The sequence below is a fragment of the Primulina eburnea genome, chromosome 17 (assembly GCF_022965805.1).
Source record: "Primulina eburnea isolate SZY01 chromosome 17, ASM2296580v1, whole genome shotgun sequence".
NCBI lineage: Eukaryota > Viridiplantae > Streptophyta > Magnoliopsida > Lamiales > Gesneriaceae > Primulina > Primulina eburnea.
Window position 1 is genome coordinate 5,152,096 of NC_133117.1, and position 72,089 is coordinate 5,224,184.

Below are 72,089 nucleotides of genomic sequence, written 5' to 3' on the forward strand. Positions count from 1 at the left end.
CCTTTGGCTAGAATAACTGAGAATCACGTCCTGAAACTCTTGTGGAAGAATATAGTGTCCAGATACAAGGTGCCTAGGAGACCGATATCCGATAATGGAAGACAGTTCCAAGGAGCTAAGATCAAAGCCTGATGTAAAGAGATGAAAATCCAACAAGTCTTTACCTCTGTAGCTTACCCACAGAGTAATGAGCAGGTGGAGGTGACTAATCGGATGCTGGTGTAGGGTCTAAAGGTTCGAATTGGCAATGCTAAGGGCAATTGGGTGGATGAACTACCAAGTGTCTTATGGGCTTACCGAACCACTCCGAGGGAAGGAACCAAAGAAACTCTTTTCAGTTTAGTCTATGGTAATGAGGTGGTGCTCCCGACTGAGATTGGATTGGAACCGGTGAGGACGATGTGTTATGATGAAGATAATGATATGAGACGGGCCACTGACCTTGAATTATTGGAAGATAAGAGAGAGAGGCTGCAAGCATTCGCATAGAAGCTTATAAGAATCGCATTGCGCAATATTATAATCGGAGGGTCATTCAGAGAAACTTCCAGGTAGGCAACTTGGTCCTGAGGAAGGTGCAGGAAGAGCAGAGAGGAAAGTTAGACCCAAAGTTGGAGGGTCCCTTCAAAGTGATCGAAAAGCTTAATTCTGGAGCCTAATAATTGGAGAATGCGCAAGGAAAGGTTTTGAAGAGGTCCTGGAATGTTTACCACCTTAAAAAATATCATTCTTGATTTTATCGTGGATGTATTTCATCTTTGAATTTTTCCATTTAATCAGTTGGAATTCAATAAAATCAAGTTTTTCTTTTCAATTCATGAATGTTGTTGTATTATGAAAGTGAGAAAACATTATTTTTAGAGTTGGAGAGAAGAAAAATTAAATTTTCCTACTAAGGCATCGCTTAGAAGAGGAGGAGAGTTTGGGAGGAGAAAAATAAAATTTTCCTGCTGCTAAGGCATCGCCTAGCAGAGGTCCAGAGTTGGTAAGGAGAATAAATAAATTTTCCTGCTAAGGCATCGACTAACCGAGGAGTAGAGTGAAGTAGAGAAATTTTTATTTTCCTGTTAAGACATCGCCTAGCATAGGAGTTAGAAGTGAAGGGGTTGAGTTCTTATAGCCTTCTTGCTAAGAGTCATGGGGTGAAGAGGAGTAGTTTTTATTATCTGGACTGCAGCTATAATGGAGAAGTGTTGAAGAGATCAAAAATCGTGTATTATCTACTTAAGATGTGCCTAGTAGAAGAGAAGGAGAGTGAGAGCAAAAGTTATATCTTATTTACTAAGTTAAGTGTTGCAGAAGAAAGGATGTGACCGGAAGAAAAGAGCTTCGGTAAGCTCGCACTCTTATTTACCCTAGTGTTTAAAAACATCAGAGACAAACTCGGAAGAAGAAGTAAATTTAAACGCAAAATACTAAATATGGCATAACGCGAGTTTCATACATGCCAAAAGTGCGCAAAAGGAGATAATCAAATATAAGCGTCATAAAATCCATAGTCGCATAATAGTATGGAAAGTAAAGCAATGCAGTGCGTAACAAATATGGCCCGAAGGCATACATCGTCTACGTAAATGAGAAAATAGCATAAGTAAAGGAGTACAGTCTAAGGATCAGGAGGGAGACTCGCTATGAAATCATCGAAGTCGATGAAAGCAGTGGGAGCGCCTGGTGGAGGGTAGCCGTGAGCCTTGAAGAGATCGACTGCACCCTCGAAACCCACCTCCAAATAATGATAAGCTGTAGAAGCACAAATCTCGTTGAATTCTTCAGACTTGAGGAATTTTTCCTTGAATGAGGAGGCTTCTGTAGCATGTTGCGCTTTGGCGTCTTTAAGGTCCTTGCGGACTTGTGCCGCTTCAGCTCGGGAATTCTTCAACTCTTCTTTCAACTTTTGGATCTCTTTCGCTTGGTATTCTATCAGTTGGTGAAGCTCTTGTTTCTCTTTCACAAGCTCGTCACATCGAGCTTGGGACTCCGAAAGCTCCTTAGCATGTGTTTCTTTCATCTCATCTATGGTCGCCTGGAGTTGGTCGCGAAGAGCCTTACCTTCGCGTAAATCGTGGCAGGCGTTGGACCTGATATCTTCGGCGCGCTCAACCAACTCCCGAAGATACATGTTGCCCTGAATAAAGAAGACAAAAGTGAGAGAACGAGAAAAATATCAATCGTATATTGAATATCAAGTTAAAGTTTGAAAGGAGAAATATACCTCGGTAAGACTGCTGCATGTACGATGGACTAAATCAGACCATCCCAGTGAACTCAAAAAAGATGCGTCTGCGTGGGAGGGGAGCTGAAATAATAGCTTCTGAGCTATGTGAGTAGGGCCTCGGCCCACGATAACTGACTCCGAAGTATACAAAGAATGTATCATCGGCCTAGAAGCATGCTCATCATTTGATCCAGACACCTCTGGGGAAGAGGCTGATGGGACTGAGGTCTCAGAGATTTTGCGCTTCCCTTTCTGTTGGGTTGATGGGCTGGGATCAGTAGACGTCTTCTCTTTGCCTAGCTGTGGAGGGGACTCGGCCTGGGGAGGTGGGCAAGAGGCTCGCTTCGGGGTGGAGGAGGATGAGCCTACCTTCTTTTTCGCAGTGGTGGGTGAGCCAGCAGGCTTCCTCGCAGCAGTAGAGCAATTTCCCTTTGTGCCTGTCGGGACTACTAGGATAACCGGCTTCTGGGGTGCTGATGATAAACCCCCAGCCTTCTTCTTCTTCGCAGCCTCACGGAGTAATACGGCGTTCATGACTCTAATACCTGCGAAGAAAAGCGATAAAACAGATGAGAATGCTATCAATGAGCATAATAAATAAAAACGAAACAGAAAAATGTGAAAAGATGATAATATCTACCGACATTCTCCTTCAGCTTAATTTTTTCTGGACTTAACCCGACATGACACAAGAGATCTTCAGATAAGAGTCGGGGAATACTAAAGCATCTATATCCTAGTACGCTCATTATGTGCAGATATGTCTTATCTTTTTTGTAACCCTTGGAAAGTTTAGGCTTCATGAAAGTAGGGTACCAATCTGTGGAACAAGTCAACTCTTTGGGAGGCTGAATAAAGAAGAAGTATTTTTTCCAGTCCTTCACATGACTAGGGGCCCCGTCAAAAAGCTTATGGCTATATTGAGAGGTCACGTAGAAAGGTCCTTCTTTCGACTTGGCTAAGACCAGGAAGTAGGAAAAAGTAGTGCAATTTAACACAATAAACAGCATATCGAGCGGAAAGCATTGTGAGTGAAGAGACCTAGATGCGCCTGATAACAACTGCTCAACTCCTGGAGGAAGTCACATTGGGGAAAGCGAAGACCAGTATCGAAATGGTGCTAAAAGAAAGTATAGCAACCTTTGGGAGCTAGATAGGGTCGATCCTCGAGGGTAGAAATGATTATTTTGTGGGAGGCGGGGATGTGCCACGAAGCCCTAAGTTTTGACTCGCTAGTGGGAGGGATGTGAGACAATAGGTGACCATACCACATGTTATCGACATTGGATATATTCATCTGTTGGTTCACATGGCGAATTTCCTTACCAGGACGACTATGGGTGACGACCTCCTCCTCAAGGGAATCAAGGGTAAATTCAGGATCTTCTAAGGAAGTTCTACTCTCGTCAGACTCGCTAGATCTTTCGGAATCACTCGAGGAATTAAACTTAGAATCAAACGAAGACATGAGTGCTAAAGATAGCTAAACAAACAGACAAGAAAACTAACCCGGATGAGGCGTGAAAAAAACACTCAAGGAATAAGACCAAGGGAGCGAGAAAGTAGTGGGCCGAATGATCGAGAGCTCGAGGTTGTAATAGCAAGCGTGGTCGTGCGGTCGGACACTGGGGCGAGCGCACTAGGCATGCGCAAGATGTACTAGGCGGGGCGAGTGCGAATACACGAACGCACGAGGCAAGCGCGAGGCGTGTTGGGCGATTGGGGATGTTGGGCGAGAGTGTGAGGCATGATGGGCGAAGGCGAGGTGGCGAGGGCTTACGGCGAGGAGGGGTTGAGGGTTGTGGGCGAAGGAAGGTAGCGAAGGCTGCGGGCGAGGCGGCTAAGGCTAGGGCTAGGGCGAGGCGGTTGGGTATAGGCGAGAGTCGAGGGGCAAGGGCGAGGCCCGCGAGGGCTTGCAGGTGAAAGGGAGGCGAGGGGTTGCGCGTGCGAGGTGAGAAGGGTATAGGCGAGGCGAGGGCGTTCGGGCACGTAACGAAAAACTAGGTTGCTCGATTGAGTGTGCCGTGAAGCGAGACGCTGATGGGCGAGGCGCTGGGCGAGCGGCGAGGCGATGGGTAGGCGAGGCTGGGCGAGAGGTGAGCGGGCGATGTAGGCGAGATTGGGCGAGGCGTTGGGCGAGGGTGTTGGAATCTGGGCGAGGGGCTGTGTAGGCGAAATGGGGCGAGGTGCTGGCACAGGCGATGGTGAAGTGGTGGTGAAGCGGCGCTAGGGTTAACGCGCAGGTGAGGCGTAAGCGGGGGAGAGCTGGTGAATGAAGTGCTTAGGAAATTCTGTGTGTGAGAAATGAGAATGAAGTGAGGAAAGGACCTCTATTTATAGGATAGGCCTAGGTCATATCTGGTCCATCAGAAGGGAAATGTGATTTAATTTGTTTTCAAAATTTTGAAGACTGACGAACAACAGGAAAAAAATGCCTAACTCACATTATGTAAACCGAGAACAACACAATTAATCGAACTTCGAACCTACGATTCAATTCGACTCAGGATGGGGAGACTAGTGATACCCCATGAATGAGCCTACTATGGTTAGGCCCAAACCATATTGGGGACCCCTGGCCATCCTCAACCAAGGTGGAAAGCTCATCACATGCCCAAATATTCTCATATAAATATCAGATTTGGGCGTCTAATTTATTCATTCACTATATTGTTTTTTAGCAGCATCATTAGCTGCTCTCCCCTCATATCCTCAGTCTCTTACTTGAGCATCGGAAGAACGGTCTTCTTCGTGATTTCAGGCTTAGAACTAATTCGAAGCCTGTGTTGGGACTAACATCACCTGCTGGAATCGAACCCTAAATTTTCAGTGAGTATCAGAGGGATTGATCACACCAACACAGTTGACGTGCGTCTCAAAGTCTCGTCTCACTCGTTATTTCAGCGTCAGAGCTGTTGATCATGTGAGTCAAGTCTGATGACATTCACACATGGACAAATAACTTTAATAATACTCTAAATTTATAAAATAATAAATTTTTCAATAAAACATTCATTCAGTCCAACAAATTCTACGAAGTCCCGTACTACTAACATGCTTAAGAAATATATGTCTCAACAAAAAACTTAGTAAAAATGATCAGCAACTATGTTGACATTAGAAATATGTTTTAGACTCTGGTGTGGTACCACCCAAGAATGCTTTTATTCTGTGGTTGTGTGCTCAGTAGGATGACCATTCAAAATGCTTAATTTTATCTACTTTCCCTCGGTTTATTTAATCAAATGTGAAACCAATATACAGATATGACATGTACATATGACACCATAGAAAATATAAGCATTCATCTGGAAATAGGTGTATTTCTACGATAATGTTTCATTTGAGTTGCGGTTGAATCCAGCCTCGATTCATTGAACCAAAAATTGGAATCATAACTCAGATATATCTTCGTCATGACTTATTTCATCCTACTCAAGTGGGCATTGCCCTATGATAGGATGGATGACCAAGATTTGTCCATACACATATAAGACACATTTTTTTTTTAAATTCTATCTTAGACAAAATCTTATCCATAGGAATGAGGTGAGAACAGTACCCAGATCTGATCTAACCTTCATGATATCATAAATCATAAATGAAAGAAATATTGAGTCCAGAAGCCTTTACTAAGAATTGGAACAGACGAATACGTTAAAACTTTATAACAACAAATCATTATATAACCCTCCCTTTCAAAGTACGAGGGAAGTTCGTTTATTGAAAAGTATATTAATTATTCAATGGAGTCTTGAAATCATACTGTTTAACATCAAAATTTTCTCGCCTAACCTGAAGAAGACAAAATTTTCTCTCCCGGCTCTGCCTCTTCTGATTAACAGCAACACTCTCAAAAACTTCACCTGAAGCCAATTCCTGATAGAAAAAATGGATATGGAAATATTGATGATGGCGATGATTTGGGGATTCTATGAGGAGGAAAAATATCAATGATTTGGGGAATCTATGATAAGGAGAAAAAATAACGTGATTTGGGAATTGGGAATTCTTTGAGGCGAGAGATCTCACATTGGGGGAGAGTGTTTTGGTGTGAGAAGGAATAATAAATATTTAGATATATAATAAATAATAAAATCATAAATTTTACCTAACAAAAACAAAATTTATGTCAAAGAAAAAATGAAATAAATTTTTTTGAATACTAAATGTTTCAAAAAATACGTGGAAATTTTTTTAATTATAATTTAAATAAATTTAAATGTTTAAAAGCAATTGACACAAAAAGATTAATACAAAAACTAACGAAGTAATTTAATATATCAATTTTGCGGGACATATCTTTTCTTCGATTTGATACATGAAAAAATATTATTTTTTATTTCAAAAATATTATTTTATTGTAGATATGATTCATGTTAACTCGTCTCACGGATATAGATCCGTGAGATAGTCTTACAAGAAATAAGTGTGTATACATGTTGGTTCGGTTCGGTTCGGTTCGTTTTGACAATATTTAATTTCAGTTTTCGAAACCGAAAACTTCGGTTTGATTAGGTTTATACTAAAATATTTATGTATCGATTTATTCACCTTCGACAATTATTTAAATTAGTAATTAAAACATAATTTAAAATTTTAAATATTATTTTTAATTTTTTTTAATAAAACCTTTAAATATAAGATCAAAATGAATTAAATAAATATTAATAAACTAAAAATTAACAAAACTTATGCTTAATTCTCTAAATATTATTTTATAAAATATATATTATCTACATAAAAAATTTAAAAAACTATTAATTTAATTAAATTTCATTTTTTCGGTTAATCCAATTTTGACATACATAATTCGAAGCCTAACCATATAAGTTCAGTTTTAACATTTGTATCCAAAATAAAAAAAATTCGGTTTTCGATTCAGTTCAGTTACCTATTTTTTCGGCTTCGATTTCTGGTTTTTCTGTTTTAACCAAAGTTTGAACACCTGTAACATGATACCTATAATCGTGCTCTAGCTCGATTCAAAGTTCGAAATTTTTAAAATGTTTTGCTCGATTTCGGTTCAAATAAGGGCTTGGGTTTGAACTTCGAATTGAAAAATTCGAATATGTTCGCAATCATTAAATGCTTGAAATCTATGTATTTAATATATATTTATATTATATTAATAAAATAAAAATCTCGCGAATTATATATGGACAAAAATAATTTGGGCTTCGATTTCAGCTTGTATTCGAATTAAGTATTTTTCGAGCCAATTCAAAGATGAATAGGCTCAGTGTGTGTATATATATATATATATATATATATATATATATATATATATATATATATATATATACACACACACATATGAGTCTTGTTGTTAAAGCACACTCCATGTGTTTAGCGACATAGAGTGTGTCTGCGTCGCGAAATTGGCCAATGAAATAACTTTTTACATAAAAAAAATTTCGGCGCGCTCGCAACGTGTTGTGGAATGATATACAAGTTTTGTGACGCTCTGAGGTTATCTTTATCCGACACGTAATGAATTGCGTTGCCAAAGGACCCAGAACATTGGAGGAAAAACTTTCCACTATGTTTCAACGACATTGAGTGTGCTCTATATCGCCACATGCTTATATTTTATGACGCATTAACTTTGTCCAGTTGCCAAATAATACAAAACAAAATTGAAAAAATGAGCGAACACAATTTGTAATCTTAGCGACGCTGAGCACATTATGTGTCGCCAAATGTTACATTTCAGCGACGTCGATCTCACGGTGCATCGCGAAAGATCAGATTTCTTGTAATCGCGATGAAATGGTTTCATAAATATTTCAGGAGGCGTAATGTTGTTAAACATACTAGGATCTTTGCATTGGCTTCTCCTGATATTGAGATATGGACTACTCGAAATAAGAAGATTTTTTAAGGCTAGGATACCTCCTTGGATGATATCTTTCACAAGTTCAAGTTTTCTGTGATTCGATGTCTCTATTTACACTTTCCGACGGTGCCCACTAGTTTTCTTTATTAGTTGGAGTTGCTTGAAGGTGAGTATCCCTCTTAGAGCACATCTGTATCAACACTAATGATGTGATACTTACCTATTGGATGTGATGAAATATAAACTAATTGTACATTCAATAAGTGAGTGTCACCTAATCGGTCGGGTTGGTGTGAAGCATATCAAAACTATATGAGTAGTTCTCATGTGAGACCGTCTCACGGATCACAATCTGTGAGACCGGTCAACCCTACCCATATTCACAATAAAAAGTAATACTATTAGCATAAAAAGTAATACTTTTTCATGGATTATCCAAATAAAGATCCGTCTCACAAAATACGACCCGTGAGACCGTCTCACACAAGTTTTTGCCAAACTATATATAACAAACCCAACTAATCTTTTACTTGATAAATAATACTTTCCAATCTAAACCACAAAGCTCTCTTTCGATTCTATTAAATCTGTAAACCATCAGTTATATTAATATCAAACAATAAATTTGAAGTGCTTTTAATTTTTTTTATGCCAAAAAAAAATAAATAATGAAGAAAAATCCATCTTAAACTACTTTATCAAGTATCGAATACCATTTCTGGCAGTATATAAATCAGTACCAGCACATGAGATTTATTTTACCGGCTAAGTTTTACTTCTTCCGGCTGCGATTTACTTTCCCGGCCAAATCGTATTCTAGCGACGGGTCCGATTGCTACAGTAGATCTTGAAATTATTTTTCTTTTGAGAATGCGTTTGTTTATTCTTTGTTAACCTTGGGGACCTATTTCATATCATACAATGACAAAACTTGTGTGAGACGGTCTCACGGGTCGTATTTTGTGAGACGGATCTCTTATTTGGGTCATCCATGAAAAAATATTACATTTTATGCTAAGAGTATTACTTTTTATTGTGAATATCGGTAGAGTTGACCCGTCTCACAGATAAAGATTCGTGAGACTGTCTCACAAGAGAGATACTCCAATTATTACCATTCAATGTCTTATTTTATATTAAAGCATATTTTAATCAAAGTTACCACTTCAATTATGAGTGCTAACCTTTTCTTTTGTTTAAATTCAATATCTTAACATAGAAAAGTATATAATATAACAACTTTAATTTTTTAATTTATTGGTTGGCGGATGGCTCTATCGACTGTTGAAGGATCCAATGTAAAAAAACTGAAAACTTTTCATTGATGTCAAATTTTATATTCGAAATCATGCAGTATGGGATCCTTTACACGCGAATTTTGGATCCAACTATGTATCAGCAGCCATGAATTGACTCAATTATTCGGATTAGATGATTAATTTGTTGGAATATTTGTTTTTCGAATTCAAGACACAACAGAAGTTTAAATTTTTTTATTTTGACGTTCAAAACGTTCTTGGGTGTCGTATGATTTAAATAAACATTCATAAGATTTTTAATTTAACTTACCTTTGTGTATATAATACCGGCTCCAACTATTCCGGTTTTAAGTGAATATAGCCATTTTTGTAAATCTCTACAAACGATTCACCTCTTTTCTTTGATCGTCTAATCAAGTTCATGACCACAGATTGAATTCTTCGTATAGATCGTACTAGAGATCTAATTGAAATTTACGTCGAGATTGGATCATCAAAATTTCAGAAATCCAGAGGTTCTGCGGTGGCTTCCAGGCTGCGGCGTGGTGAAAGGGAGGCCGAAATATATTCCCTCTTAAATAAGGTTGGGCAAGGGGAGATATTTCAGCATAATTGTTAAGTTTTTGTTCCTTTTGTCATCAATCTTTGATAAAATATTTATAAAAATACAATATCACAATCTTCCTAGGATTATAATCATATCATGATTCTTTATTTTCATTATTTAAAATTTTCATGTTGTATTTTTTTGAAAATATCATGCAAAATTAACCCTTGATAATATGTATGTGTGTATATATATTATATAAACATATATAAAATTTAAAAACTGTTATTAAATTTCTTATTTAATTATTAATTAATCAATCAATTCTAGACTTTTATAGAATATTTCATGAGAATCTTGTACATAGTAATCACAACTACTAATATTATTATTTAATTAGTAGATTTTAAAACTATTAATCGAATATTTGTGTACTCGATATAACCTCGATCGACGATCAGATAACGCCGATGTACCGATGGTGCAAATCTTTTTAAAAATTAAAAATTGAAAATTTCAAAAACTTCATTGTGATTCAAAAAATATTTGTTCTTATTCGGGCTTATCCTAATTAGTCTCAATTTTTTCATCAACCAATTGATTAAGAACATAAGAACTCAATTCTGATTGCACCCATCAGATCAAATCTACAACAATTTAGTAGACTTGAAAACAATATCATCTCAATAAACAATCTTTTTTGATGTCGAATATCATTCAAAACTGCAATCACATAACATACTAGGAATTTTTGGAAATTTTAAATCTGGTTTTGATACCACTTGTTGGTTCGAAATGCAGCATCTCGAAAGACAACACTCACTCTGGTAATTTAAGAAAGTAAACAATTCACAAATATTATAAAAATAATTTAAAAAAGTGAGAAAACTTGAGAATTAAGATTCTCGAATTGTGAATGAGATACAAAGAAGTTTTATAGAGCTCCCCTCCATGTAAAATCCTAAGTATTGAATTTTCTTCCTACTTTTGTCAAGTTGTCAACAATTCCATATAATCCGACATCGTCACTTTCATAATTAATGAATGCCATTTTTTTACATTGCTCGAACTTTCAACTTTGTCGACCAATCACATCCGCTTTCCACGTTTGCTGACCAACTCCACTCTATCATTCACAATGAATTGGGGTCCCATCTAATCATACTATGTTGCGTTTAAGTGGCAAATAATTGCAGTTTTCTTCTCAATTTGTATCTGCAAATCCATACCGGAGATCGTAGAAATGGCATAAGCTGCTCTTGTTTCACTTGCTCAAACACTGAAACAGGTCCAAGTTGAAGATTGCGTTGAGGTTCTTTTTGGCGGCAGAAAAGAACGTGAATCACTCCATGAAAACATAATGCGTCTGGTAAAGTTCCTCGAAGAATTTCCTGAGGAACACGCCCCAGCTGTTCGTCCTTTGGAAGAAGCAACCAGAGATGCTGCCTACGAGTTGGAAGATCACATCGAAAGATACGTTACTCTTTCTGATAAGTTTCTTCATGAATCGACGGACGATGAAAAAAATAGTTCTTCGATCACGTTGAAAGATACGTTACATAAACATATTGAAGGTGTTGAGTCTCTGATAGAACACGCGCGTTGGTTCAAATCAGTCAAGATAGTGTGCGTTGTACCATTATCGGGTATGCAAACTTCAGCTTTGCTAATAGCATTTTCCATTTTTTAACTTCAAAATAAATATGCAATGAAATAAAATTAATGGCAATATATATTTAAATATAACACATATCATAATTATACAATAAAACATTATTATATGAATACATGAAAAATAAATTATTGTACATTTATATTCTACCACTATATTGTTCATTTTCAGAGAAATCATTGAAAAATCTGCAGCATCAATATTGTTAATTTTTATATCACCAACATATTGATCATTTCCAGAGAAATCATTCATAAAATCACCAGCATCAAAATGAGTTGAATCACTCAAACGGTCACTGCGTTCAGTGAATTTGGTCTCCTTTTCTTTCCCCTTTAATGATTCTTTATAAAGTTTACAAAGGTGCTCAGGGGCTCGACAAATACGGGACCAATGTCCTGGAGTACCACATCTGAAACAAGAACTTTCGTATCTTTTTGAGTGATTCTCATTAACACTTGTATTCTTTTGATGCCTTTTCGGTGGATGGTTTGGGACGCTCTTTTGAGATGAGTTATAAAAATACCTATCTCTATTGTTTTCAAAACCACGGCCTCGACCACGACCACGGCCAATTCCACGTCCACGACTTCGACCAAAATCTTGCCTTTGAATTTGATTTTGGTTTCGAGATTTAAATTCATTTTTACTTACAACATTTACTTCTGGAAATGCTGTTGATCCAGTGGGTCGGGACTGATGATTTCTCATTAATAGCTCGTTGTTCTTTTCCGCCACAAGAAGACAGGCGATGAGTTCAGAATATCTCGCAAATCCACGTACTCTATATTGTTGCTGTAGAGTAATATTTGATGCATAAACGTGGAAAATGTTTTTTCAAGCATTTTCGATTCTGTGACCTCATGTCCACAAAATTTTATCTGCGAAATTATTCGATACATCGCTGAATTGTAATCACTGACTTTCTTAAAATCTTGGAATCTTAACATATTCTATTCATCACGGACGGTCGGAAGTATAACTTTTCTTATATGTTCAAATCTTTCTTTCAATCCTTTCCACAAAGCCATGGGATCTTTTTCAATTAAATATTCACATTTCAATCCCTCGTCGAGATTTCGATGCAAAAATATAATGTTTTTTGCCTTTTCTTGTGACGTCGATATGCCATTTTCTTTTATGGTCTCACTTAGACCCAATGACTCAAGATGCATTTCTATATCGAGAGTCCATGACATATAATTTTTTCCCGTGATTTCGAGCGCAACAAATTCGAGCTTTGTCAAATTTGACATGGTGGTACTAAAAAAATTATGATGCATTTTATTAGTTAATGAATATTGTAATACAAAGTAACAGATAAACAACAAGTACAAGTATTTGTAAAAATAAAGAAAGCACACGAGGAGGATATTCTCCGATAAATAAAATACTCGTGAGTATGATAACCAAAATAATTAAAAATAACCTTGAGAAATCCATCTTCTTTTTTCTTCGAAAAATTTGATGAAGAATAATTTTTAGAGAAGAAGAAAAGTTAGAGTGATTGAATGTGTTTGTGAGATCATATTTATAGGGAAAAAACTAGCCGTTTTGTTACCGTTTACGACCGTTAGTGTACAAAAAAATAAATGTATGTATTTGTATAATTTTATGGTAATAATATGGTGTATATAATATTAGTCATGTTTAAATAATTATGTATATCATATCACATTGTTATAATGAAGTGTCATAATTTATTTTGTTTAAAAATCTTATAGGCTTTTATACTTGTCGTATCCCTTACCGGGAGTGTGGGATGTCGTCTTAACATCCTCCCAGGATTTATAACAAGTTTTCGAAAAATTTATTTTTATTATTTCTACTAATAACATTATATTATATATTAAATATATACACAATAAATAAATAACAGTAAAATAAATATTATTACTTTTGTTATCTTTTTCTTCTGTTTGGAGCTTGGAAAAGTATGGAGGACTTTTAGAGCTTCGTGCTGATAAAGTGTTGTGAAAAAGTAAAAATTTATGGTAAAAAGTAAAAATCTCAAACTCTCAAATTTACCAAACTACACACTTTATAATATTTTTCTCTCTACTTAATTGTGATTTTCTTCACAAATGAGAGATCTATTTATAGAGTTTCATTACATATAATCCAAAAAATAAAATACATCATTACCTACATCATCACACACAAATTTCTAATTTTACAACTCTTATTTTTAACATTCAAATATTCAACTATTACTTTTCAATATTCAAATCATTTATTTTCAACAAGAAAAACTTGAGAATTAAGATTCTCGAATTGTGAATGAGATACAAAGAAGTTTTATAGAGCTCCCCTCCATGTAAAATCTCATGTATTAAATTTTCTTCCTACTTTTGGGACCAGGATTATCTACTGTGACATCTCCACAGTAAGAGATGATGTGCCACAAAGTTTTTTTTTTAAAGCTTTTATATATATTTTTTTCATTTTTTGGATTTTTCGTTTTAATCTTTCTTTTACTTTCACTCAAAATTTTCATTTTTAAATATTTTTTTGTTCTTTTTAAAATATATTATAATACTTTTTTTTCTTTCTATTTTTGATTTTTTTTGACATTTTGTTTATCTCGTTTATTTTGAAAGTAAAACATATTTTATGTTTCAATTTTAGTTCTTTTCGCATGCTTGATTAATCTATTTTCATCGATACTCGAACAAGATTAAAAATTTGTGTTTGTTTTCGTCATCAATCAATTCTACCAAAAAACATTGAATTTTCATTAATGTGATAAACACTTGGTTCTACAAATAAAAAAGAGAGAAATAAATTATAATATATTTTAAAAGGAGCAAAAAATATTTAAAAATAAAAATTTTGAGTGGGAGTAAAAAAAGTCTTAAACAAAAAATCCAAAAAAATGATAAAAAAATTAAAAAAGATATATAAAAACTTTTTTGAAAAAAAAAAAGTGACACGTCATCTTCAAGGGCTATTGATTACTCTTCTAAATCAGTTAAGCACGTCAACGGACATTCTATGTTAATTTCCATATCATTCTTTTTAAGGAAGGATCAAAGCCCAACATACATATTAGATATAATATTTGGTACCTTAACTGCTTTATTGAATGGTTAAAAAGTCAGAATACATGTCCACTACCAAATTGTACTATCTTCGGAAAGGACAAAATTGGCACAACGACCTCTATATTTAGAAACGACTATCGTATTCAAAAAGACAATCGTTGAAATCAAAGCATATAAATAGATCAGTTGGATGAACTTTCAAGCTCTCCTATAGTTCTGAATTATGCACACATTATTCTAAGTATCAAGTTCTTGAAAGCCTAATGATCGAAACATTTTTTCAGCACAAGTTTAATTTTTTTTTATCTGATATTTGAGGATCAATTGGCTCTAGTGTATTTCCTTGAGAAATATTTGTAATTGATAGTAAGAGTCTTGCTAGTAATTTTGTTAGGTTACGAGATTTTTAGGAGTTTCAGCATGTTAGATATAAGTCCTGCTGAAATGGGATGTTGCAAATTGCTTGTAATTGCAAAAATCTTCTAGTATAATCCTTCCTAAGTGAAAGAAGGGATAACGGAGGAGTTACAAGTATTCGAACATCCATAAGCATTTTTTGTGCACTTATTATTTCAGTTACTTTTATTTACGTTCAAAAATTCGATAAGACTAACTAGTCATTAGCCCTAAAATTTATGGCAACAACTTGTGTGAAACGGTCTCACGGGTCGTATTTTGTGAGACGGAACTTTATTTGGGTCATCCATGAATAAGTATTACTTTTTATGCTAAGAGTATTACTTTTTATTGTGAATATCGGTAGGGTTGACCCGTCTCATAGATTAGGATCCGTGAGACGGTCTCACATGAGACCCTACTCAAAATTTATTGTGTTCAAACCTTTCCAGTGAGCATATTTACGCGTAATGCCTAATTGTTGGATTATTGATACCCAACCGACAAATAAGTATTGCTAACCCTGTAAAACCCGAGATTTCGTACAACCGGGACCTCATCAGATTAATATTAGATTAATAAGTTTATTATGCTAAGATGGTGTAATCTTGAATATTAAATCAGTCAGAGTATAAGAGATATTTTTTTTGGGTTATCAATCTAAGGATTTATTAAGGAATTTCGAAAAAAAAAATAAGCTGATAAATGTCTAAGATTTGAGTTGATATTAAGATACCGGGATAAAAGATCAAACAAGAGATAATAAGATCCCTAGAATTCGAAATTTAACAGTACATAATTTTCGAAAATTAGAGGATAGGAGATTTAGAATATCACGATTTTATCACGATTTTCGATGAAGATTTGATTCAAATTCAAACGCGATATCACTCGATCACGATAGCAGCCAAGCCCTATAAATAGGAGGGCCTGGTGTCTCGAAAATTACACCATAATTCATTCTCAAATTTCGAGGCTCTCATCTAGTCTCCTTAGGATTTTCGAGCACAGCGAAGCGCTGCCGTCGTCTAGCCGCCGAAGAGGAATTTTTGAAAATTCCTGTGCAAGCAACCTTAATTATTCACGTAATTTTTGCATCAAGAATTTAAGGTAAGTGGGCTGTTATAAATTTCGGTTTTATGCATATGAAATTTCGATTTTTCGTTTTCAAAATACGGTTGAGCGCCGTCGTTTTGTCTACGCGTTTTTACGAAAGTTGGTACGTTTATATTTGACACTGTGAGAATTCCCTGAAAATGGGTGGAATTCCAACATATGTCCCTTAACAGTGGGATAGAACTGTTTTATGGCCTCGTCCCCTTAGAGGATTAAAACTTAGGGACTGACGTCAGTAAACCATGAAAGGTGAAAAATCGCAGTGTTATTATGATATGATTATGATGTTACGATTATGAAAAGAATGTTGTATTTATATGTATGTTTCGAAAATGTTGTAAAAATATTTATGTTGTTTGAAGAATCTTGGACTTGGTTTTTTGAAAAGTTGCATGAATTGATATCTAATGATGTTGAGTTAGTAATTATTTTTGACAGGCATAAAGGACTCATAAATGGTCTTGCCTCTGTATACAAGCAAGCACGACATGGGCATTGCATTTAGCATCTTGGACAAAACATCAAGTTAGGGCCAAAGTCCAAGCCAGGTGGAATTGCGTTGTTTATGCGAGCTGCTAAAGCTTATAAACATGTTGAGTTTGATGAATTGTATGAAGAGATGAAAAAAAGCTATCCAGTCATCACAAAATATCTCCAGGGGCAGTATTGATAGAGAAAAATGGGCAAGAGCATACTTTCTTGGTTTTCGGTATAATATTATGACAACAAATGGATCAGAATCAATCAATGGAAAGTTGGTGTTTGCACGAGAGCTACCAATGATTGCTTTGTTGGATGCAATTCAAAGTCTTATCTCATCGTAATTTAATAATCACCGCAAAGTTGTCGTTGCTTCAACACGACATCTTACTCCATGGGCTGAGACGACCTTGCGATCAAGATTTATTGAGTCACAGAAAGTGGAAGTTATTCAGATGAGTACTTTTGAATATCACGTCATTGGAGTTGGTCATGATGCAGTCGTAGAGTTAAATAGAAGAACATGTCGTTGTCGAGTTTTCGATATTGATAGACTTCCGTGTGCACATGCTATTGCTGCTGCTAGTCACCATGGTATAGACATATATGAATTGTGCTCACATTATTATACCACGAATGTATGGGCTTTGGCATATACGGAAACTATTTATCATATTCCCCCCTCTGAAGAATGGAACATACCTGCTGGCATTGATTCTCTGATTGTACTACCTCTTAATATTAGAGTTAACAAATGGAGAACAAAGAAAAAGAAGATTCCTTCCGTTGGTGAATTTAAAAGTAGAAAGACGAAATAAATAGTTTAATATATGTATTTAATTTTTTAATTATTGTTAAGTTGGTATTTTGGAACTTACACGTTCATATTTTTCTTTTGTTTCAATGATATGTTCCTTCGACATTTGAGCTAATGAGGAAGAACATACATGCTGGAAGTTGTTATTTTTTTCAATTTCTTTGGTATTTTTGACATCTAATTATTAAATAAGCCAACCAAATACTTCATTGCATCCAAATTTTTTTTTTCTCAATTAAAATGAAAACTTGAAAATGAAAAATTATCTTATACGTTTTGTATGGTATATCGTAAACAAAAGAACAAAACATAATTTGTGATTCTAGTCCGTTTCTTTTCAAAACATATCTGCTGACATTTGTAATTTTTTTCAAATTTTAAACAGAAGTATTCGTTTCTTATTAGATTTATGTCAAAATGATTTTCTTATTGTATTTATGTGAAAATTGTAAAAAAGTAACATTAATTTAATTAAAAAAATAAAATCATATATCTTTTATTGGATTTATGTGAAAAGGGTAAAGAAGTAACAATCACCTAATTAAAAAAATAAGGTCATATATCTAAGTTAGAATCAAATGGAGATTATATTTTTAAATATCTCACCTTTTTTTAAAAAAAAAAAATTGTTACACGTCATCCTCTACTGTATAGATGCAACCATAGAGAGGATCCTGGTCCCTACTTTTATTAAGTTGTCAACGAAGTTACCGAATATTCCACAGAATATGATCCGACATCGTCACTTTCATAATTAATGAATGCCATTTTTTAACATTGCTCCAACTTTCAACTTTTTCGACCAATCACATCCGCTTTCCACGTTTGCTGACCAACTCCACTTTATCATTCACAATGAATTGGGGTCCCATCTAATCATACTTTGTTGCGTTTAAGTAGCAAATAATTGCAGTTTTCTTCTCAATTTGTATCTGCAAATCCATACCGGAGATCGTAGAAATGGCATATGCTGCTCTTGTCTCACTTGCTCAAACACTGAAACAGGTCCAAGGTGAAGATTGCGTTGAGGTTCTTTTTGGCGGCACACAAGAACATGAATCACTCCATGAAAACATAATGCGTCTGGTAAAGTTCCTCGAAGAAGTTCCAGCTGTTCGTCCTTTGGAAGAAGCAACCAGAGATGCTGCCTACGAGTTGGAAGATCACATCGAAAGATACGTTACCCTTTCTGATAAGTTTCTGAATGAAACGACGGGCGATGAAAAAAATAGTTCTTCGATCACGTTGAAAGATACGTTACATAAACATATTGAAGGTGTTAAGTCTCTGATAGAACACGTTGGTTCAATTCTTGAAGCTGCCACAGATGTAAAGCGTGTCTTCACAGGCACAGCAGAAGATTCGTCAATCCGCTCAGATACTTCTTCATCAGCTTCCGGTTCATCAAGACATGCTCCGAGGGAACAAGAAAAACTGATAGGAGTTAGAAATGACTTGATTCAAATCAAGGATCGAGTCACCGGGTATGAGTCCAATCTTCAAATCATCCCAATAGTTGGGACGGGAGGAATTGGCAAAACTACTCTTGCCAGAAATGTGTATTCAGATCACTTAATCGAACAACACTTTGATGTTCGTCACTGGGTAACGGTTTCTCAAGAATATAGTGTACCAGAGGTTCTTCAACGTCTCCTTTGCAACGAAGGAGCAGCGACGGAGCATGCCGAAACGTTAATCGATCGGGTGTACAAAAATTTAAAAAATAGGAGATATCTGATTGTTTTGGATGATATGTGGCATGTTGAAGTATGGTATCGTGTAAGAAGGGCATTCCCCGAGGACGACAATGGTAGCCGTATCATCATCACTACAAGGTTTGTGTCCAAAAGTTGTTAGCTAGCTCTTTGATTCGAATAATTTAGAATATGAATATGAATTTTCTTTTTTGAAGATTGTCAGAAGTGGCTTCAGCGATCGACTCATTCAGCCCACTTCATCGAATGGAGTTTCTAAATGAGGATGAAAGCTGGGACTTGCTTCGGGAGAGGGTGTATGGACAAGAACATTGCCCTCAACAATTAGAAGAAGTCGGAAAATTAATCGCAAGAAACTGCAAAGGACTCCCCCTCACGATTGTTGTGATAGCAGGACTACTCAAGGTCAACAAGACCAAAGATTATTGGGATAGTGTCGCTAAAAACATTAATGAAGCAATAGCTACAAATGATGACAAGTTCTTTTCCATACTGTCGTTGAGTTATGACAATCTTCCTCATCATTTGAAAGCTTGTTTTCTGTACATGGGAATCTTCCCTGAAGATTATAGGATACCCACAAACAAACTCATCAAGTTATGGGTTGCTGAGGGCTTCCTAAAACCTTCAAGATCGAAAAACTTGGAAGAGGTGGCAGAAGAGTATTTGGTGGATCTTGTTAATAGAAATCTTGTTTTGGTCACAAAGAAGAGGTCTGACGGCGGGATCAGATTTTGCAGCATCCACGACGTCTTGAGGGAGTTGAGCATAAAAAGGGGCCAAGATGAAAAGTTTATTCAACACCATAAAGTCCAGTATACTAGTAAAAGTGATCTACTGCAAGTACCTAACATCCAACGTCGTTGGATAATTCATACTTCCTACGGCTCCTACTGCTTTTTATTCAATCTCAAGATCTCACCCACCAGTACACTTGTCTCACCTATCCGTTCTCTGCTATATTTTCATGGTCGTGATATAGGCATATTGCCATCCACTCCGCTGTTTTGTCTACTCAGAGTTTTGGATGGAGTGAAAATAGGGGTGGAAGGTTTACCTGATGAAATATTCGACCTAGTTAATTTGAGGTACCTTGCTTTAGTCTTTTATTACAGCTTATCATCTTGCTTGCCAGCTAGAGTTACCAGACTTAAGAACCTTGAGACTCTGATCATTAATGACACAAATAATTTTAGATCTCTATATTCTATATCGTCGGAGATCTGGAAGATGCCACAATTGAAGCATCTTATCCTGAGGGCAGGATACATCTCGCCCATTCTCGCTCATGAAGAATTTGCTCGAAGCTTTTCTATCCTACATAACCTGCAAACTCTTTATGTCATAGATTTACCGTTAACCGTGGAAGTGATTAAAAGGCTTCCGAATCTTAAAAAATTGAAGGTAAAATACGGGAGCCGTGAGCACTACCAACCTAACGGTATCAACAATCTTGTCTACCTGGACCAACTCCAAGTGCTGAATTTTGAGTTGGTGGAGCTGCCTGATGACTTGCCAAATATTGACAGCTTTCCCCGGAATCTAAGAAAGTTAACTTTGAGGGGTAGTTGGATTCCCTTGGAAAATATGTCCATTGTTAATTCCTTGCCAAACCTTGTGGTGTTGAAACTTATGCAAGATTCGGTGGAAGGAGGAAAGTGGGAGATAACTGATTAGTTTCCGAGCTTAAAGCACCTGGAAATGGAAAGCATAGACCTGGAAGAGTGGATAGTTGAAAGCCATCATTTCCCATGCCTCGAGAGGTTGTTTATTCGAGAGTGTCTCTACCTGAAAGAGGTTCCGGAAAGCATCGGAGATATACCAACACTTCAGATTTTGACTATCAAAAGATGCGATGATGATTCGGGTGTCGAGGAGTCGGCCAGGAGAATACAAGAACAACAACAGAGCATGGGAAATGACCACCTGAAAGTTCACATTGTTCCTTGATCACACATTTGTTCCTATCATAGAATAGTTTGGAGTTGGAAATAAATTTTTTTTTCAAGTAACTTGTTCAAGTTTGGATTTTCGTCGTTAATTTGGTTTGGGTAAGTTAACTTTTAATTTTCAGCTATCTTGGTTTCATTGCTGACTTGATATCTGACAAATCAGTCATTATCGATTTCACGCTGTCATTTTTTTTATTCTATGTCAGTATTTTCCGGTGTCATATCGGCAATTAGATCATAATATTCAAAAATTAAACGTTAATGTACTAAAACTAAATTTTAAAAAATCAATGTAACAAAACCTAAAATTATATAAGTTATTAGCAGGAAAAAAAAAACTATTTTCTCTTTGAAGAAATGTTTTCATAGGAAACTATACGATTAATTTATGCAAGAATAAAGAATGTCATGTAATTGTTGTACAAATCCGCTATCTTACCTGTAATTTCATTGTTGGATGGTTGAAACTGAATCATTAATTATAATTTTTAAATTATTTTATGGTATAAGTTTGCTATAAAAATATAGGTTATTTTATTTAGAAAATTAATTGGCTCTCGGAATGAATTTAATTGTATCAATTAGGTATTTTATTTATTTTAAAAGTTAACATATCAGGATGGTCCATGATTATAGGGACGGAGCTAGAGATTTTTTTTATGGGGGAGATTTTTTTGTCATATTAATTAATCATTCAAGATTGTATAACATGAATATATTTTTTCATATTTACACACAAAATAACATATACTGTTGAATCAATTAAATTTTGATAAATTAACAAGGCTATTGAATTAAATGAAATTTCTTATAGAGCCTAACATGACTGAATTCTTAAAGAAAATTGAACAATCATGTGCAACTGATTTCCCGAGCATAATTGATAATCAAAGTCTAACTGATTTCAAAGCACAACTGATGGAAGATAATTCATCCAGGGTCACTGTTTCAAAGGCTATTGATTACTCTTCTGAATCAGTTAAGCACGTCAACAGACATTCTATGTTAATTTCAATATCATTCTTTTTAAGGATCGGATCCCAACAGACAGATTAGTTATAATATTTTGTATCTTAATTGCTTTATTGAAATGTTAAAATATCAGAATACATGCACACCATCAAATCGTACTATATGCGGAAAGGACAATGATCAGACACAAATACCTCTATATTTGGAAACGAATATCATATTAAAAAAGACAATCATTGAAATCAAAGCCCATAAATAGATCAGTTAGATGGACTTTCGATCTCTCCTATAGTTCTAAATTACGCACATTATTCTGAGTATCAAGTTCTTGAAAGCCTAATTGATCGAAACATTTTTTCAGCACATGCTTAACTTTTTATCTGATATTTGAGATCAATTGGCTCTAGCGTATTTCTTTCATAAACATTTGTAATTGACAGTAAAAGTCTTGCTAGTCATTTTGTTAAGTTACAAGAATTTTAGGAGTTTCAACAGGTTAGATAGAAACTCTGTTGAAATGGGATGTTGCAAATTGCTTGTAATTATAAAAATCTACTAGTATAGTCCTTCCTACAAGAATTCAAAGATGGTTGTTTTTATAGTGGGAATGAATATAGGAATATTAACTTAAAATTTAATAATCGATTGTAACAATTCCCTAACTTCTGAGTTCTCACATGTTTTATTCTCACCATTTTTCTTTTTCTTTTCGCACTTTATTTTTATGAAATTCATGTAATTTATGATAAATTAATAAAACTAAACTTATAAGGGTTTTGGAAAATGTTTATTCTCATGTAAATCGATTTTAGTCAACAAAATTCATATTTTATATTGAAATTTCAAAAAAAAAAGTGAAAGTACACTACAATTATGTTTTCTTTTTTAATTTTTCACATTGTTTTTTTGTCTTTCTTATATTTTATACGAATATTTTTTTTAAAAATTAGTTTCATCCTTTAAAAGCGATTATTATCGTAATGTTATGATATTAAATTTGTATACTCTGGTAAGAAGTCCATCCAAGCACAATTATGATATATTTACAGGTAATTATAATACTTTTTACCAAAATTTAATTGTAGTAGAATTTAGCAATGCACAAAAATAACAAAAGAATTCAGCATCTATTATTGCATATGAATTTTCAGCACATTTCAAATCTACCAAGTGGTTATGTTCAATTCCCCCCTTCGAAAACGAAACCAGACAATCAAACATTGATGGGAAAACCCATTTAACTAAACCAAACAAAGTTTGATGTTATGGATGAAAATTAGTCAAACACATTCCTGCAGAAAAATGTAGGAAAAAACAGAAATATGATATATATAACATAACTTGAAGAGTGGTTGATTCTCTAAACTTGCAGGTCAACTTCAGTTGCTTGGATGGTCGGCCTTATGAATTCTTCTTCTTTAGGAGGATGGATTGTGACAAGATCCGGTAGAGGAGTAGTAGGCCCCTGTTTTCCTTTGGGATCCCAGTCGAGCATGATCTTGACCTTGATACCGAGTACACCCTGAACAAAATGCACAAAAAAGGAGAAGTTGAGAAATGGGAGATGATAGTTTTCCAAAAACTAAAATATGGTATCTGATAATTCTGGTAAAGTATTTTATATCCATCTTGAAAAACCTGTCTCAGAAGCACGTGTCTAACAGCAGAATCGATGTATTCTTTAACTGGTTGCCCGGAAGAAATCATGTAGCCGTCCTTAAACTTCATGGATTTGGCACGCTGAGCCCTCAATTTTCCACTCACGATCACCTGAGGTACGAAACCAATAACATCGAAGATAAAATTTAAAGCAATGAAAACAAGAACACGAGGACAAAAAAGGAATAATTGATTTGCATATTACCTCACAACCCTTGGCACCACTCTCCATGACAAATCTTAAGACACCGTAGCATGCCCTGAGATAAGAAAACAAAAGACCAAACATCAACCTATTTTACAATAGCATTATTGCTCGAAGCAAAATGACATTTGACGTGAGATGCTAAAACAACATACTGTAAATTAGAATGCAGATAACAAGAGAAATCAAGTTGTCAAGTTTTAAGTATCACAAAAATAACCATTCATTTGGGTCCAGATGGATTTACATTCACAACGACAATCACCAGATATATTCACGTCTCCAAGGATGGATTGAAAGATGGTATATGTAGACAATGATACAATTGAGTAAATGATTTATCATGTGTCTTCTTCATGGTTACCTAATGAACACCGGTACGTATAATGAATAGGTTCACATGGATGAAGACAGTATTTCTAGTCATCGTCCGACACAGAATTGGCGTGAAAAAGTGCCAATTTGCTTTATGGATGACATTACTAAGAAAAAGTATTATATACCTTTAATTACTAAAACTTAACAGTAAAACTTGTAAGAAAATTCCCAAACGACGTGTTTTTTTCATGTGTGAACTTATTAATGCACTTTGAGAAAAATAACAATGGAAAATCACCTAAGTTTGTTTGTGAGACAAGAATGTTAAAAAGAAACACAAAATTTAAATATATAGGCAAGAACATGATCATGGAGAACATTAACTTCGTATAATTAATATCCGTTTGATAAATAGGTAACAAATTGGTAAGAAAACTGTAATCATTAACTAATATATGATTAGAAAATGACAACCAGGTCGATTAACCCATTTTCATGTTTCTTCTCCGTGGCAACAGCGTGAAGACCAGTTCACTTCAAGGGTATGATGCCATGGAGGAAGATAATGAATCTAGTCATCTTCCGACACAAATTGCTGTTGAATCACCAATTCGCTTTATGGATGACATACTAATATTAATAACAAGAATAGACCATTACAAGAAATTTGAAACTATAGTATCTACAAAAAAAACATTTTTTATCCACAAGTGATCATTGAAGCTAGGAAAACATTCCTTTTAAAGGCTTTCCAATGAGATCAAAGCCTAAGAGGGGAATCTGTCTTGAGAAATTTTTATTTTTATATGGTTCACCTACCATGGTAGATTGGAGCTTTCAAATTCATCAATCTAAATCATAGATAAAGCCAATTTACCACAAGAAAATGTTCAAGAACAATGAAATTGATTCATTACCGTCTGACAGCAAGACCACCAAGGAGCTTGTAGCGAAGAGACTCCGCCTGAGCAATGGCGCACAGCCCCCTGTTGTTAACCTTCTCAGCATACAACTCAACGCTGTTCTCCGGAAACTTGAACCTCTTCTGTACCACAGAGGTCAACTCCCTAATCCGCCTTCCCTTCTCACCTATTAAGTAAAGAACAAAAAAAATTTCCAAGCCAAATTAGCACATGCTTAAATAAAAATAAAATAAAACTTGCATAACAACCCTATATTCATCTGAAGCAAAAATTTAAAAAGAAATACAAATAAATAATCACCAAGAACATTCTGAGTGCGAGTTGCACGGATTATGATCTCAGTCCTCATGGGAGTGACTCTAACTTCCACTCCAGAGTATCCATCCTCCGCCAGCTCACGCATCAAGACCTCGTTGAGCTCCGCAAAGAAAACTCCATCGGCCACAAACTGGTGCCATTTAGTCGATAAAAATCAATCAATTATATAACACATAAACAAACATCAAAAACGCACAGACCATTTCGGAAGACAAACCTTTCTCTTTTTGCTCATTTGAGTCGCCATTTTCGAGTTTGCAGAAAGAACAGTCAAGATCCGAGGATCAGTTCAGCTGCGCAGCAATGCCAACTCTCGATAGAGATTAGGGTTTCGATTCAGCCCGGGGTTATTATACGTAACTTGGGAGATTGCTTTTTGGGCTTTTGGCCCAATTAGTGTTATGGGGCCGATAGTGGGCTTTCCAGTATTGTTACTGAAAAAAAGTAAAATTTCCCTAAAAACTTTCTCGCATTTTTTTATTATCTCATTATCTTAACCAAATATAAATAAATTCAACTTTTAAAAAATGCATTTTAATCACCAAAAATAAATATATTAAATAGTTGCTTTTAAATTACACTATATATTTAAAAATATAAAATTTTAACAAAAATCATCTTTAAAAAAAAATTTATAATACAAATGTTTAATTGATTCAATCTATGAAAAATTATTATTTTTGAGTTAGTCTCGTGTGAGATAGGCCGACTCAACACTGCCAAAATATCATTTCATTTCCTATAGTAAAAATCAGATCTTAATTTGGTCAAAATAGAACAAATCAGGGTTGTTCTTTGATTCGATGGCAAGTTGATCTAAAAAAAAAATTACTATTAATTTTGTTTGATTCTCGCGAAATCCCAATCAAAATTTCGGAATGAACCAACGATCAAACAAATTCAGACACTTTCTCCTCCACTGTTAAAGGAGTTTTTAAGATTCCTACAAGCTACAATAAGTACTGCTTTCAGTGTATGTGTAGTCGATTTTGTGTTCATTCAGTCATGCTTCGGTTTACAATATTTTTTTTCGTTAGTTATGCTATGATTCACCGATTTAAGTTGGTGTAAATTAAGATAAATAATCCCATTCATTGGATTTTCATATGTAAATACCTTGCTTGAGGTATACTTGAGTTTTATTCATATGTTGGTGTTAATTCTCATCCTCCACACCTCTGTGTTGTTATGTGTCGATTAGTATTATAAATGTGTTAAAAACATTTGTTTGCCTTCTTTGTAAGTACGACATCTTTCACTACAAAAAAATTTACAAATAACGACGGAAATTTCTGTCGCTATTTTGTCACCGAAAGTATTTAGCGACATAATAGCGACGGAATATCGATCGTCAAAGAATTTAGCGTCGCGGACTTGTATAACGACGGAAAGTGTAATTCTGTCGTTATTTACGACGGAATATTTATGTTTGTCGTTAAATAATAACGACGGAAATTTAAATTTGGTCGCAATATTTTAGTGACCGAAAAATATTTCGTCGCTAAATTTGCGACAGAAATCATATATCCATCACTAAATCAGCGACCGAAATTGTAAAGGCGTCGGTAAAGTTAGCGACAGATTTAAGTTTTTGTCATTGATATTTGCGACAGAAATCATAAATCCGTCATTAAATCTAGCGACAGATATATGTTTTGGTCGTTAATATTAACGACAGAAATTATAAATCCGTCACTAAACTTAGTGACAAATTATAAATCTGTCGCTAAAATTAGTGACAACATGATAATTTTCGTCACTAAGTTTAGTGACGGATTTATAATTTCTGTCGTTAAATGTTGAATTGGACAGCCCTCTGTCCCAGTTTTTATTAATTCCCTTTTATCCAACACACATTCTAATTCAACAAATCCAATACAGTGTCAATTTTCCAACCAACAATATACACAATAAAATCAACCAAATTAAATTAAACACCTTCACTCCACATATTAACATTCAAAACATATTAATCCATCCATATCCAAAAATATCAATACATCCCCCTGCTTACTTACAAAATCAGTAGCCACATTTCCAAAAAGAGTAGCTACATTTCCAAATGTTCAATGACCAAAATATGGAGACACAGTGGCTTCAATACTTACAAAAAAGCCTATTAACCATGACATATCTAAGGGGACTATGGTTGTGTGCTATCATCATCATAAGATGTGACTTGGGGGTCAATAAGTGCATGCTCCATCAAGTAACGAACCTGTTGCCTCAAGCTAGTCAATTCCCTTGTAAGTTCCTCTACTTTAGAAGTCGCAGCGGCAGCTTCAGCTTTAGCGGCAGCCACATCCATAGAGTTAGCACGTGTGTGTGTTGCACGTCCCGACATAGCTTCAGGATACAACACCTCAGCCTGCGAGCCAACACCATACAGTTTTCTCTTTTTAACCCCACCAACAGCCAATATATAGAGTTCATTTTGAACCTCTGGGGTTGGATTATGTGGTGACTCAAAATCAGCATCAAGTTGTGTTGCTTCAAGAAACTGAGCATTCATCTCGGCCTAGGATAACAAAGAAAAATTAATTGATTTACAACAATTGCATAAGTCATAGATAAAAATGCATAATTCAAAAATCTTTCTTATATATAAAACTCACATCAAGAGCCTTTGACCTAGCATCAACCCATGTACCATTTTTTTTAGTGAGCATACAATTTTAACAATATAAATTTGGCACATCCATCTTATTCAAGAATCTGCTTGTCAAATCTTCTGCCTGATTTTAGGGGGAGAAAACATTGAGTCGGCATTTGGTATTTGGCAAATACTTATGTGAGACGGTCTCACGGGTCGTATTTTGTGAGAGGAATCTCTTATTTGAGTCATCCATGAAAAAATATATTAGTTTTTATGCTAAGAGTATTATTTTTTTTATTGTGAATATCGGTAGGATTGACTCTTCTCACAGATAAAGATTCATGAGACCGTCTCACAAAAGACTCACTCTCAGTATTTTTGCTTGGATGAAATCATTCGGTTTTTATTTGTGAATATTGAATATTCTTGATAGATCATTAACATTATTTTATTATTATCGGTTAAAAAAATAAATCATGCAAATAATTTTATTATTAATAAATATAAGTAAATATATTATTATATTATTAAAGTTGAGAGGCTTAGTATAACTCACTTTTCAGGTCATGATATGTTTTTTTGATAAATTAAAATACTCATTTTCTCAAATTAAAAAAAAAATATTATATTTTGTTCAATAAAAATGTGATAAAACTTATTTTAGTAAATTTGAATCTTATATATATATACTATATCCTAATAACTTTTTCCCTTGATGGAAAGTTTTAATTTTAAATAATCATATATCCCATAACATAAAAAAATTAGATGAAATTTTCAATAAAATAATCTCACATATTTATATCTAGAAGATGGGTCGATTTGATCCATACTTTTAATAAAAAATAATATTTTTAACATAAAAAATAATTTTCGTAGAACCAATTGAGTTCGAGATCTATCTCACAAAATTACCAGTTAAATATAGAGCTATTAATTTGACAAAAGACTATCATGTTTATCATGCTACGGCAAAGCATACACATATTCGATATTACTTCATAAGTTGAGCGTTGGAGGATGAAATTCCAGCCTTTGAATAGATTGAAGGAAGTCAGTAATCTAGTTGATGTGTTGACAAAATTGTGCCAATTGAGAAACTGAAGTTTTGTATTGAGGAGTGATAATTTGATAGTTGTTAAAATACAAGTCACTTACTTATTAAGTATCAGGTATTGCTTTTTCTGAACTGATTCTTCTTATATTTGCACACTTTTTGAAAAGTCCCAAGTGTTGAGTTGTAACGAACCGTACTTTCACTACTTAAAATTTGCGGAAAAATTAAAAATTTTCTTAAATAAAAACATTCATACGGTCGTCACTCAACATTCATAAAAATAAATCCCACAATCATCCATCACCAATAAAATTTTGCTAAAAGAAACTGTCTCACGTTCAAATCAAAACATCAGAGTAATTTAAAAATTTGCATAAACATAAACTTGCGGTCCTCGGGTTTAGCCTGCCACTCAGCCCAAGCCTGCCCCTTGGTCATCACCTCCTGCCTCCTCAACATAGTCACCTGCATCGATCAAGTCTAGTGAGTCTAAGGACTCAACACGTATAAACTGGAATAACGAGTACTACATAATAAGGTCGCATGCAATTTTAAAATAGGACATACATAATTTGAAACTTGAACTTGCGCATTAAAACTTGAACATACGTACATACATACTTCGACGTGCCATAACTTAAACTTTCATAAACATACTGCATACGTAAACATACATAACTTCATCATTTTGCGTAGAGGATGTTTCAAAGCAAGTGACCCATAACGTAAAAGAGCCTGATCAGACTATACCACAGTACTGGGCTGACAGGGACGTATCCGCTGCCGCATACATAAGATCCCTGTTCATAATTTAACAGGCCAGTTGATCCACGTTCATAATTTAACGCTTCACAACCACGATCTAACCCGTTCATAATTTAACGGGCGGATTGGTCCCCGTTCATAATTTAACGCTTTCCAATCCTAACATAATTTGGTCACAAGACATTTAGTATACCTCAAAAACTAAAAAAAATGTTTTCTTGCACGTCAACATACTTACTTGGCGTTGAGGGATTCGTTGGACTTCGACTGGGGCCGTTGCTGCAACTTACTAACGTGAATTTCATACTTAACTTGCATTGCTTAGACATAGAAAACACATGCTTACTCTCAAGCTCAATCATACCTTAGGACCTTCTACGATTTGCCACGACACGCCCTTAATAATCCTTGCACTAACCCATAGCATCAAACTTAAAATGAACTTACAAATATTTCCCAAAACAAGGGTACACGGACCCCGTGTTTGGGTCCGGGAGAGGGTCCGTGTACATACTGCCTAGAGTGTGTCGGGAAACGGAAGGGGCACGGACCCCGTGCTCGGGTCCGGATGGGGGTCCGTGTAGTCTCTGGAAGAAGACATTGAAAGGAAGCAAAGGCACGGACCCCGTGTCAGGGTCCGAGTGAGGGTCCGTGTACATACTGTGATAGGAGTACTCGGGAAGGGACGGGGCACGGACCCCGTGTAAGGATCCGGAACCAGGTCCGTGTACCTACTGTATAGACGCACCAAGGGGAAAGCAAAGACACGGACCCCGTGTCAGGGTCCGTCCCTGGGTCCGTATAGCTACTGAACGCTGAAACCTGCGTGAAAATCTGTCAACTAAAATTCTTCTCCCTAATCAACTTCAATGGCTACAAAACTACTCCTCAAGACATTCATAGAACACCATACAATATGCCAAACCTGAGTGAATATTAAAATCAACCCCAAGCGTAACAATTCACAACCAACGACACAAAACGGATTTGATATCAATTTCTCCTCCTACGACGCTTAATTCAACGTGGTGCCTAACGACATGGAACAAAGCCTCAAAAATACTCCAAACATCTTTACCAATATACTTATTCGCAGCAACAAACACCCGTCGATCCCCAACGAAGCCTGCAACAATAAACTTCAAGAAACGTATCAATAACATAATTTTCTGAAAATTCCAGTTTGCGCAGTCGCATGGAAAATATCATAACTCACTCATTTTTCGTCCAAAAATTTCGAATCATATATCAATTCGAAGGTATCGAAGAGTTCTACGTTTTTGCCGTTGAAAGTTTTCCCAAAATATGAACAGAAAAATCGCAGTTTTGACATGAACAGAAAAACGAGTTTTAGATCTAAAAATTTTCCTTCGAAATTGATCCGATTCATGATCCGCTCAAAATGCTATTATCATACATAACTTTTACACATAAAAACAACGCAATACAGTATATGACTTGATCGACACAGCAAGAACAGATTATACGTGCCTTTTGACGTTTAAAAGTACCGTAACGACGACACCGACGCGGGAAAGAAGCGAGGTTGATCCGGGATGACTTGCGGCTCGACTTTCTTGCAATAAAACCCACCGAAAATGACTGGAAAAATCGATGGAAGGGGGCGGCTGCTTTCTAATGGAGAACCCTAGTTTTTTCTTCAAAAAGATTTGAAATAAAAATGTGTGTGTATGTGCTTTCACGTTTCTAGTGTGTGTAGAGTGTGTGTGTGCGTGTGTTTTGTGTTTAATTAGGAGATAATTTAGCTTAATTGATAATTAGCACTAATTAAAAAAATACTAACACTCTCTTACTCTAATACCACCTCTAATAAAATTTAAAAAGGCACATGGTCTAGACTTTAAAAGTTTTCCATTCCCCAAAATTCACCTAATAATTAAATTTAGGATTCAAAAATGCTAACACTCACTAAATTATTTAAAATGCCCCCAAACTTAACTTAAAATAAAATACCATCTTTAAAATTGCCAAAAATCGTCACCGGGTCTTTTCCTCAATCCCGCCTCGAATGATCGTCTGAAACATGAAACTCGATAAAATATTTTAACGTGCATCCCATAAACATAAATAATTTAAAATAGTGCATTTAAATAAATCATGCATCGCCAAAACTCATTTAAAATTAATTTAAATGATTTAATAATTAAATGAATGCATGGGTTATACGTGTACTATATTTGGGCACTACAGTTCCTCCCCCACTTATAAAAATTTCGTCCTCGAAATTAAGTCTTACCGAACAACTCCGGGTAACGAAGTCTCATGTCGGCCTCTGACTCCCACGTGGCTTCTTCCACCGATTGGTTTAGCCATTGAACTTTGACCAACTTAGTCGTCTTGTTCCGAAGTCTGCGCTCCTGTCTGTCTAGGATTTGGACTGGTTTCTCCTCGTAAGACAGGTCTGGAGTCAACTGCAGCGGCTCATAACTTAGAACATGAGAAGGATTAGCCAAATATTTTCTCAGCATCGAGACATGGAACACATTGTGCACCCCGGCCAGATTCGGCGGAAGGGCTACACGATACGCTAGCGTCCCAACTCTGTCCAAGATCTCAAACGGTCCAATAAACCTCGGACTCAACTTGCCTCTCTTTCCAAATCTCATAACACCCTTCATAGGTGCTATCTTGATAAAAACGTGATCTCCTACGGCAAACTCGAGATCTCTCCTCCTTTTATCTGCATAGCTCTTCTGACGGCTCTGGGCGGTCTTCATTCTGTCACGAATCTTGACCACCACGTCTGCAGTCTGCTGAACTATTTCTGGACCAAGTTCTGTGCTCTCACCAACTTCATCCCAATGAACTGGTGATCTGCACTTCCGACCATACAACGCTTCATAGGCAGCCATACCAATAGATGCTTGGAAGCTGTTGTTGTATGTGAATTCCACTAGAGGTAGTCTAGACTCCCAATTTCCTTGGAAGTCAATCATGCAAGCTCTTAGCAAGTCCTCTAAAACCTGAATCACTCGCTCAGACTGGCCATCTGCCTGCGGGTGAAAAGCTGTACTGAAAAGCAACTTCGTCCCCATGGCTGCATGTAAGCTCTTCCAGAAGGACGATGTAAACCTCGGGTCCCTGTCGGACACAATAGAGACTGGAAATCCATGCAAACGAACTATCTCTCTGAGATAAAGCTCCGCATACTGCGTCATAGAGAAAATCGTCTTCACTGGCAGAAAATGCGCTGACTTAGTGAGTCGGTCCACTATAACCCAAATGGAATTCGATCCTCTGACTGATCTCGGCAACCCAACAACAAAATCCATAGTAATGTTCTCCCACTTCCACTCGGGGATGGGGAGTGACTTTACCAACCCTGCTGGTCTCTGATGTTCAGCTTTTACTTGCTGACAAGTGAGACATTCTGACACAAACCTACGGATGCCTCGCTTCATCCCTGGCCACCAATACAATAACTGAAGGTCTTTGTACATCTTGGTGCCTCCTGGGTGAATGGAATACGGAGATGCGTGTGCCTCTGTCAAAATATCCTGTCTGATCGAACCAACACTAGGCACCCACATTCTACCTCTGTATCGCACAATGCCGTCTGAAACTGTGTACAGCACACTGCCCTTGGCTTCGTCTTTCAGTCTCCATTTCTGTAACTGCTCATCTGTAGACTGACATGCTCGGATTCGGTCTAGCAAATCAGATTTGACTGTCAGATTAGACAGCCTAGGAGCCTTGCCATCACGATAAATCTCTAGACCAAACTTCTGAAGCTCCGACTGTAGTGGTCTCTGAGCTGTCAACTGAGCTACCACTGCCACTTTTCTGCTCAAGGCGTCTGCGACAACATTAGCTTTTCCCGGATGGTAGCTAATCTCGCAGTCGTAATCTTTCACAAGTTCTAACCACCTTCTCTGTCTCATATTCAGCTCTTTCTGCGTGAAGAAGTATTTGAGGCTCTTGTGGTCGGTGAAGATCTGGCATTTCTCGCCGTATAAGTAATGTCTCCAAATTTTCAGTGCGAAGGCAACGGCGGCTAACTCAAGATCGTGAGTCGGGTAATTCTTCTCATGCACCTTTAACTGTCTGGAAGCATAAGCTATAACTCGACCCTGTTGCATCAACACTGCGCCTAATCCGAGCTTAGATGCATCGGTATAAAGCACAAACTCACCTTGCCCTGTTGGCATGGCTAGCACTGGCGCTGAAATAAGAGCTTGCTTCAACGTGTCGAAGCTCTTCTGGCATTCTTCACTCCACACAAACTTGGCATTCTTCTTGGTGAGTGAAGTGAGTGGTACTGCTATAGATGAAAATCCTCGAATGAACTTACGGTAGCAACCGGCTAAACCCAAAAAGCTGCGGATTTCTGATGCGTTCTTAGGTTCCACCCAATCTCTAACCGCTGCTACCTTAGACGGATCCACTTCAATACCACTGCTGGATACTATATGCCCCAAAAATGCAACTTTCTGCAGCCAAAATTCACACTTACTGAACTTCGCAAATAACTTGCGACTCTGCAAGGTCTGCAAAACTGTCCTCAAATGCTGGTTGTGCTCCTCATGGCTCTTCGAGTAAATAAGAATGTCGTCAATGAATACTATGACGAATTGATCGAGGAACGGCTGAAATACTCGGTTCATGAGGTCCATGAAAATTGCTGGAGCATTGGTCAATCCAAACGGCATTACTAAGAACTCGTAATGCCCGTATCTGGTCCTGAAAGCTGTCTTATGGACATCTGCATCCTTCACTTTCAGCTGATGGTACCCTGATCGAAGATCTATCTTAGAGAACACGGTGGCTCCCTGCAATTGATCGAACAAGTCTTCGATTCTAGGCAAAGGGTATTTGTTCTTGATCGTTACCTTGTTCAGCTCACGGTAATCGATGCACAGTCTCATGCTTCCATCCTTCTTTTTCACAAAAAGCACTGGTGCGCCCCACGGTGAGAAACTAGGGCGGATAAACCCTTTGTCGAGGAGCTCCTGAATCTGCTGTTTGAGCTCTAACATCTCAGCTGGAGCTAATCTGTATGGCGCCTTGGAGATTGGCGCTGTGCCTGGCACGAGATCGATTGCAAACTCTACCTCTCTCTCTGGTGGAAGACCGGTGACGTCATCAGGAAAGACGTCTGGAAATTCTTTGACTACTGGCACCTCTGATAAGGATGGAGTGGACACGTCAGGCGCTGAAATAATGCTAGCCAAAAAGGCCTGACATCCCTTGGAGATCAAACTCCTCGCCTGCATGCATGAAATCATGCGAGGAAAGCTTCTCCATCTGGCTGGCTCAAAAAGAAATTGCTCCATGCCCGGCGGTCTAACTAAAACTGACCTCTTCTGAAAATCTATCAGAACTCTATTCTTAGTCAGCCAGTCCATGCCCAAGATAATGTCGAATTCTGGCATCGGCAATATGATTAAATCTGCATACACTAGGTGGCCATGCAGTTCTAGGTCGATATCTCTGACCACACTGGTAGCTAACAGCTCTTCCCCTGATGGGACTACTACCGAAAAATTCACGTCTAGGCCGATGGACTTGAGGTCTAAATGATTGGCAAACGTCTCTGATATGAAGGAGTGGGTGGCTCCTGAGTCTATCAACGCAGTTGTAGCTAATCTCTTTATGAAAATATTCCCTGAGATGCGTTAGCACAACACAACTTATATTCAAAGACACTAACAAGGTAGTAACCCAAATATACTCAAACAACACTAGCATCCTACTTATCCCAAGTAAAATTCCACATACAAATTAAATAGTACTGAACTTAGGTAGAAAAGTTTACCGGTAAGTAAAGTAGTGTCTGGGTCCGCCTCCTGTGCATGCATGGCGAATACCCTGCCCTGGGTTGGCTGCTTCCACTGTGGGCACTCCTTCAGCATATGATCTGTAGCTCCACACTTGAAGCACCTGCCTGATCCATACAAGCACTGTCCCGGGTGCTGACGATTGCATTTAGGACACACGGGGAAGGCAACGGGCTTCTGAGGCGCCCCTTGCTGCTGAACTGGACCCTTGCCCTTAGGCGGTCCATGATATGGCTTCTTCGCTGGCGGTCCCTGAAACGGCCTCTTAAACTGAGGCCTCTGATTCTGCTGCTGCGGTGGAGCCTGGTAGGGCCTCTTGCCCTGCCTATCTGCCTCAATATCTCGCTGGTCCTGCTCTGCCGCCAATGCTCTAGATACGGCGACTGCATAAGAAGTGGGACCAGCTACTCTCACGTCACGGCGTAGGATCGGCCGCAGACCATTCAGAAAATGCCTCAACTTTGCTTGGGCATCATTCGCAATGAGGGGCACGAAGTGACGCCCCCTCTCAAACTTTCTCACAAACTCTGCCACGCTACTATCTCCTTGCCGCAGCGTCATGAACTCGTTGGTGAGTCGGGTTCGTACTTCCTCAGTGAAGTACTTGGAGTAGAAAACCTCTTTAAAACCATTCCAAGGCAGCACCTGTAAATTGACTGCCACTGACGCACTCTCCCACCATAGTCTGGCGTCTCCAGTTAATAAGAAAATGGCACAACGTACCCTATCAGCATCTGCCAGCTCCATAAAGTCGAAAATCACTTCGATGGACTTGATCCACCCTTCAGCTATCATCGGGTCAGTGGTACCCGCAAACTCCTTCGGACTCATCCTCCGGAACCTCTCATATACCGCCTCAGGTCTAGGCCTCTCCTCGGGGCCTACAGCAGTCTGGTTCCTCGCAAACTGCGCGAAGAACTGCGTCATGCCTGCAAGCATCTGCGCCTGCATATCTAGAGGTGGTGGTGGAGGTGGAGGATTGGCTCTTTCCTCCTCTCGGTGCTCCCTGTCCTCAGTCCTATCTTCCTGGTTAACCATACGTCTAGGAGGCATACTGTTCCAACAATTACCCAACACGTAAACCCAACATGCATGAATATAATACCAATATCATAAGATGCACAAAATTTGAACTTTAAAACATAAACATGCTGAAATCATGATCTAATGCATAGTACATAGCGTAACTCAAAACTTTAAAACTTACAGACTTGAGGTGTGACTTCGAGAGCTTCTTGCGACTGGCAGTAGGCGTAACCCTTTACAAGAACACCGCTCTGATACCAACTGTAACGAACCGTACTTTCACTACTTAAAATTTGCGGAAAAATTAAAAATTTTCTTAAATAAAAACATTCATACGGTCGTCACTCAACATTCATAAAAATAAATCCCACAATCATCCATCACCAATAAAATTTTGCTAAAAGAAACTGTCTCACGTTCAAATCAAAACATCAGAGTAATTTAAAAATTTGCATAAACATAAACTTGCGGTCCTCGGGTTTAGCCTGCCACTCAGCCCAAGCCTGCCCCTTGGTCATCACCTCCTGCCTCCTCAACATAGTCACCTGCATCGATTAAGTCTAGTGAGTCTAAGGACTCAACACGTATAAACTGGAATAACGAGTACTACATAATAAGGTCGCATGCAATTTTAAAATAGGACATACATAATTTGAAACTTGAACTTGCGCATTAAAACTTGAACATACGTACATACATACTTCGACGTGCCATAACTTAAACTTTCATAAACATACTGCATACGTAAACATACATAACTTCATCATTTTGCGTAGAGGATGTTTCAAAGCAAGTGACCCATAACGTAAAAGAGCCTGATCAGACTATACCACAGTACTGGGCTGACAGGGACGTATCCGCTGCCGCATACATAAGATCCCTGTTCATAATTTAACAGGCCAGTTGATCCACGTTCATAATTTAACGCTTCACAACCACGATCTAACCCGTTCATAATTTAACGGACGGATTGGTCCCCGTTCATAATTTAACGCTTTCCAATCCTAACATAATTTGGTCACAAGACATTTAGCATACCTCAAAAACTAAAAAAAATGTTTTCTTGCACGTCAACATACTTACTTGGCGTTGAGGGATTCGTTGGACTTCGACTGGGGCCGTTGCTGCAACTTACTAACGTGAATTTCATACTTAACTTGCATTGCTTAGACATAGAAAACACATGCTTACTCTCAAGCTCAATCATACCTTAGGACCTTCTACGATTTGCCACGACACGCCCTTAATAATCCTTGCACTAACCCATAGCATCAAACTTAAAATGAACTTACAAATATTTCCCAAAACAAGGGTACACGGACCCCGTGTTTGGGTCCGGGAGAGGGTCCGTGTACATACTGCCTAGAGTGTGTCGGGAAACGGAAGGGGCACGGACCCCGTGCTCGGGTCCGGATGGGGGTCCGTGTAGACTCTGGAAGAAGACATTGAAAGGAAGCAAAGGCACGGACCCCGTGTCAGGGTCCGGGTGAGGGTCCGTGTACATACTGTGATAGGAGTACTCGGGAAGGGACGGGGCACGGACCCCGTGTAAGGATCCGGAACCAGGTCCGTGTACCTACTGTATAGACGCACCAAGGGGAAAGCAAAGACACGGACCCCGTGTCAGGGTCCGTCCCTGGGTCCGTATAGCTACTGAACGCTGAAACCTGCGTGAAAATCTGTCAACTAAAATTCTTCTCCCTAATCAACTTCAATGGCTACAAAACTACTCCTCAAGACATTCATAGAACACCATACAATATGCCAAACCTGAGTGAATATTAAAATCAACCCCAAGCGTAACAATTCACAACCAACGACACAAAACGGATTTGATATCAATTTCTCCTCCTACGACGCTTAATTCAACGTGGTGCCTAACGACATGGAACAAAGCCTCAAAAATACTCCAAACATCTTTACCAATATACTTATTCGCAGCAACAAACACCCGTCGATCCCCAACAAAGCCTGCAACAATAAACTTCAAGAAACGTATCAATAACATAATTTTCTGAAAATTCCTGTTTGCGCAGTCGCACGGAAAATATCATAACTCACTCATTTTTCGTCCAAAAATTTCGAATCATATATCAATTCGAAGGTATCGAAGAGTTCTACGTTTTTGCCGTTGAAAGTTTTCCCAAAATATGAACAGAAAAATCGCAGTTTTGACATGAACAGAAAAACGAGTTTTAGATCTAAAAATTTTCCTTCGAAATTGATCCGATTCATGATCCGCTCAAAATGCTATTATCATACATAACTTTTACGCATAAAAACAACGCAATACAGTATATGACTTGATCGACACAGCAAGAACAGATTATACGTGCCTTTTGACGTTTAAAAGTACCGTAACGACGACACCGACGCGGGAAAGAAGCGAGGTTGATCCGGGATGACTTGCGGCTCGACTTTCTTGCAATAAAACCCACCGAAAATGACTGGAAAAATCGATGGAAGGGGGCGGCTGCTTTCTAATGGAGAACCCTAGTTTTTTCTTCAAAAAGATTTGAAATAAAAATGTGTGTGTATGTGCTTTCACGTTTCTAGTGTGTGTAGAGTGTGTGTGTGCGTGTGTTTTGTGTTTAATTAGGAGATAATTTAGCTTAATTGATAATTAGCACTAATTAAAAAAATACTAACACTCTCTTACTCTAATACCACCTCTAATAAAATTTAAAAAGGCACATGGTCTAGACTTTAAAAGTTTTCCATTCCCCAAAATTCACCTAATAATTAAATTTAGGATTCAAAAATGCTAACACTCACTAAATTATTTAAAATGCCCCCAAACTTAACTTAAAATAAAATACCATCTTTAAAATTGCCAAAAATCGTCACCGGGTCTTTTCCTCAATCCCGCCTCGAATGATCGTCTGAAACATGAAACTCGATAAAATATTTTAACGTGCATCCCATAAACATAAATAATTTAAAATAGTGCATTTAAATAAATCATGCATCGCCAAAACTCATTTAAAATTAATTTAAATGATTTAATAATTAAATGAATGCATGGGTTATACGTGTACTATATTTGGGCACTACATGAGTCCTTAACCATTTATTCAATTAATTTCTCTGAACTTGAGGACTTCACTTTTCAGGATTATATAACCTCATCTGATGATCTCTTGAAGCTCTGGTAATTGATCATCACTGATCTGATAAGCTCTTTGAGAGTTCTCTGATCTGATCACCGGCGTTATATATTTGTGTATGTTTTCTCTGATACGCGAAAACCTTGCTTTTGATACTTTTTCTCTTTTATGCAACTGCTTTTCTACTCCGATAGATATGATCTGATTTGTTGATCTCGGTAAACTTCGTTAATCCTCATTGATCTGGTAAGTTCGTTGAGATTTATGTGCTATGATCAATTGATTAAGCTTTAATTTCTTTGAGACTTGGCTGAGTGGTCTTTACTTCTCTAATCTTCAGTAAGTTGTGCTTTTGAAACCTTCTCTATTATGAGCTTTCTGTCTGTACAATATCAGTTGATCAACATTGTTTTTGGATATCTGATCTGATTGGACGCTTCTGATGAATATTTTTCTTAGACTCCAAAATTGGGATGAACTTGGTGGAATGTCAATAAATGTCATAAAAGTTGTTTGGCCCTAACAAATTTATCGATATGAATGTTCATTGAGTATGTATTTTGTGAGACGATCTTATGAATCTATATTTGTGAGACAAATCGACCTGACTCATACTTGACATGAAAAGTAATAATTTTGATATAAAAAAAAATACATTTTCATTAGTGAGAGTCGAGTTGGAGATCCGTCTTACGAAATTAAAATGTGAGATGATAATTTTTGTGTTTTTTGAATAATCAATTTTGTTCGATAAATTTCCAGATTCGAGTTGGGGACAACTCGGAAAAGAAATGAAGAAAGTCCCAATTTTTCTTGGGTTGACACAATATAGATAAAAAAATATGTGATTTTTTTTTTACTTCTTTTTCGTTTATAAAGTTCATATATTATAGTCTAGACTAGTTTATCTAAATAAATGCACAATTTAATTGAGAAAAAAGTAGATATTTTAAATGTTTAGGGTTTTTACATTCCAACTTTGGTTAAATCACACTTCATTATATACATAAAGTTTTATATATAGAATGAGAATTATATGTATATAGAATGGGGTGTGATTTAACAAAAATTGGAGCATAAATAACGCTACTCTTTTTTGAAATAAAACTCACAAGAAATTAAGATCCTATTTGCTAAAAATTTCAGATAAATTTGTGTTACGAGTATTTTTTTTTAAAACAAAATTGTTACATGTACTTTTATAAATGAAACGAAGTTGACAGTCATTTTGTTCTTCAAAATAGTACTCACGGATCGTATTTTGTGAGACAGATATCTTATTTGGATAATTAATGAAAAAATATTACTTTTTATGCTAAGAGTATTACTTTTTATTGTGAATATCGGTAGAGATGACCTATCTCACAAATAAAGATTCGTGAAACCGCAAGAGACCTATTTTTTTACTAATAGATCTCGCTAAAATTTTATATGTTCTTTTTTTCCCCTTGTCTTGTTATTATTTCTCAATACTTGTATATTCTCAACTTTTATTAAGGCCTTTATATTTATGCAATAGAGCTAAATAGCCAATACATTGGAAAAGGTAAATAAATCTAAAGTTTCTTCTTTAAAATCCAATCCGAGAAACTTCGGCCAAGAATCTTTTGAGCTAGTGACAAGGGTTAGATCTTAAGACTCGTGACCTATTGGATTCAAATCACATAGTTTAGATTGGGAATTCTCACACCTATTTAAAATATAAAAAATCCAGAAAATTCGCAAACAACATAAAAACCAGTTTATTCCAAAGTAAACAATTTTCACAAGCGGGAGCATTTCCATCTGTTTACAAATCAATGCTGCCCATTTTATTGCTTACAAAACCATCCAACGTAGTATGACATCCTTCTTCTGTTACAACAGTCGTCTAAAGGAAAAAAACAACCAAATTCAGCCTTCGAAATACTGCAAGTCTCGGTAGCTCATCCGCTTGATCCAAATAATGTGCCTGAATACTTTTTCTTTTAATAAAAAAGTCAGGTTTTTAAGTAAATATAAATAGATAATTAAGAATCAACATGCTTCGCATTATTAGACTTTTTAGGATAGTTTTGCTCTTCAATTCTATTAGTTTATTGGGTCCTAACAGTTGAAACTTAGATTTTAGAACAAATATTGATGTCTGATAATCTTAAAAATGGTGCGGTGCCTTAATGCATATCTTGATATACCTTGCGGGGCTAATAACTGTGCATTTTGCTAGAATTGTTATGTGGTTTGTGTTTGCATTATTGGCTGGACTTAGCTGAATGTATACAAAGACATATATGTTACTAAAGGTCAGAACTCAAAGCTAGGCATGATTATCTATCTATGTTACTGTTTCACTTCATCCAATCACTCTTCCTTTCATTGAAATTTCAAAGAGAATATTGGCATAAATATAATCTGAGAACAAAAGAAACTTGTTTGTTTCCCTCTACTTAACCTTAGAGTTACCATCCTCTGATGAAATGAAATGCTCTATCAAATATGCGAAGTGAAACAACCTAACTTTGGTTCCAAAAAAAGACCAAGAAGTCACATAAGTTTCAATCACCAAAGTCATCAACTATTCACATTTGCACATTTCTTTTATCTTCAAATCCAAATCTTTCACCACAAACAACATTACCAATCCATTCTACCGAAATATAAGCCAAAGAAACCTGACCAACGAGAATTAAATTAAACAATCATAGAAGAGCAAACGCAGTAAGGTGCTTGAGTATTACCAAAGCTGGAAGAATGCACCATTCCTAAAGGTTGGCAGATTGAACCGAGGCTGCGAAATCCAGCACAAGAACCTCATCAAGAAACTCCCTAACCTTATCTTTCTCCTCGTTCGCCCTCTCCGACTCTGAATCCAACCCCTCCAACTCATCCATCCCCTTGAAAACACCAATTGAACATATGGAGAACCCCTTGTTCCTTCCCGGGGAGAAATTTTCTCCAACGGTCAGCTGCTCAATTGAAGGAAATTTCTCCTTTATCCCCCTCAGAACTTTCAAAACCTCATTCTTCCCCCTCTCACCTGCGTCTTCCTTCAACTTCAAAAGAGTCAGCCGCAGGGCCGACCCGGGAGGCGCCGTGATCGGGCCGGAGAAATCCTCAGCAACCCAATCCACGGCCATGACGTCATCCACCACAGGCTTGACGTAGTTACCGACGACGCTGAGGTGGGTCGGGTGGTCGGAGTAGGAAGACAGGTCGGTCTTCGATCTGTATCGGGAGTGCAGCAAGTGGGTGAAGGAGAGGGAGCTCGACCGGGTCCTGGAAATCGGGCCGGCGGAGAAGTGCAGAACCGGGTCGAGGGATATCAGGCCGTTTAGATTACTGATCATGGCGTTGACTGCCGCAGGGTCTGCGGCGGGCTTGACCTTGAACAGCACTATGTGCTCGATGATTTGGGTGGAATCGGAGGTGGATGACGACATTCTGACGGAGAATCTGAAGTGGGAATTGAATGGCGCGGCGGAGAAGAAGGGCGGCGGGCGGGCGGCTACCGCTGCTCTTACACAAAACATAGGCTCACTGAGGGTTTCAGTGCTCTGTTATTTTTCTTCATAGCAAGTATTACCCCTTTAATCACATCTAAAGAAACGGTAGTTGTTTAAAAATTTATATTTTATAACAAATAAAAATAAACTTAAAATATTATTGAAAATTGTTTTTTTTTTAAAAAAAAAAACCTATTTTAGTGTTTTTTTAAGCTGAATAAAATCAACATTTTTCCGTTTTTTTACACGTTTAATACGATCAATCAAAATATTGAATATTTTTTCCCACTTTTTTAAAAAATAAAGCTTCTACGCTTAACATTGAAGAGTATGTAAAATTCATTTATATTCATAAATAAAAATAATAATTTAAAATTAAAGAGTATGTCCAATAATAATTTAAAAAAATTAATAAAATAAATCACAATTATAAATTACAAAATTCATATAATTCTATGAAAAAATCTACAAGAATCTTGAAAAAAAGTCTACAAGTATTTATGAAATTTGTTTTATAGTTCTATGAGATTCCATAAAATTCAATAAAAATCCATCAACCCTACAAAAGTCTATCATTTAAAAAAATCATTAAAAGCTTAGAATAAATACACAACCCTAAACGAACGGTTTGAGGCAATGCATTTACCGTTTAAGTTGTTTAAAAAATTTATATTGTTGAAAGTTTTAATTAAATTTTATATTTTATAACAAATAAAAATAAATTTAAAATATTATTTGAAAACTGCGATTTTTTTTTTTGCACGATTAATATAATCAACCTTTTTTCGAATTTTTTAAATGCTTAATTATGGTCGATCAAAATATTGAATATTTTTTCACACTTTTTTTAAAAACAAATATTTTTTTCCTCATACTTGACACCGCGTTTCTCTCGCTTTTCTAAACACACACACACACACACACACACACACACATATATATATATATATATATATATATATATATATAATTGTTATTATTAGATATGATTAAAATCAATTTTTTTATGAATCCAAAATATAAAATAGGATAAAACATTATTTTATGGTTTTGTAATTTTAAGAAAGTGGTAACATAAGATGTGGTGGACGTTATAACCTATAGGTGTGTTAGAACCATAATATGAATTAAAATAAAATAATGGTGACTATTTACATATATAAAACTATTAAAATCAATTATCTGTTATTCTAATCATAGATTGATAATTAAAAATATATATAGTAACGATGATATATACATTATTACTACAAATAATTACAATAATATGAATTAAACATGCAAGTCAGATTCAAAAGAGATGTGTTTTCTAAATACAATATTTCAGAACACGAATTCGAAACTAAAAATGATCCAACAGATAATGTATAGATTCACTAAAAAAAAATCGAAACTTAATTCATAATCACCTTTGATAAAGGCTTGCAAACTCTAGAGCTACATAGTTATGGCGAAACAGAGATCATCTGTTTGCCTATGGCGAAACATCCGAATCGTCAACGTCGCCATGTTTATCAATTTACGGAGCTGGTGATCTTGGCAGAATTGAATCCAGCTTCTGGTGTTGATGACGTAGCTTTCTTTTCCCCACACTTTGAAGGTCATGGCGTATTTCCTTCCATTCGGGCCGTAGATCGTCACCGGTATCCCTTCCTTGATGTTCTCATTAGGTTTCAGCTTTATGTGTTGGATAAGTTCTTGCGTCGGTTTGCTCGGCAACATTAGCCTGCACTGCGAGGGCGATACATCAGTTGCCGTGATTTTCTTTTGAATTGGCATGCTGCACAGGCCTATCAAGTTTTGTATCCCAGGAGGCAGTGATGGATCGATCCTGGCGCTTGAAGTTGATTCAGATTGTTCTGATGCCCCAGACGATGGACCGGGCTCGACTCGTGAAGTGGATGATTGATCAATACCAAATGCCCTAGACGATGGACCCGTCCTGGCTCTTGAAGTTGATGCAGATTGATCTAATGCCCCAGACGACGGACCGGGCTCGACTCGTGAAGTGGATGATTGAATACCGAATGCCCTAGACGATGGACAGGGGTTGGCTCCTGAAGTGGATGCAGGTTGATCTAGTTTCAGGATTTTTCGTTTCGGTCTCGATTTCTTCGGAACAGTGACCTTGATTCTCGGTTTGATGCCCTGGGATTCGTCTTTGGATTTTTCGGCTACCGTTCTCTTGGGTTGTTCGAATGTTCTTATTGTTTCTTGATCCAAGTTATTTCCGCATTTCAATGCCATCAGATTCAAAGCCCCATCGATCATGGCATCATCTAATTCAATATACTCACCGGCAACAAGAACGAAAGCCGACATCACTACTAGTAAACTTCTAGTATTGTTAATATTTCTGCACGCAAACTTTTTCCCAATAAAAATCAAGATTCCATCGTTGGATTGGACAAGTAAAATATGATATTCGAAAACATAAAGAAACTCTCAAGAATTTATCGTTGTTCAAGATCGAAATATTAACGTAAGTGCAGAAGTTCATAACAATACAAGATTATTATATATATCAAGAAAACACAAAACCCATAAGCAAAAACCCTAACTAAAACAGATACACACGTGTGTATATATATATATATATATATATAGATTTATTTACGTACCTTTGATTCTTCTTCAAGGAAATAGAAGTGGTTTTCAATTCCTGTACGCAGCGAATGCGATGGAAGAAGACGGGATGAAAAGCGAAAAAAGAAGAGAGACTTTGTGATGGAAACAAAACAACTTGGTATATATGTGTGTACGTACGACTATATATATATAATACGTGGAAAGTTTGTTAATCAGGTAGAATTCAGGATGGAAACATATATGGTGGATATCCTGGGCGAGATAGAATTGTACAAACCCAAAAATATATTTAAAATTTAAGATTATAATCTATCTATAAATTTTAAAATATGGAAGGTTTTGGGTTACATTAATCCAAATTGGATTATAAAAAAAATAGATTATCCCAGAAAAATACATTTAAACCTATAATTAAAATTTATAATATCACAAACATTCGTAAATTCGTATTAATTAAATTGATTGAATAAAGCTGCACATGCATCATACGTAATTGAACTTACAAGATTATATAACATAATTAAAATAATATTATATACATTTTATTAATATAAAGTACTGAAATAATTCTGTCTAATATTAAATTGGGTGTTATTCTAAGAATTATTTTTTTTTCATAGAGTGATTAATTACCACAACGTTCAGTTGTATTCTAGCAATCATAAGAAAATGTAAATGCTATCTTCTACTTCACCACGATTTGAAGTTGTCAAAGTATATTGTTGTATTACTTCACCGTTTATTTACTGTGTAGAAATAACAAACTATATTTTAATTTGGTTTAATTTAACTAAATAATAATAGATTATCAATGCATTAATTTAATTGTTTTTTTTTGAAGTAATTAACTTTATTTTTTTAATAAAGTAGTGAAGTAAAAAATATTTTTGACATCATCAAAATTGAACAAATATTCAGCAGTACCTGTGAGGCTCTTAACTCCTAATCGTTATTATAATACAATCTGATTAGAGTTAATTAATTTCAGCGAAAAACGAGTTTAAATTTTCTTTAGAATGAGCCCAAAACGTGTCAACTGTAAATATAACACTAAAAATAGTATATAATATCGTCTCGTCTCAACATGCCACAATATAAAATAAACCCACACGTAATCCAAAACAACTACATACAAACAAACTCATATCCTCAGGAGGTGCCCCGGTATATAGATACATATACATATACTGGGAAAGACCACTAAACCTGTGACGTCCCGAAAATTGAGTTCCACATGAACTACGTGCGTGCAAGTTATTAAATTTTTCATGTATTTTATTAAATGGTTTTAATGCATGTTTATTTCATTAATTTGCGTTTTAATTCATGATTTATGAATTTGCATTATGTTAAATTATTATATGATGCACGTTAAAACGTTTTCCTCGAGTTTTATATTTCAGGCGATTATTCGAGGCGGGATCGAGGGAAAGAGACCGACGACGAATTTAGGCGATTTTAAAATGTGGTATTTTATCTTAAGTTGAGGTGGGGGTATTTTAACTAATTTATTAGGTTGGTAGTATTTTTAAAGCCTAATCTTGTATTTTGTGAATTAAGAGTTTAAAAATTTTAAAGTTAGCATTCTTGGTGTTCTATTGTTCTAATTAGAGAATTTTATAAAATTAGTGGGGATGCATGTTAATTAGGAATTTTGTTAAAATTAATGGAAGGTTGGCATTTTAATTAGTGGCTAATTGTCATTAAGCATAATTTATTCCCTAGATATTAGAAACACACGCACACACACAATTTCACACACACACTCACGTAAAAACACACTACACACACATACACATTTTATTTTCAGAATTTAAAAGAGAGAAACCTAGGGTTCCATAGCATTCAGCAGCCGTCCCCTTCTCTTCGAGTCTCCCAGCAATTTTCGTGAGTTTTATTGCAAGAATTTAGTGCCACGTTCGTCCCGGATCAAGCCTCGCTCCGTTCCCGCATCGATATCGCCGTTTCGGTAAAGTTTATCATCAAAAGGCACGTATATTCTGTTCTTGATGCATCGATCATGTCATATTAAGCGTGCGTTGTTATTTATCGATCATGTCATATTATGCGTGCGTTGTTATTTATGCGTAAAACCATGTGTATGTTGTGTAGAAGTTTGAGCAATCACGTTTAAATCGCTTTCGGAGTCCTTTTTAGATCTAAAAATCCCGTTTTTACTGTTCTGGTCGAAACTGCGAATTTTCAGTCCAGATTTTGAGAAAACTTTCAACTATAAAATTGTAGAACTTTTCGATGCCTTCGATTTGATATAAAATTCGAGATTTCTGGATGAAAATTGAGTGAGTTATGACGTTTTTCGTGGGACTGCTCAAGCTGCGAATTTTATGTAAAATGTGTTCTTGAAGTTATTTGTTGCAGGCTTCGTTGGACATCTACTGCATTTATATATGTTACGAGATGTATTTAGGTTTTGGTGGTTCGTTCGGGTCGGGTTTGGCTTGGGATGTAATAGAAGTCGTAGGAAGCGAAACGATGCCTAATTACGAGTTATTGTTGTGTTGGAATAAATTGTTGATGCTTAGGGACGTTTGGGGCGTTTTTATGGGTTTGAATCAATGTAATAACGTCCTAGGATGAGTCTAGAGGTGTTGGTTCATGGTCCTTAGGATTGGATTGAATGGATAAAAGGTTAAGTTAGTGAATTTTCGTGAGTTTGCAAGTCCAGAGGGTACCCGGACCTCTTCCCGGACCCCGGCACGGAGTCCGTGTCCTCTTTCCTTCAAAAATACGAATTTCCAGAGCCTACCCAGACCCGTACACGGACCCCTACACGGGGTCCGTGTACACCCTTTTTAAAAAAAAAAAAAAAATTTTTTAAAAAAAAAAGCTTTTTTTTTTTAGGATTTGTTTCGGGGTTCTATATCATGGTTTAGCACATTGGTTAAAATTTATTTATGTAAAATATAGGATTTGTTTTGTGGTTTTATGCCATGGTTTAGTACGATGATTATGCGAGGTCAAGTTCTGAGCGAACTAGAATGTCATAAGCTACTTATTCACTTTGGTGGTGAGCTCGAGTACCTACGTCTAAGACATGCAAGTTAAGTATTTAAAAATTCATGTTAGTATGTGCAGCAACGGCCCCAGTCGAAGTCCAACGAATCCCTCAACGCCAAGTAAGTAAGTATGTTGACGTGCAAGAAAATATTTCAAGTTTTTGAGGTATGCTAAATGTCTTGTGACCAAATTATGTTTAGGATTGGAAAGCGTTAAATTATGAACGGGGACCAATCCGCCCGTTAAATTATGAACGGGTTAGATCGTGGTTGGAAAGCGTTAAATTATGAACGGGGACCAACCAGCCCGTTAAATTATGAACGGGGATCTCATGTATGTGGCAGTGGATACGTCCCTGTCAGCCCAGTACTTTGGTTGTCTGATCAGGCATTTATTATGTTACGGGTCACTTGCTTTGAAACATCCTCTACGCAAAATGATGAAGTTATGTATGTTCAAGTATGCAGTATGTTTATGAAAGTTTATGTTGATGGCACGTCTAGTTATGTACGTACGTATGTTCAAGTTTATTATGCAAGTTCAAGTTTCAAGCTATGTATGCCCTATTTTAAAGTTGCATGCGATTTTATTACGTAGTACTCGTTATTCCAGTTTATACGTGTTGAGTCTTTAGACTCACTAGACTTGATCGATGCAGGTGACTATGTTGAGGAGACAGGAGGTGGTGACCAAGGGGCAGGCTTGGACTGAGTGGCAGGCTAGACCCGAGGACCGCAATGTTTACGTTTATGCGAAGTTTAAAAATACTCTGATTTTTAAATATCTGGATGTGAAATATTTTGAGACAGTTTCTTTTAGTAAAATTTTACTTGTGATGGATGATTTTGAGCAAACCTTTTGTGAGCAAATTTTTATTTTAGTTATTTTGAACAACCATGTCTTATGGGGGACTTGGTTGAGATATTTTATGGTAGACATTGAAAGTATTTTTACATTCAAGAAATTTTTTAATTTTTCCGCAAATTTTAAGTATGAAAAGTACGGTTCGTTACAGTTGGTATCAGAGCGGTGTTCTTGTAAAGGGTTATGCCTACTGCCAGTCGCAAGAAGCTCACGAAGTCACACATCAAGTCTGTAAGTTTTAAGGTTTTAAATTATTTCATGTATTAAGCATTCAAGTCATGATTTCAGTAAGTGCATGTTTTAATGCAATCAACTGTATGTTTACATGACGTACGTTTTAGAGTACATGTTTATCCGTCGTTATGAATTGAGATTGGATCTCCAAAATTTTTTTTTATGCATGTTACGACATGAAATGAGAAATTATTTAATTTTCTTGCATGCTGGCGTGGTGGACTTGGACATGATTAAGAATTCAGCTTTTTTGCGTTACGAAGTATTGATAGCGATTTGAGTATATTGATTTTTGGTTATTAAGCACTGATGTTCTACTCTTTGAGTCATAAGTTAGTCATGAAAATTCCGAATGCTTTTGGGAAGTATAAAAAAAAAAAATTAATACTGATGATTCGTGGTTACTAGATGAGTTAAGTTTTGAAAACTTCGTGTAGGGATTAATGATTCGAAATCTGTGACGACCTTTAGAAGTATAAAGAAAAAAAAAGAGTATAATTTGGGATTTTAAGTATTGATGGAAATGTAAGATTAGTTACAAGGATTGAATTGCATAAATTGAGAATTTTAAAGACCTAATAGTAATAACCAGTAATTGAGGACTTAAGTGCAAAAAAAAAAAATTTCTAATGGACTATTTTCGAATTTATCGAAGTTTGGGATTAAACTCTGAGTTTTGAGGATTTTAAGGTTTAATGAGGCAAAAATCGAAAATTTTATTGGGGACCGGAAATGCAAATTTCGTGTGGTTGTAGGGCCAAAATGGTAATTCTCGAGAACTTTAAGGGCAAAATTACAAATTTCGAAATTTTTGAGGATTAAGTTCGAACTTTTGAGGAACACTTGAGTAAGATCAACAGCTTTTCGAGGTTATGGAATTGATTTTGGGTTTAATAAGCTTAAAATTATTGAACTTTATGTTACGAGAAATCTATACGATGGAATTAGGAACGCCAAGGACTTATGGGTAATTGTAGGATTTTTAAAATTATGGACAAGGTTGAGTAATTATCAAGGAAATTAGGAATTGATTTTGTAATTGTTAAGAAATTGGGGAAACTAGTTTAGCGACAAGTGAGAATCGAATGGTTTAAATGATAGGAATTTTCAGGGATTTAGGCTAGAAGGATATTTAGAACCTTTATATATCTGGGTTATAATGTTATAAAGAATGGTAATCAAAGACATTGTTGGATGAATCAATCTTAGGCTTGAAAGGTTAAACGTTTGTGAAATAATGCTGTGGCAAATTAGGAATTCAGAGTGATGAAGATTTAAGGTAAAGTTGATCGGTTAGCTAAGTTATAAGACTAGACATTGAATTAGAAAATTTTTGGGAAATTAATTTTGATGTGTCGTAAGTTTCAATCCTGATCTTAATAGTTAGGACTATACATTTGCTAGAATTTAAGTTTTCTAGAAAGTTGGGAATATTTGATGGTTAGATTATTCAATATGCGCATGTAAGAATTGAGGTAAACATCTTGTCTTGAGAAAATTTTGTGAGTTATTAAGAAACTCGGGAATAAATGAATATGTGTGTTGGAACTATGTTATCCAAAACTATTTGGGTTGAGTAAGGTTGAATTTCAAATTTATGGGATGTTTGTTCATACGGAATTTTTGGGTGAAATAAAAACAAAAGGGAATTAGTGATGTTCAACATAAGTTATCAATGAAGGAATATTAAGATTTTTTTTTATTTGAGTAAGAAATATAAAAGCTTGATATGAGGATTCTAGAATTCTATGGGTTATAAGTGGAGTTGATATATTAGAGTTAGTCCATCATTAACAAAGGAAACTTATTAAGTTTTATACACTAGAATTAATTGAGTATTGAGGATACGTCTAAGTGGAACATTCGTACCAATGAGGAAGGTCCAAGTTTCTTAGGCCTCAACTATACTGTAATCGTGAAGAAAATAGTTTAAGCTGGTGATTGATGCTAGAAAGTTTTTATTATTTAAGGAGATGATCGATATTATATATTTTGAGTTTTATGGATTAATGTTACTCGAAATTTAAGTTTGGCAACAATTTTATAGTTGGGATGTACTCGTAAATAGCTAAGTTACGTACGTTGGTATCGTAAGGTAAAGAATCGATTCAAGAGTTTTAGGTCAATATTATTATGAGGTAAGATAATGTTTAACTTTTAAGTGTATTGCCGAGGATAAAAGTTGATCAATAACCTTTGATGTTAAGAGTCCTTAAGTTGAACTGTGTAAATGCTAATGTAATAGGTCATTGAACATTACGGGTCTAGTATAAGGAAGGTAAGATATGATAAGTTTGAACCTCCATTTATAATATTGGGAATGGTGAGAAAAGTCAGAATTCGAGGTCGTAATAAAGTAAACTAAGTTACCATAAGTCGTTTTAAGTTGTGATTCGCAAACTAGGTTTTTGGTAGGCAATTTAGTTAGGCTTGAAGAGACGTAATGACAACATAAGACTTAATTTTACTCAGAGTAGCGCAGCGGTAGCGTGGATCGTTGGGATACTAGAATTAAGAATCTAACTTTTGGATTATCGAGGATAATCAAATTTCGAGGACGAAATTCAAATTAAGGGGGATAGATTGTGACGTCCCGAAAATTGAGTTCCACATGAACCACGTGCGTGCAAGTTATTAAATTTTTCATGTATTTTATTAAATGGTTTTAATGCATGTTTATTTCATTAATTTGCGTTTTAATTCATGATTTATGAACTTGCATTATGTTAAATTATTATATGATGCACGTTAAAACGTTTTCCTCGAGTTTTATATTTCAGGCGATTATTCGAGGCGGGATCGAGGGCAAGAGACCGACGACGAATTTAGGCGATTTTAAAATGTGGTATTTTATCTTAAGTTGAGGTTGGGGTATTTTAACTAATTTATTAGGTTGGTAGTATTTTTAAAGCCTAATCTTGTATTTTGTGAATTAAGAGTTTAAAATTTTTAAAGTTAGCATTCTTGGTGTTCTATTGTTCTAATTAGAGAATTTTATAAAATTAGTGGGGATGCATGTTAATTAGGAATTTTGTTAAAATTAATGGAAGGTTGGCATTTTAATTAGTGGCTAATTGTCATTAAGCATAATTTATTCCCTAGATATTAGAAACACACGCACACACACAATTTCACACACACACTCACGTAAAAACACACTACACACACATACACATTTTATTTTCAGAATTTAAAAGAGAGAAACCTAGGGTTCCATAGCATTCAGCAGCCGTCCCCTTCTCTTCGAGTCTCCCAGCAATTTTCGTGAGTTTTATTGCAAGAATTTAGTGCCACGTTCGTCCCGGATCAAGCCTCGCTCCGTTCCCGCATCGATATCGCCGTTTCGGTAAAGTTTATCATCAAAAGGCACGTATATTCTGTTCTTGATGCATCGATCATGTCATATTATGCGTGCGTTGTTATTTATGCGTAAAACCATGTGTATGTTGTGTAGAAGTTTGAGCAATCACGTTTAAATCGCTTTCGGAGTCCTTTTTAGATCTAAAAATCCCGTTTTTACTGTTCTGGTCGAAACTGCGAATTTTCAGTCGAGATTTTGAGAAAACTTTCAACTAGAAAATTGTAGAAATTTTCGATGCCTTCGATTTGATATAAAATTCGAGATTTGTCGATGAAAATTGAGTGAGTTATGACGTTTTTTGTGGGACTGCTCAAGCTGCGACTTTTATGTAAAATGTGTTCTTGAAGTTATTTGTTGCAGGCTTCGTTGGACATCGTCGGGCTTGTGCTACTGCATTTATATATGTTACGAGATGTATTTAGGTGTTATTTGGTGGTTCGTTCGGGTCGGGTTTGGCTTGGGATGTAATAGAAGTCGTAGGAAGCGAAACGATGCCTAATTACGAGTTATTGTTGTGTTGGAATAAATTGTTGATGCTTAGGGACGTTTGGGGCGTTTTTATGGGTTTGAATCAATGTAATAACGTCCTAGGATGAGTCTAGAGGTGTTGGTTCATGGTCCTTAGGATTGGATTGAATGGGTGAAAGGTTAAGTTAGTGAATTTTCGTGAGTTTGCAAGTCCAGAGGGTACCCGGACCTCTTCCCGGACCCCGGCAGGGAGTCGTGTCCTATTTCCTTCAAAAATATGAATTTCCAGAGCTTACCCGGACCCGTACACGGACCAGTACACGGGGTCCGTGTACACCCTTTTTTTTAAAAAAAAAACTTTTTTTTTTAGGATTTGCTTCGGGGTTCTATATCATGGTTTAGCACCTTGGTTAAAATTTATTTATGTAAAATATAGGATTTGTTTTGTGGTTTTATGCCATGGTTTAGTACGATGATTATGCGAGGTCAAGTTCTGAGCGAACTAGAATGTCATAAGCTACTTATTCACTTTGGTGGTGAGCTCGAGTACCTACGTCTAAGACATGCAAGTTAAGTATTTAAAAATTCATGTTAGTATGTGCAGCAACGGCCCCAGTCGAAGTCCAACGAATCCCTCAACGCCAAGTAAGTAAGTATGTTGACGTGCAAGAAAATATTTCAAGTTTTTGAGGTATGCTAAATGTCTTGTGACCAAATTATGTTTAGGATTGGAAAGCGTTAAATTATGAACGGGGACCAATCCGCCCGTTAAATTATGAACGATTTAGATCGTGATTAGAAATCGTTAAATTATGAACGGAGACCAACCAGCCCGTTAAATTATGAACGGGGATCTCATGCATGTGGCAGTGGATACGTCCCTGTCAGCCCAGTACTGTGGTTGTCTGATCAGGCATTTATTATGTTACGGGTCACTTGCTTTGAAACATCCTCTACGCAAAATGATGAAGTTATGTATGTTCAAGTATGCAGTATGTTTATGAAAGTTTATGTTGATGGCACGTCTAGTTATGTACGTACGTATGTTCAAGTTTATTATGCAAGTTCAAGTTTCAAGCTATGTATGTCCTATTTTAAAGTTGCATGCGATTTTATTACATAGTACTCGTTATTCCAGTTTATACGTGTTGAGTCTTTAGACTCACTAGACTTGATCGATGCAGGTGACTATGTTGAGGAGACAGGAGGTGGTGACCAAGGGGCAGGCTTGGACTGAGTGGCAGGCTAGACCCGAGGACCGCAATGTTTACGTTTATGCGAAGTTTAAAAATACTCTGATTTTTAAATATCTGGATGTGAAATATTTTGAGACAGTTTCTTTTAGTAAAATTTTACTTGTGATGGATGATTTTGAGCAAACCTTTTGTGAGCAAATTTTTATTTTAGTTATTTTGAACAACCATGTCTTATGGGGGACTTGATTGAGATATTTTATGGCAGACATTGAAAGTATTTTTACATTCAAGAATTTTTTTAATTTTTCCGCAAATTTTAAGTATGAAAAGTACGGTTCGTTACAAAACCTCAGCTCAAACTATGACTCTCTCCGGAAGTATCCTCCCTGGTCTCCTGATATCCTGGAGTACCTGTCATTGTCCACACACAAAGACAACAACAACCACATCTTGGGTGAGCAAAGCTCAGTCTGAAACAACCACAATATATACCACAAGTATCTAAACAATGATATATGATATGCAATGCATGTATGTCATGGAGGTATCAGGTCAAATGCTCGTCCACTGAGCACATGTCATAATCAATTGAATCACTATCAAATCAATGATCGAGCTGGCACACCGGCCTCAATCAGGGATACTCGTATGATAGCGTCGACAAAGCGCCATCAAATCTCAAATCACAATCAATCATCAGTGCCACTAATGACTATGCTTTAAGTGTCATTTAATATCAAACATAGCATCGTGTTCACAAACCCCAGAATCAAATCAAATCATATCAGGGTATCCAAGGATCATAGCTCAACATGGATGTCATGTATGTCACATAAACTCAAAAAATAAGGCGCATAGACATGTATTCTCAATCCAATAAATCAATAAACATATATCATATAATACAGATACCTGTCGTATGTTACCCGATCGCAACATACATTGGTTCTTTGTTTCCAGTCGTTGTAGCTTTAAGATTTCAGCATAGAAACCAATAACACATTCATTTCAATCAATAATTTCATTCAAATTCAATAATATAAGTTTCAAATATCTTTCGAAACTTTGAAAATTCATATCAAATCAAAATCATAACATAATTCAATTACGACTTCAAAATTTAGTTTCTTGTCGGCTATTATACCTCATATATAACTCAACTGACAAACAACTCTTCAATCTCAATCCAACGATTAAAATTCTTTAAGTATAATAAATTGAGAATAATTCAAAATAACGTCACTATAATCATCTCTTCTTCGTTAAAATCATAAACTATTCAACAATCTTCAATTTCTGTATGATTTAACAATTTATAGGATATATTCAAAAAATCGACGAATTTCAAATATTACCAAAAATATAAAATTTATATCTCAAATCGAAGACCTCGTGTCAATGATCCCAAAACTGAAGTCGATTCGTCGATTGGATAAATCGATAAGTTGCAACATCGAAGCTTATCGAATGGGCATCACAAGCCAAATGGGCATACAAATTCTTATTTCTATATATAGCTTATCGAATCAGTTAATGTTGGCTGGTGACTGAAAATAAGCGAACACACGAAGAAATCAATCAATTGTAATTCTCTTCACGAACTCAAGTTTACAGATCGCACATCTAAGCTCTAAGATTATTGTATTTATCAGTATCATTCAGGATACTAGTTTGAGCAAATTTAAGTTTATAACGGTATAAGAGTTGTTATTCAAATAGTTTTAGTTTGACATTGTGTAAGACCAACTGAAGTGCATTATTACAATTTGCTGTAATATATCAAAGTCTTTAAATGAAATCCTATCTTCGTGATAGAAGGGGTGACGTAGGAGCATTTGAAATGTCCGAACATCCAGAAAAACTTCATGTGTTAATCTCAGTTATCATTTCAGTTTGTACCAAGTATTCAATCTATATTTCAGTCTTATTCCACACTACTTTCAGTTTACTGATATATATCGACAAATAAGATTCTAGGATCAGTTCCTTAAAGAACTAATTCACATTCCAAAAAAGATTTCAAAAATCTGAAGTGTTTATTCAACCACACTTTCTAAATACTTTAGCCACCTTAATCGATTATAACAACATCCTTCTCTTGTTACAACAATAGTCCAAAGGAAAAACAAACAAATTCATCTTTAGAAATATTGCAAGTCTCGGTTGCTCTTCCGCTTGATCCAAAGCACCGTACCAATCCGTTCTTCCCCCTCACCCCCGTCTTCCTTCAACTTCAGTAGAGTCATCCACAAGGCCGACCAGAGAGACGCCGTAATCGGTCCGCGGAAATCCTCAGCAACCCAATTCACGGCCATGGCGTCATCCACCGCAGGCTTGACGTAGTTACCGACGACGCTGAGGTGGATCGGGTGGTCGGAGTAGGAAGACAGGTTGGTCTTCGATCTATATCAGGAGTGCAGCAAGTGGGTGAAGGAGAGGGATATGGACCGGGACCTGGAAATTGGGCCAGTGGAGAAGTGCAAAACCGGGTCGAGGCATATCAAGCCGTTGAGATTACTGATCATGGCGTTGACTGCGGCAGGGTCGGCGGTGGGCTTGACCTTGAACAACAATATGTGCTCGATGATTTGGGTGGAATCGGAGGTGGATGATCTGGAGTTGAAATTGAATGGCACGACGGAGAAGAAAGGCGGCATGCAGACGGCTACCGCTGCTCTTACACAAAACATAGATAGGGTTTTAGAGCTACGTTATTTTTCTTCACAGAAAGTATTACCCCTTTACTCACATCTAAAGAAACGGTTTAAGTTGTTTAAAATTTTTATATTGTAGAAAATTTTTATATTTTATAACAAATAAAAATAAACTTAAATTATTATTTGAAAATTGCTTTTTTTAAAAAAAAAAAATAATAATCAATTTTAGTGTTTTTTGTTTGCTGAATATAATCAACATTTTTATATTTTTTTTACACGTTCAATGTGATCAATCAAAATATTGAATATTTTTTCACACTTTTTTTTAAAAAACAAAGCTTTTACGCTTAGTCATCGACGTTTCTCTCGCTTTTTCAAACATTGATAATTATATATATATATATATATATATATATATATATATATATATATATATATATATATATATATATATATATATATATATATATCCCAAAATAACACGTGACTAATGTTGTATTGTATAAATTTTTTCGATTAATTTAATTTATATTTTGTTATTATTAGATATGATTAAAATCAATTTTTTTATGAATCCAAAATATAAAAGAGGATAAAACGTTATTTAGTGGTTTTGTAATGTTAAGAAAGTGGTAATATTAATAAGGGCAAAAACTTGTGTGAGACGGTCTCACGGGTCGTATCTGTAAGACGGATCTCTTATTTGGGTCACCCATGCAAAAGTATTACTTTTTATGCTAAAAGTATTATTTTTTATTGTGAATATGGATAGGGTTGACCCGTCTCACAGATTATGATCCGTGACACGGTCTCACATAAGACCTACTCTATTATAAGATGTGGTGGACGTTATAACCAACAGGTGTGTTAGAATATATTTTTTTTTAAAAAATGATTTTATTTGTCGTTTTTATTAAATAAAATAATGGTGACAATTTACATAAAACGATCAAAATCAATTATCTCTTATTCTAATCATAGATTGATAATTAAACATATATACAAGTCAGATTCAAAAGAGATGTGTTTTCTAAACACGAATTCTGGAAAATATATATATTCAAACTAAAAATGGTCCAATAGATAATGTATAGATTCACTAAAAAAAAACCAAAATTTGTGAAACTTAATGTATAATTGAATTGAAATCACTAAAGTGCTATTTGTTTTCGAAACTTAATTCATAATCACCTTTGATAAAGGCTTGCAAACTCTAGAGCTACATAGTTATGGCGAAACAGAGATCATCTGTTTGCCTATGGCGAAACATCCGAATCGTCAACGTCGCCATGTTTATCAACTTACGGAGCTGGTAATCTTGGCAGAATTGAATCCAGTTTCTGGTGTTGATGACGTAGCTTTCTTTTCCCCACACTTTGAAGGTCATGGCGTATTTCCTTCCATCCGGGCCGTAGATCGTCACCGGTATCCCTAGCTTGATGTTCTCATTAGGTTTCAGCTCTATGTGTTGGATAAGTTCTTGCGTCGGTTCGCTCGGCAACATGAGCCTGCACTGCGAGCGCGATACATCAGTTGCGGTGATTTTCTTTTGAATTGGCATGCTGCACAGGCCTATAAATTTTTGTATCCCAGGAGGCAATGATGGATCGAGCCTGGCGCTTGAAGTTGATGCAGATTGTTCTGATGCCCCAGACGATGGACCGGACTCGACTGGTGAAGTCGATGGTTGAATACCGGATGCCCTAGACGATGGAGCGGTCCTGGCTCTTGATGAAGTTGATGCAGATTGATCTAATGCTCAAGACGATGGACCGGGCTCGACTCGTGAAGGGGATGATTGAATACCGAATGCCCTAGACGATGGACAGGGCTTGGCTCCTGAAGTGGATGCAGGTTGATCTAGTTTCAGGATTTTTCGGTTCGGTCTCGATTTCTTCGGAACAGTGACCTTGATTCTCGGTTTGATGCCCTGGGATTCGTCTTTGTATTTTTCGGCTACCGTTCTCTTGAGTTGTTCGAATGTTCTTATTGTTTCTTGATCCAAGTTATTTCCGTATTTCAATGCCATCAGATTCAAAGCCCCATCGATCATGGCATCATCTAGTTCAATAAACTCACCGGCAACACGAACGAAAGCCGACATCACTACTAGTAAACTTCTAGTATTATTAATATTTCTGCACGCAAACAAAAGATCCCAATAAAAATCAAGATTCCATCGTTGGATTGGACAAGTAGAATTTGATATTCGAAAACATAAAGAAACATAAAGAAACTCTTAAGAATTGTTTGTTGTTCAAGATCGAAATATTAACGTAAGATAAGAATATCTTAACAAATAATGAAGAGAGACCTTGTGATGGAAACAAAACTTCGTATATATGTGTGTACGACGTACGACTATATATATATAAGGGCAACTTGTGTATCAGTACCCATTTTTTATAAACTTTGGTTTTGGTACCCAAATTCCTAAAATACCCTTCCTATCCCTTTTTAAATAATTGAGTTTTCTTTTAAAATAACGGCCCATCATGCTTCCGTAAAATAAATTAAATCTTATACCTCTTTGACCGGAGTGCCACCGGGTTATATCCACCGTATTTTACAGACTGCTCCTCACAGTCTAACCACGCGATCGCAACCTATGGTTACTGACGTAGATTCCTTCAGCAGCACTTGGCACAACCTTAATTCGTTTCCTACCTTAAGGTGTACAGTATAAGATGAAATTTTGAAAATAATACATGAGAGGGGCTAGAGCAAAAGATCTCTTTTATTCAAACACAAACATTTATATATTACATAGTAACCTCCTGTAGAGGAGGAGAAACTTGTTTAGCTACTTATCGTAGCTGAACTCTTCACACACATAAAACTTGAAAGAAAATATTACAACCTTGTATGAAAGAAATGGAGAAAATATTTGATGATCTTCACTTCCTTCTTCCTGCCTTATTTATAGAAGGCTTTTTCGGATTTGAAACGCGGATTTCAAATCTTCATTAGCCTTTACAGCTTGCTTGGGGACCATGTAGTGGTTGAAGGGTCCCTGTCTAGATTATTAATCTGGACATCAACTTCTCATCCTCTTTTATCTCTTTTAGGTACCATTGACGATGAGTTTCCAGGATATCGGCAGTAATTTCGTCTTTTTTATACTCTTTAAAATGATTTACTAACCATTTAAGAGCTTCTGCCTCTTTCCTCTTGTATGTTAACCTTCTTTTCAAAACTTTCAAATATACTCGATACATTTTTAAGTTTTGATTCTCGTATGGTAACTGGTTTTCATTCTGTCCTTATTTATGGATGAATTTTCCGGGCCCAGTTAATTTTTTATTCATTGGATTCCTTTTAGATTGGTATCCAATGCTTGCTGAGTCATCCACCATTTGTTATTGGTGGTCCATTTGTCTTTTACCACTAATTAGTGGTTGTCTTGATTCTATCACTCACATGATAGTGGTCCTGCTTTTTGTAATGGAGGGTCACATGTCCCTTTTAAGTTTGTCGAGGAATCTTTGGTTTTTTGTATCCTCGAGGAAAATGTGCATGTGGTCCTTCTCTACTTGTCCTTGCTTCGGTAAAATGTTTCCGATCAGATCTCGGTTTGAAACCTTTACCGAATTCTGGTTCTTTTTGAATTTGGCATTCAGGACAGATGTTCTCCGACCATCTTCCTATGTGTGCCATATTGCAGAACTTTCGGCGAGTCTCTTTGCTTGCCGGTAGCTTGCTGTTCCACAAAAGATTTCTTTTCTTCTCAAATAGATCTTCTGCAAAACTTGTTGTTTTTCCTGTCATGGTATTTAACAGGAATGATCCGTTCACTGAATGATTGTAGAATTTGAACGGAAACTTAACTTTGTCCATCTCAGTGAGACAGACCCAAATACCCCAAGCTCTTCTGGTAGAAATATCATCTTCGTTAATTGAAGACACCAGGGGTGTTTCTTCTGTCGGAGGGTCCTTGATGAATTTCTGGACGTTTAAATCTGGCCTCCTTAGCTTGATGAAATGAAAGGCTTCATGTGTGCCTTTCCCTGCTGGTTCTGGTGCTGCACTGAAAAAATACAACTCCAGAATATCTCCTCTGGACAAATAATCATTATTCGCCCAAGTTTCGTGAACAGCTTCCTGGATCCATTTTGGTAAACCTGAAATCTCCGGAAAGCTGGGTGACGTAGTATAAACTGAGGCAAGAGCCCCAAATTCATACCAAGCTTTAACCTCCTTGGGATATGAATTAGGTTTCATCCATACCCTTGGATATTTTCCTGAAACATCAACCCTATTTGTAGCTGGGTTAATGCCAATACGTGTTTTTAATTTCTCCCATTTCTGATGATAATCCTGAATTGGAGAAATTACACCTTCATTAGTACCAACCTTAGCTTTGCCTTTGTCAATACGAGGCCTAAGGTTGATCTCTCCCTCTTCAGTCCCCGAGGTGAAGGGTTGACTTGAGGACTCAAGATAAGGATCAGGAGTCTCAATTTTTGTTTCAGCCGACTCATCTCGTGATGATCCCGACTTAACACTTGTGCAAGGGGTATTTGAATCCCCTGCTACAGGTATAGAGCCCTGTACTCGAAAACTCTCCATTTGAGAAACCAGTGGTCTCTCAATGCCCTGGAGGATAGGCCTTTGTATTACAGACCATAACTGAGTATATGCCTGTAAACATCCTGTAATTCGATCAGAGACAATTCTCTTATCAGCTTGTTGTAGCCTTCCCGCAACTTCTGCGTTAACAGCTAACTTGTTGAACTCGGTTTGAAGCATTTCAAGGTGTTCCCTTAAATGCCTCTGCATCTTGATAATAGCATCAATGTCAATGCTGTCCATCTCTTGTTAAAAAATCTGCAAGAATATTTTCATGAGATTTTATTATCATAATATCAAAAATATAATTTTGACACAAAGCTTGCCATCGTAATAATCTAGCCTTCTCAGGTTTAGACTCAATTTTATTCCTTAAGAAGGCTTTAACTTGAGTGTTATCAACTTTCAAAGTGAATTTCTTTGCAAGTAAAAATAACGGCCATTTTTCAAAAGCCCTCTTTACTGCATAAAATTCTTTTTCGTTGATATGCCATCTTATGGCTTCTGCATCTGAGAATAACCCACTACAATATCTGCATGGTTGTTCTCCATCTGGTGTGAGCTTTGTTAATACTGCAGCCCACCAATGATCACTGGCATCGGTATACAATACCAGATCATCCTCGTCTTGAGGAATAGCCATCTTTGGAAGGTTTTTGCAAACCTTCTTTAAATGGATAAGTCCTTTTGTGTGTTCGTCTGTCCATATAAATCTAGCATCTTTTTTCAACAATGGACTGAACACTTTCCTGTGTTTTGCTAGGTTTTTTATAAACATCCCAGCAAAATTAACAACTCCTAAGAAGCTTTGGAGTTGCTTCTTGTCTTTGAGACTTTCTGGAAAATTCTGCACTTTTTCGACTATGTGTTCTTGCAGAATTATTCCTGACTCATCGATTTCAATTCCGAGGAATTCAATCTTTCTTGTAGCAATGACTGCTTTCTTTTCAGATAAAACCAGTCCTTCTTTCTTGCAAACTTTAGAGAAAATCTCCAAATGTTTAACATGTTCATTCATATCTTTGGATGCTATTAAAACATCGTCGATGTAAACAAACATAAACTTGAAATAATCTTTGAAAAGATTATCCATCTTTCTTTGAAATATTTGGGGTGAGTTAGCCAATCCCATTGGTAATACTTCCCAAATATAATGTCCTTGAGGTGTGGAGAAAGCTGTGAATTTCTTGCTTTCTTCCTGCATCCGTATTTGATAGAATCCAGACTTGCAATCAAATTTGGAGAATATCTTGGCATTGCGAATGCAACTAATCAAGTGTTCTCTACTAGGTATAAAATACCCATCAAACTCCAGAATCTTATTAATTTCTTGATAATTAATAACCAGTCTGGGTTTTCCTCGTTTAATCTCACCATGATTTCTTACCAGAAAACCTGGACTGCTATATGGTGACATACCTGCTTTGATTAATCCAAGGTCCAAATGTTCCTTGATTATAATCTGCATATCCCTCTGATCAATGATGTTCATTGGGATGGGTTTACAACGGACAAATTCATACTCTTTGCCTTCCTTAATCTTAAGGCAAGCTCTGAGTTGATTTCTGTCCCACCATGCCAAGGGATCTTCATTGTAATTTTCTTTGATCCTTTTCTTGACATCTTCCAGTGATACCTTAGATTCAAACTCTACTTCATTTGTATGTAGAGTTATCTTAAGGCATTCTATATCTTCTGGTTGGAGTTCTTTATCTGCTCTTAACTGGAGCATTGTTTCTCCAAACCGTCTTGAATCCTTCATTTTTGGGTTCAGAAGTTTTCCTGAATCACCACGCTTGCTGCGAAACTGGATTGGCAATTTTCTGTAAAATGCCTCCCTAAGTCTCTGGACTATGATTTTGTGGGCACATGGTGTTGTGAACACTAATCTTCTAGTCTCATTTTCTTGTGTATAGGACTTGAACATTTGTAGGAAATTATTTCCTAACAATATGTCTGCTCCTGTATCATGAAAATAAATTGGTGGTGTCTTTACCTTGTACCAAGGTGTTTGTCCAGCACCGCCAATCATGATTTCAGTCATCTTAATTCCTTTACATAAGATTAAGATTCTTCTGGAAAAATATCTTCCAGCAATCTTGGGTAACTCTTCTTCCAAATTATTTGGAAAAACTCCTCGTTTTGCTGTACATATTCCAGCACCTGAATTAATATATGCAGCAAAGTATTCTGCCTTATATTGTTCATACAACATTCCTACTGGAATGTATATGGAGAATGGACTTGTGGTCATTGGATTTTCCACATTTTATCATCTGCCATAAACTCCATTCCATACTCTAGACGTTTCCAAGGTTTATGTTCCTCGAGAAACTCTAGTCCAAGAATCAGTCGATCTGATTCTTTTCCTGAAATTCCTTGAATATGAACCTCCAATTCTCCGATATTAATCAGTCCTTGGTAAGTTCCTATCATCGGTTGTTCCAAATAGTATATTGAATTACAAGGAAATTGATTCCTTTGCTTTGTAATGTCAAATACTATTTCTACTTCCTTCCACCCTTCTGGGCATCTAAGTTTTCCTATTGTAGAAAAACTTTTTAGCTCCTGTTGGGTTTCTATGACAGGCCTTTTATCCCATCTGTAACTTGTAATTCTATCTCCTTGAAAAGATAGTCTTCTTGATTCCAATCTAAGACTTTGATTCCTCTGTAGAATCGGTTTGTCTTGGATCTGGATATCTGTTTCCTGTATTAAAGGAAACTCAACTCTTTCTGGATAAATTGCCTGAGCAACCTTTCCGAATATTTCAGGGATTTCAATAAACTCGTTTCTAATAAACAATTCAGAATGGTGTGTATTAGATAGAGCATATGAAATTTGATAGGTAATAGAATATGGCCTATTACCTTCTTTCATCAGCCTTTTTTCCTTGAAGTTCTGATGTAGTGTCAAGGCTCGGCTGAAATCTCGATCTGCCAGGTTGTAGGCTATCCTTGGATAGATTACCCCTACAATTTTTCCTGCACAGAGGTTTCCTGAGATTGTTCCCAGTACTGAATCTTGTAGATTCCCCATTCTTTTATCGCAAATAGCAATATCGATAGGTGAATCTATTCCTTCTTTGAAAGTAGCCTTTATCATAATTTGGATTGCTCCGATATGAATCCAGGACATAGTCCTTGCTACTTCTATCTTGAGTTTTTGTAATTCCTCCTTAATTTCTTCGGAAGGAATTAACTGCATCTCCATTCTATTTCCTGTAAGTTCCATCGGGATTGCCATTTCCCTTCTAGAAACTTTATAGATTAGGTGATGCTTTCTGTTTCTTAGGCCAAGACTTCCTAAGAACTTTTCTACCTGTCCTGCAGAGAAACCTTGGTATCTCTGTAGACTTGGATTTTCTCTCATGATTCTTTGAACCATGTTATGAGATATTGTTGTCTGGCTAAAAAACCCAGACAGATCTTCATGTGTTTCGTGTCGAAACACCTCGTCTTCAGTCAGATTCCGATTCTGTTCCATCAGATTCTTCCGGACTTAAGACTTCTTCTTCTTCATATATACTCTCATCTGAGGCAATGTCCTCAAATCGGTATACTTGAATGAGATCTTGGTAATAAACTGCATCTTCTATATCCGGAGTAGGATCGAAGCGTTTAATGCCTCTTTTCTCATTTTCTGGACAGTTGGTCGAGATATGACCTCTTGCTCCACATGTCCAGCAATTACAATCCTTGAAACTTTCATTGGCTCGCGTATGAGCTCTTCTGAAAGTTTTCTTTGTAGGTGTTCTTCCTGTGCTTCGAGATGAACTCGATGCCTGGGACGATATCCTACTTCTTGATGGTCCGCTTCTCTGTCCAGATTTATAAGATCTGGCTTTCTGTCTGGACCAAACAGATCTTGGTTTCCAAGAACTTCTTCCACTTCGTGCATAGGGATGAGTCCTAAAACTTCTCTTTTTATGCTTCTGTGGTTTACTTCCAATAATAGTTGGAAGATCATTTTCTTTACAACACAAAGGAGTTCTTTTGTTGATACCCCTTAGGCGTTTGTAATTCTTTTGTAACGCTGCCATATGACACCATTCTGCCAATTTTCCTTTAAGGAAAGAGGCTCTTCTTGCCAATGTATCTGGATTACCAGGTACGTATTCCCTTATGAGCATTTCTCTCCAAGGACTTGGCATTTTTGCGAAGAAAAGCTGCATAGCTATATCTTCTTCGACTCCTGAATTCCATCTATATTTGGTGAATAACATAATGTATTCATCTATCAAACATATATCATGTAATTCAAGACTATACAGAGCTTGAGTATATTTTTTCTTCTTCTCCGTATCTTGACTATTGAAATAGTCTACCCCTATAAAGTGTGCTTTGAATAGGGTAGCCATCTTTCCAGCGATCTCACTAAGAGATTCCCCAACTAGGACTGACTCTTTCATGTCTGCTGAAGTCATGTCCCAAGCAATTTTTACTGATCCCATAAGACTCATTTCCAAAAGTTTAATGAATCCTTCTTTGTTGAGATCAAGTGTTCCTGCTGCAATCCTCATAGCAGATGTCCAATCGTCTATGAGATCTTCTCTGTTTTTGAAGTCCAATACATCAAGGTTAAGCATAACCCCGTAAGGATGTATAGGATCTAAAACAGTTTTTCCATAGGGTGTTTGGTGCAAAGGAATTTGAGCTTTCCTTGCCCTTGTTCCCGCTGGGTGTGATCCTCCACCAGTATGGAAATCAGTCTGAGATTCTCTCATATTTACATTATGAGATCCCATACTTTCCCTTGGTGGTTCCTGAGAAGATGACCAGGTTATTGCAGGTAGTGTTTCACCTACTGCTGTATTCATCTTTAGATCTACTACTTTGAGATTTGCGAAAGACTCCGCAAGTTCTTGTAGATCCTCCAAACCAATCCTTTCTAGAGTTGTCATCAGATCAATTTCTTTTCTGAGACAGACTTGATTAGATTGATCATCTTTTCTTCTTCAGTTAAAGGTTTTGACACCACTCTGGACTTCCCTTGTTGATGTAACAAAGGTTCGGTACCAAAGGATGGTGGTAACCAATCTCCTGAAGATCTTTTACTAGAACTTGGTTGTTGTTCTAGTTTCTGTATTCTTTTTTGAATATCCTTTAAGATCTCAAGAATTTCTTCTTGTTTCTCTAGGACCTTTTCAACCCTTTGAGGTACATAATATAGCACATTGCCATAATTTTGTACCGTTTTCTGTATTTCTCTAAGATCCAGAGAGAGCTTAGAGGAGTCTGGTACTATTTCCAGAAATTTATTATTCTGAATCATAAATTCTTACCTGAGGGTGCTGTTGCTTCCCTTCTGTCTATACAGATCCGTTGTTCTCTGAAGAATTTCTTCTGAGTAGATTTTGAAGTATGTTTTTACGGTTCTTTAGACCTTGTAAACGCATACCTTTCGTTCCGAGTTCAGTGAAGCATGTACTTCGCTGTAATTCTTGTTCTAATTGAATTATTTCCAGGGAAATAAGTTCAATTTCGAACTGGATGGTAGTCCCTGGCATATTTAACAGATCATTGAAGATCTGGTCTTTTCGGCCTGTAAGAGTCTACCTTTTGTGTATGCAAGGTTTTGCAAACACTGCTGTCTTTCATCAGGAGATAAATTTCCTGATTCAATGAGTTGTTTCAGATGCTTTATAGAACATCTGAATAGCTCTATTCGGAAACTAATGTTTCTGGAATAGAGATTGAAATGATTTCGGGGATACCTAAATCCTTTCATTTCTTGATATATGACATATACCGTCATATGTCTGATGTTTCCATCAGATCTATACCATAACTTGGTGGTCACCATTGGAACATACCTTTGTTCTCCTGTTTCTGATATCTAACAATAGTTAGATATACTTGTGTATTTTCCAAAATATTGGAATAGTTCTTGTAAATTATTCTTCTCGAACTAAAGTTCGGATTCATAATTTTTTCGAAATTCTCCTTCTCATACATTTAGTTACTAGTAATAATAAAATTTTTGTGTTTGAAATAAATTAACCATGCTCTGATACCATTTTCGAAAGCGCGGGGATCAATTAAACTTAAATAGGGCAAAAGGGCAAATTTGGCAATTTAGAAGAAAATTTCTCTTTCTATGTACTAAAACCCAACTCCATTTTCAAAATGTACTGAATCTCAATTAACCCTATATATAATACGTGGAAAGTTTGTTAATCAGGTAGAATTCAGGATGGAAACATGGTGGTTAGATATCCTGGGCGAGATAGAATTGTACAAACCCAAAAATATATTTAAAATTTAAGATTATAATCTATCTATCTATAAATTTTAAATATGGAAGTTTTTCGGTTACATTAATCCAAATTGGATTATAAAAAAATAGATTATCCCAGCATTTAAACCTATAATTAAAATTTATAATATCACAACATTCGTAAATTCGTATTAATTAAATTGATTGAATAAAGCAGCACATCATACGTAATTGAACTTACAAGATTATAGAACATATTAAAATAATATTATATATATTTTTATTAATATAAAGAACTGAAATAATTCAGTCTAATATTAAATTGGGTGTTATTCTAAGAAATATATTTTTTTTTCATAGAGTGATTAATTACCACAACGTTCAGTTGTCTTCTAGCAATCATAAGAAAATGTAAATGCTATCTTCTACTTCACCACGAGTTGAAGTTGTCAAAGTATATTGTTGTATTACTTCACCGTTTATTTATTGTCAAAGTATGAAAATGTAAATGCTATCTTCTAATTCGAGTTGAGCACGAATACCTACGTCTAAGTTATGCAAGTTAAGTATGTGAATTCATGTTAGTATGTGCAGCAGCGACCCCAAGCGAGATCCAACGAGTCCCTCAACGCCAAGTAAGTATGTTGACGTGCAATAAAATATTTTTAAGTTTTTGAGGTATGTTAAATGTCTTGTGACCAATTTATGTATGAGGTTGGAAAGCGTTAAATCATGAACGGGGACCAACCCACCCCGTTAAATTATGAACGTGTTTAGATCGTGATTGGAAAGCGTTAAATCATAAACGGGGACCAATCTGCCCGTTAAATTATGCAAGCATGTTAAAGAAAAGTTTATTTTGATGGCACGTCTTAGTATGTATGTACGATGTTCAGTTTTTAATATGCAAGTTCAAGTTTACAGTATGTACGTTCTATTTTAAAGTTGTATGCGGATTTTATTACGTAGTACTCGTTATCTCCAGTTTATACGTGTTGAATCTTTATACTCACTATACTTGATCGATGCATGTGAGGATGTTTACGAGGAGACTGATGGTGGGGACCATGGAGCAGGCTTGGACTGATGCGGGAGGCTAAACCCGAGGACCGCCATGTTTTAAGTTTATGAAAACATTTTATACTTTTGTCAAACTTTAAATTTCAAATCTTTTGGTTGCAACAACTTGTGAGACGTACACTTTATCTCTTTTATTGAAATTTGAAGGTTCACGTTTATTTAATAATTTTTTTTAATTTTTCCGCAAATTTTGAGTAGTAAAAGTACGGTACGTTACATACATTTTCTCCCGTATAAGGCTTCAAAAGGTGCCATACCAATGCTCGTTTGGAAGCTATTATTATAAGAAAATTCAACCAACGGTAAGACATCTTCCCATCCAATGTTAAAATCCTTCAGAATCTCACGTAACATATCTTCTAACATTTGAATTGTACGCTCAGTTTTGCCATTAGTTTGAGGATGATAAGCAGTACTTATAGCCAAACGTGTACCCATCTCTTCCTGGAAACTACCCCTCAATTTAGAAGCAAACATGATATCACAATCTGATACAATTGAGACTGGCTAAAGGATCGGGAGAATCCTCTAAAAACGTTGATGTGCTGCAATAGCTTGTGTTCTAAGAAAATATACACCAATGAATTAGATCAAGTTTGGTATTAAACCAGACAGAAAACACTTGAAATAATCCTTCATTAAGAAACACTGATATATTTTATATCTTGTGTAACTGAAAGACTGGAAATGGCTAGGGATCAGTTCTGGCTTATATCAGTTCAGTTATGGACAGAACTGAACTGATAGCAGCTGAACTGATCAAATCAGTTAAGAACAAAAACAAGCAGTTAAACAGAAATAACACAAGATATGTTTATGGATGTTCGGAGACTTCAACTGCTCCTACGTCACCCCTTATACCACCTCGGGTAGGATCCACTAGAAATCTTTGATTCATTATATCAACTGTAATAACCACCCAGCTTAGGACTTACCCACTGCCTAACGGAACTCCTAGTCTAGACTGAACGCATCACCTTCCAGCCAACACTTCTTTAATGTCTATGTGAGAAAGACTACATACACATGTTTTACGTCATTGTGCAAGACGAAATTGGAGTGGTGGTGTGTGCGCGTGTGTGAGAACTGATCTCTGTGAACTATCCGAAAGTGTTCTAACACATTGAGGAAAATACGCTTCTAATCTAAGCTGATAACACGTTGAAGTATTCCCTCAGAAACTGGGCTGATTGCTTCTTCAAAGCTGATATGCAATAAGCGTGCCCTCTCTGTATTTTCCATCAACTCTCATCATTGTCTTAACTGAACTTCGGCTTCTATTTATAGGCGTTTGGCTGAACGTACAGTGAGACTCATTGAATGAATCTGTTGCAGTTTGAATTTGTTCCCCCAAATAGATATCTGGAACATTTGTCTTTAAGTGCTGCTGCAAAGTCTCTTATTGTACTATGATCGTACAATAGCTTTTGTACCTTTGTGCACAGCTGGATTAAGCTCGTCGTATCTGCAAACTGGTTCATTCCTAACTGATGTTCTGAACTGGTCTTGAACTGGTGAGGTGAAATCAGTTGACTCGTCAGCTGAACTGATTTCATTGATTCAGTTGAACTGGTCAGTTGGGCTCTTCATCAGTTGAACACTTCATCAGCTGGCCGGGCTTCTGAAGGTCTTCTGTTGAACCACCTATCAACTGGACAATCAGTTGAACTGCTCTTCATACTTCAGTTGTCATGGCTCAGTTCGATTAATCAGTTGATTCTTTCAGTTTGCATCTCGATAGCTTCAGTTTAGGCTCGGTAACTGATCAGTTCGATCAGTTACAACATCTGCACACTCGGTAAATCATTAGAAACAAAATAACAAGTTTTGTTAACATCAAAAACAAGATTGCGAACATGAAATGTTCCAAAAATCTCTCTCTTTTTGATGATCAAAAAACTTGAACATTTAAAGCGATTTAAAACACAATTTTAACAGTTAATTAATAATTCTCTCCCTATGTTAGAATAAAAAACGATTAAAAACAATAAAGTGAATAAAAGGACTTTCAGTTCGAGTGATAGCAGAAAGAAAAGCTCCCCCTCAAAAATATAATCGTTTGCGCGATTTAAAAAGAGTTTAAGCAATAAACACTCAAGCATTTAAGGCAACATATAAAATGGAAAAATGAGTTCAGTTACATGCAAACTAACTGGATACATATGATATTAATTTAATCTATTACGCGTCCCTTGTATTAATATAAAGTACACCATCTTATGTAAGGGAATTGCTACTACACTTAGAAAATATCAAATAACATCAAGTATCAGTCAGTTTATACAAAATAGAACTGAGTGTACCAACAATTGGTCGCCTAGAATGCTTAGAAAGTTGCATCGATTTTGAGTTTCTTTTGCCATAAGAACAACTAATTGCCTTGGAGTTGATCTCTGTGCTGACTAACTGGTCTAACTGATGCAAACTGGACTCAAATGATGCTGAACCGCATTGATCAACTACTAGGATCTGATATGGCAATGAAGCGGCAACCCAATCCACGGCCATGACGTCATCCACCACAGGCTTGACGTAGTTACCGACGACGCTGAGGTG

At 36.3% G+C, this 72,089-nt stretch overlaps 5 protein-coding genes across 7 annotated transcripts; 1 reads left to right on the top strand and 4 right to left on the bottom strand.

The window, feature by feature from the left end:
• Positions 1–1,402: 1,402 nt before the first annotated feature.
• Positions 1,403–6,263, bottom strand: LOC140818772 (uncharacterized). Its single transcript, XM_073178818.1, has 3 exons — positions 6,011–6,263; positions 2,213–2,760; positions 1,403–2,125 (listed from the first exon to the last, which is right to left on the bottom strand). The coding sequence occupies exons 2-3, from the start codon at positions 2,747–2,749 to the stop codon at positions 1,607–1,609; spliced, it is 1,056 nt and encodes a 351-aa protein (XP_073034919.1). The 5' UTR covers positions 2,750–2,760; positions 6,011–6,263; the 3' UTR covers positions 1,403–1,606.
• Positions 6,264–18,022: 11,759 nt separating this feature from the next.
• LOC140818280 (putative late blight resistance protein homolog R1B-14) lies at positions 18,023–20,808 on the top strand. The gene is made up of 2 exons (XM_073178202.1): positions 18,023–19,220; positions 19,298–20,808. The coding sequence occupies exons 1-2, from the start codon at positions 18,346–18,348 to the stop codon at positions 20,775–20,777; spliced, it is 2,355 nt and encodes a 784-aa protein (XP_073034303.1). The 5' UTR covers positions 18,023–18,345; the 3' UTR covers positions 20,778–20,808.
• A 2,324-nt stretch (positions 20,809–23,132) lies between these two features.
• Positions 23,133–25,827, bottom strand: LOC140818399 (small ribosomal subunit protein uS3x-like). Its single transcript, XM_073178338.1, has 6 exons — positions 25,665–25,827; positions 25,430–25,577; positions 25,124–25,295; positions 23,889–23,943; positions 23,663–23,794; positions 23,133–23,546 (listed from the first exon to the last, which is right to left on the bottom strand). Exons 1-6 carry the CDS (start codon positions 25,692–25,694, stop codon positions 23,385–23,387), a joined length of 699 nt encoding a protein of 232 aa, XP_073034439.1. The 5' UTR covers positions 25,695–25,827; the 3' UTR covers positions 23,133–23,384.
• Positions 25,828–27,590: 1,763 nt separating this feature from the next.
• On the bottom strand, positions 27,591–28,101 carry LOC140818669 (uncharacterized). The gene is made up of 2 exons (XM_073178716.1): positions 28,063–28,101; positions 27,591–27,965 (listed from the first exon to the last, which is right to left on the bottom strand). The coding sequence occupies exon 2, from the start codon at positions 27,957–27,959 to the stop codon at positions 27,591–27,593; it is 369 nt and encodes a 122-aa protein (XP_073034817.1). The 5' UTR covers positions 27,960–27,965; positions 28,063–28,101.
• A 13,413-nt stretch (positions 28,102–41,514) lies between these two features.
• LOC140818351 (stress-response A/B barrel domain-containing protein UP3) lies at positions 41,515–43,371 on the bottom strand. Of its 3 annotated transcripts, none has more exons than XM_073178286.1 (2): positions 42,514–43,371; positions 41,515–41,747 (listed from the first exon to the last, which is right to left on the bottom strand). In XM_073178286.1, the coding sequence occupies exon 1, from the start codon at positions 43,303–43,305 to the stop codon at positions 42,538–42,540; it is 768 nt and encodes a 255-aa protein (XP_073034387.1). In that variant the 5' UTR covers positions 43,306–43,371; the 3' UTR covers positions 41,515–41,747; positions 42,514–42,537. The 3 variants fall into 3 exon arrangements, with proteins under 3 accessions (XP_073034387.1, XP_073034384.1, XP_073034385.1); XM_073178283.1 differs by having other exon boundaries at positions 41,515–41,754; XM_073178284.1 differs by having other exon boundaries at positions 41,515–41,760.
• Positions 43,372–72,089: the final 28,718 nt, after the last annotated feature.

Excerpts from the sequence above, each read along its gene's own strand:
- LOC140818772 (XM_073178818.1), bottom strand. The coding sequence starts at position 2,749 with ATGAACGCCGTATTACTCCGTGAGGCTGCGAAGAAGAAGAAGGCTGGG. Across the intron at positions 2,126-2,212 it reads CATGCAGCAGTCTTACCGAG|GGCAACATGTATCTTCGGGA; the intron begins GTATATTTCTCC and ends TTCTTTATTCAG.
- LOC140818280 (XM_073178202.1), top strand. The coding sequence starts at position 18,346 with ATGGCATATGCTGCTCTTGTCTCACTTGCTCAAACACTGAAACAGGTC. Across the intron at positions 19,221-19,297 it reads CGTATCATCATCACTACAAG|ATTGTCAGAAGTGGCTTCAG; the intron begins GTTTGTGTCCAA and ends TCTTTTTTGAAG.
- LOC140818399 (XM_073178338.1), bottom strand. The coding sequence starts at position 25,694 with ATGGCGACTCAAATGAGCAAAAAGAGAAAG. Across the intron at positions 25,296-25,429 it reads TCGCACTCAGAATGTTCTTG|GTGAGAAGGGAAGGCGGATT; the intron begins GTGATTATTTAT and ends TTTACTTAATAG. Across the intron at positions 23,547-23,662 it reads GACACGTGCTTCTGAGACAG|GGTGTACTCGGTATCAAGGT; the intron begins GTTTTTCAAGAT and ends CATTTTGTTCAG.
- LOC140818669 (XM_073178716.1), bottom strand. The coding sequence starts at position 27,959 with ATGAATGCTCAGTTTCTTGAAGCAACACAACTTGATGCTGATTTTGAG.
- LOC140818351 (XM_073178286.1), bottom strand. The coding sequence starts at position 43,305 with ATGTTTTGTGTAAGAGCAGCGGTAGCCGCCCGCCCGCCGCCCTTCTTC.